Genomic DNA, 65,936 nt, shown 5'->3' with positions numbered 1-65,936 from the left:
TATTTTAAAGTGTTACCTCAAGCATTTATTCCCTGAGATGTCTATTTCTTCTTTTGTATACAGCTAGTGATATGACAGAGATTTTTTTTGAGTGTCAGGAGCTAACAAAACCAAGCTAACCTCAGCAAAAAACATCTTTCACATCAACACAAATTGGCTTTGTGTTCGATGATGCTTTACTTCAGAGTTCAGCATTATGAACATCCTATTAAGAAGGTCATCACAAGCTGAATGCAAAGTACAAGGACCCTCCTGTCTTTTGAGTCTCTGTCTTTTCCTAAGCTTATGCTTGCTAGTGGCCTTAGGAGATTCCCTGTTTACAGGTGTTTGAATGCTCCCTCTATTCCCGAGTAAACAGACCTTTTCCTCCTGTTTCACTGAAGGACATAAAGCCATTAAGATTTAGCCCTAAGATGACCAACTCAATTTTTTCTTACTGTTTCCCCTGGCTCAAGCTGCTTTTGCCTGGAGGGCAAATTCTGAGAGATAGGGCATGCCAGAGAAGAGTTTCCCAAGTCAGTCTTTCTCAGCCAGGACAAGGTCAGGGACCCACAAATGGGCTGCTTTCTGACACCAAATTGCCCTGGGAAAGAGCATCAGAAGCTTCCCTCATGGCTCCCCAAATATAAGCTTTCTTGTTTAGGCATCTGCCCAGCAAATGGATCCCTTCAATTATCTTCCATAGCTCTGAGGAAGTGTACTGCCTTTAAATCTTTTCCACCGAGAGCATGTTGGAGTGATGGCTGCCCTCAGAGCTGGGTGTCCAGTGATCTGAAGTAGCTAATCAAAAGCAGTGATGAGCTATGAGACCATGAACCCTCAGCTCTTGGGGAACTAGGTTTCTTTGCCCTACACAGGCACCAGCTCAATGCACCAGGAGCCAGGATTGAGTGCCTCACTGCCGCCAGCCATAAGAGTGGGGGATGGGCAATGCGAGCTTCCCACAGAGAGTGCAATTAATCAGAACTTATCACAATTCGTCAGCATCTTCCTCTTGCTCTTCCATGGATGCCACACAGTTTCTACTGGACTCTGAAGTTCCAAAACATTGAATTTAGAAAGTTACTGCTTGTTTAATAGTTGCTCTGGTGGAGGGACTGATTCCTGGAACTTTCTACTTCACTATTTTCCTACAAACCCCTCACCTGACATTCACTTTTCAGTCTTCCCAAGATTTTCTGGGAGCAGGTATGTGGTTTAAGATCCGACTATGGTCTCCTTCCTTGTGTTCACTTATTTTATTTGAGATGTCTTCTTATTACTCCTAATCTACAAATTTCAAGGATTATTGATGGCGGATGAGTCAACATGTAGTAAATAAGACCCTGCCATTTGTAGAACAAACATCTGGACTTCTTATTCTGATCTTTATCTTCTTCCGTAGTCTGGTCCCAACCTATCTTTCTTAATTTATCTGCCTCTATGTAAATGTCGTCTCTCTTAAACCAGTTAATTAGTTAATTATTGAGCATACCATGTGCATTCCCATGCTGCCCTCTAGCTCAAACCAGTCCCAGCTTGGAATTTCCTTTCTATGTCTTTGTCTATCCAATCCTTTTTTGGACATCCAATACAATGTTCTGAAACCTTCTCTCAGTACTCCTAAGATAATAATCTCTTTGGCCCATTTATTTGGAATTTAGAGTATGCTATTTCATATTAACTTTAACTTTTGCCCTTAGGTCTTTTCTCTATTATTTATATTTTAGCCTTGCAAGCAGGTATTGTATTTTTCCACTATTTGACCTTCCCAAACACTTAGATGATAGTTTGGAAAAAAATGTCAAGCATCCAGATAGGGTTATTGACATGGCTGATGATTATAAGGGTGAGCAATTCTTGATTTTTAAAGACAATGAACCAAAGATTTAACTTGGTGTTAAAACACATTGTTGAAAAAAAGAGTAATAAAAAAATTTTTAAAGGGTGGTGCCACAGTGGCTCAGTGGCAGAATTCTCACTTGCCATAATAGAGACCCGGGTTCAATTCTGGTGTCTGCCTATGCAAAAAAAAAATAAAAACAAAAACAAAAAAATGAAACAAAAAACCACATTGTTGGCTGTAAACCATAAGAACAACTTTTAGCTAATACAGTCTCAGTGAAGTCAGTCACTCTGTTATTGATTAAGGTTTAAATCATTGTAAGATGTGGATGAGGCTAGGAATGACAAATTTATGGCTAAAAAGCTGTAACTCCCCATGAATTCTTGACTCATGGCTAACCTCAGTAATTCAGTATACATTATTCTTAGCTTGGGTTCTCAAAAAAAAAAAAAAAAAGGCAGAACATAAGATAAGGGCTCATTTGGAAATAGTTTACTTTGGGAAGTTATCTCAAAGATTAGAGGTTGGGGCTGAGAATTGTCTAAGAGAGAAGATGGGAAAGGCAATCCATGAATGCATTACAGGGCTAGCTACTGTTGTGGGCAACTAAGTCTCAATCTCAATGAGAATCATCTGAGGAACAGTGTGAAAGGTTCTTCAGAGTTTGCCACCCAAGATGAAATAGGGAATATTTATTCATTGGCCCCATTGGTCAAGGGTAGAATGACAGGGGTAGTTTCTGCAGATATCCTTTATGGCAGGGGCAGAAATGTCCCTGGACAGAAGATGACAGATGCACAATGAACCTGAAGTGAGATGCTGTCAAGCCTTACCTGTGCACAGCTGTTGGCTAAGGTAATAGAGCAAAAATATGTGAAATAGCACATAATATTTTTTCTCATGAAGCTTTTTTATGTGTCCCACAGGGAATTATTACTAATTGAGTGGCGTTGGTATATGAAATAAACCAATATGTCATCTTTAAAATAGATGGTCAAGGGTGGGCCATGGTGGCTCAGCAGGCAGAATTCTTGCCTGTCACGCCTGAGACCCGGGTTCAATTCCCAGTGCCTACCCAAGTGAAAATAAATAAATAAATAGATAAATAAATAAATAAATAAGTAAAAGAAAATAGATGGTCAAAAGCAAGGTGGAAGGAAGTGTTTCTGTCTGCTCATGTGAATGTTACCAAGCAAGGTTGCTTAATATGTTGCTTAAAATTTTGTGGATTTCCTATTTGGGTTATCATGGTGGTCAGCACTTAATCTGAGAAGATAGAAAAACATTGCCATCCTATGGGACTAAATAATGAAGCCAGGTCAAGAAGGTAGACTTGCTATGAAGAGAAGATGGAACATACAACTAAAGCTGTTAGTGTCTCAGAAGACCCCCTGCTGCATTTTCAAGCAGGTAGTGGATGGTAACTGTATTAGTTAGGGTTCTCTAGAGAAGCAGAATCAACAGGGAACACTCACAAATTTAAAATTTATAAAAGTGTCTCACATGACCACGGGAATGCAGAGTCTAAAATCCAAAGGGCAGGCTGTAAAGCCAACGACTCCGATGGAGGGTCTGGACGAACTCCACAGGAGAGGCTCGCCAGCCAAAGCAGGAAGAGAGCCTATCTCTTCTGAATCCTCCTTAATAGGCTTCCTGTGATTAGATTAAGCATCACTCATTGCAGAAGACACTCCCCTTTGGCTGATTACAAATGGAATCAGCTGTGGATGCAGCTGATGTGATCATGATCTAATTCTATGAAATGTCATCATTGCAACCGACAGGCCAGCACTTTCCCAACTAGACAAACAGGTACCACATCTTGGCCAAATTCACACATGAACCTGACCATGACAGTAACCATCAGGGAATACAGAACATTTAAATGTGTTTTAATAGTTTATGAGAATCAATAAAATATTTAAATCAGTTTATCTAGTCGGATGCAATTTATGTCAACTCTCCTTTTTCTCAGGATAATTTTTTCCCAATGAACACACACACTATATAGTATATGAAACATGCTACTAATTTCTTGATTATTGAGAGAATTATCCAGTTGATAAATATTACCTGTGAGGGGTCTAAGAGAAAAGATAAGCAATTGGGGAGTAAAACTGATTATACAGAATAGCATCTGTTCTAGATCCCAGAGTTTGGAGCCTAAGCAGGGTAGCTGGAGGTGCTGGCTGCAAAAGCTGAAGAACTGAGATGCAGAGAACTGAAGACTGCCCAGTTAGTGCAAACAGCCTAATGCCATGCTTTCCAAACGGAAACCTGGAGCCCTCAGGAATGTATGGACAGTAAGACAAGGATGAGGAAGTAAGCCAAGTCACATCCTCAAATGCACTAAACCCAAGCACACTGCTCCTGATCCCGCCCCATGACCCACAACTCTCCCCACATGCCATGAATCTGAACCCTGAATGTGCATCCTCATCACATTCCACACTCCACCAGACCCCCTTACCCATGCATGCATCCCTGCCTCACACCCCTGCCCCATGCACATGTGCACACCTGCCCCAACCAAGCCCACCTCTCCTGTGCAAGTGCACAGTCTCACTGTGCCACTCCTGAGACCTGCGCACCTGCGTCCAGCCCCTTGACACTCACCTCCCCCTTCATGCCCCTTGCAGGCACTCACTTGCACATCTGGGCTGCAGACACTTACCTGTGTACCCAGGTCACACCCAGCCCCGAATCAGGCAGGCACGACCCCACCCCGCTACCCCTGAGCTCTGCACATGTGCACACCAGGACCCTGCCCCCTAAACACACATGCTCACAGACACATCCTTCCCACCAGGTGCCCGCACATCAATACACTGACATCATGACCCTTGCACCATGCCTCCCTGGACATGCACAGGCTTGCCCCAACCCTGGCACAGTCACCCTGCTCCCACACCTGGCAGGTGCTCACGTGTGCATCTGTGCCATATAGCCCCTGCCCTGCCCACACATGCACCTCTGCCCCACTCCTCCCACACGTGAGCACCAGGGTCCAGCCTACCACACAATACACACTCTTGACCCATGCCCCACAACCCCCAGTGACCTGTGCCCAGCCCCTGCACAGTTGCACATCCACATCATGGCCACCTTGGACCCCTCCCCCTGTTCAAGGACACACCTGTGCCCTGCCTTCCCTATGACGTGACCTCTGTGCCTTGTACCCCACACCCTGATGCCCATTACCCCTGCCTTCCACACACCCTCCCACATCCTGCCTACATACCAGCTTCTGAGCATCTACACAGCCCCCATCATCCACCTTCCACCACATACTACATCTATGTCCCTCATGCTGCACACTGCTCATGCACTCCAAGATTGGCCTGAGCTGCACCCCACCCCCACAGCCCCCACCCCATACCACCACAACCCCACAACCTGCACCCCATGCCAACAGGCACCAGCATAGTGTCCCTGACCCTTGCTCATACCTACACTGCAACCTGTCACCACACTGTTGTGCCCCACCCCATATCTGGCATCTTGCTCTACATCCATCCTGAAAATATAATGTTTTAGACTGCTGAAGGGAATCAACTTCCAAAGTAACCCTATCAAGATATTTACATGCCTCAAAGACAACAGAAGATCACTAAGCATATCATGATGCAGACAGATATAACCCAGTCTAATGACCAAATTAAAACACCAGAGAAGACACAGACTTAGGATAACTAATCAAAGGTGTTATATAAATCTACTAAATAAAATAAATGGGATGGCTAATGACATAAAGGAGATAAAAAAAACTCTAGAAGAGCATAAAGAGAAATTTGAAAGAATAAATAGAAAAATAGCAGATATCACAGAGATTTAAGGTGCTGTACACCAAATCAAAAATACACTAGACACATAAAACAGCAGATTTGAACAGGGAGAAGAAAGAATATGTGAACTAGAAGACAGGACAACTAATTTCAAACACACAAAACAGAAAATGGCAAAAAAGGTGGAAAAATTTGAATGGGGATCTCAGGGAAATGATGAACAAAGCAAACTGCACATGTATACGAATCATCAGTGTCCCAGAAGGAGAAGAGAAGAGTAAAGGACTAGGAAGATTGGTTGAGGATATAATGGGGGAAAACTTCCCAACCCTTATAAAAGACATAAATATGCAAATGAAGGAAGCCCACAACTTCAAATAGAATAAATCCAAATAGGCCTTCCCCAAGACCCGTACTAATCAGTCTGTCAACTGTTGAAGAGAAGCAGAAAATCCTGAAAGCGGCAACAGAAAAACAATCTACTACATGCATGGGAAACCACATAAGACTGAGTACAGACTACTCAACTGGCACTATGGAGGTGTGAAGGCAGTGGTATGATATATTTAAAATCCTGAAAGAGAAAGACTAAAATTAAGAGTGTTGATGCACTGTTGACTTTGGACATAATGCATGATGCCCAGTGGATGGAGGTGGCTGTAGGATGCACTAACTGAGAAGTAGATCAATGAATGATGGTGTATGCATATGAATGAATATTGTGCTGCTACAAAAAGTAACAAAGTTGTGAGGCATGCAATGTTGCGTATGAACCTGTGGGACATTTAGTGAGGCAAAATAGAACAGAAATAAGAGAGCAAATGTTGTATGGTCTCATTTAGAAAATGCTTATAAGAAAATTGGGGCCTAGATTGTAAGCTCTTATAGGAGTCGCATTTAATCTGCAGTTATAATTGTTATTTCTGGATTCTGAGAGGCTGTGCTGTATATGTATAACCTGGTATTTAGAGATAAGAACAAAACCGATCAGGTTGGGATTAAAGTAATTAAGAATATAGGGGTAAAGACGACATTGTCTGTATTTCGGAACTTCACCTACCCTATGAGACCAAAGGAAGAAAGGTTTATTTTGTCCAGAATCTAAGTTTTCTATAGCACATAATCTAACTCAAACTGTCTGAATAGATCATTTAAACAATCCAAACACATGGACCCCAGAATAAGAATGAGGGCCTTTAATCCTGTATACCTTAATTTAATGCCTGGATACATCCCAGAGTATATTAAGCAGATAATCAAGAAGTATTGGAAAAGCCCCTTGAGGGATGGGGAAAAATATATGAACTATTAAACTTAAGCACTGGGGAAAAGTATCAAACATTAGGGACACCCAAATCAATAGGCCAAGCCCTTGATCTTGAGGCTTGCTCTTGTGATGCTTATTTATGTAACAGAGAAACATAGTCTACCTATGCCTAAGAATTAATTCTGGAAGACCTCTTTTGTTACTTAGACATGGCCTCTCTCTCTTTAAGCCCAGCTCTGCAATTGAAATCATTGCCCACCTCCCTACATGGGACATGACATCCAGGGGTGAAAATCTCCTTTGTGATGTGGGAGATGACTCCCGGTGATGAGCCTTGCCCTGGCCCATTGTTGACCATGGGATAAGCAATGCCATTCTGACCAAAAGGAGGAAAAGCAGTGCAACAGATAAGGTATTAGTAGCTGAGAGAGTTCAAATAAATTGAGAGGCTACTCTGTATGTCACTCTTTCATAAGCTTCAGTTACATTGCTACCTATCATAGTTTGCCAACCCCCAACCAATGTCATTCCTGCCAATCCTCAAGAACACCTAGGATATTATATAAGATTCTACAAAGGTTCCATGCACTAGGGTAACTTTTCAGGAACCTAACTCTTCGGATGGGTCCCTAGAACAGATAAATCCTGAAATACAGGGGCCAGCCTCTCCAGAACATCAACATGAAAAAGTTGGAATGGGCATAACCCAAATACCCCTAAAGAGTGGGAGAAAGATCAAAGGTGATGGTGGAGTTATACAGAGAAGGTAGGGTTTAACAAATGAGTATGAGTGCTGAAACATTATATTGGTATTTCTTTTATTCCCCAGTACCTTAGGGCAGCTAGAAGTAAAAACCTAAAAATGTGGAATTGTAACCCATACCAAACTCTGAAATCTCTTCTACAACTGATTGTTGTGGTGTGCTTTGAAATTATTGCTCTTTTGTATATATGTTATTTTTCACAAAAAAAGAAAAAGTCAATTGTGATGATAAGTACATAGCAATATGATGATACTGTGAACCATTGATTGCACACTTTGGATGATTACATGCTATATCGAATATATAATATAAATTAATTAAAAAAATAAAACGAGAGCTTATAATCTAGGACCCTTTACAATGGGCCCCAACCTGATTATCTATGCTCTTGAATTCAATTCTCTGAGTTTGTATATTACAGTTAGTCCAAATGAATGAGGTATGATAGTGTTTGTCTTTTTGTTTCTGAAATTTCATTCAACATACTGTCCTCAAGTTTCATTCACCTATTTGCATGCCTCATGTAAGTTTTAATATAGGTGATGCCCACTGCCGAGAATGTCAGTTGGCAAATCTGTTCATTCACACCCACTTAAACATTTCTGATCAGATTTTGCTTTAAATGTGAAATTCTTCATTAAAGCCTTTAGGCCTTTAAAATGTGAAGAGAAAAAAAAAAGAACAGCATCCGTTCTAAAAAAAAGTGAAGACATACAATTGAAGTTTCTTATGGATGAGATGCTTCACAAAGAGTTCCTCTCCGGAACAATGTGTTGGATACAGAGAAAGATGTGCTAGTTGATTACAAATTAATAAACTGCCCAGAGCTGAAGAAGGGAGCTTTTAATTGGAGACAGTTACATATCCAGCCACACATGCTATCTTTATAAGTTGCTTTAAGAGAAGCTTCATGTTAATTACCCAGTGTTTAAAACAGAGGACGGACTTGCATACAGTTGGGAAAAGTTGGATATTTTTCCTTTACTGAATTGTTATACTGGATTTCTATTAGCAAATCCAAGTTTACTTCTGGAATAAATGTTTCTTCACAGACAGAGTAATTGGAAAAACAGGGTGATTTTTACCATGGCTTGGGTTTGGGGAATTAGAACCCTTATTTTAAGATGTTCAAACCTCCAATATACAACCAAATAAATGGGATCGAATCAATCCTTCTTGGTGTGAGTTGATAAAAATAATTGTGAGTGCACAGTGGAAGGAAATGGTTTTTGGTTGAGTGGGTTACAAGAGATGCTAAACAGTTTAGATACCCTGTTATTACAATCATTAAATAATAGCCTCTCTCTTGTTTTAATTTAAAATTCTTAGGTAATTTAATGATTTCATGTGGAAAAACAGTGAGCAGTTTAAAAATACTTACAGGAAGAAATATAGAAAAAGCAAGTACAGTTTTAATCATTGGAGAATCTGTGTCAATGTGAACTGCTTGGGGGCTTCTGTGTGAGCTACGCTTTTGTATAAATCAAATGTCTCCATAATGTTCAATTTGTGAGAAGCACACCCACACTCAAACTCATTCATAGGCTAGCATCCCCTTTTAAATGTTTTGTTATTTGATTTAATATTAAATGATTACTATTCACCAGTTCCCTTTGGGGGATTAATTGGACAATTCCAGGGAGTTAAAGGTGAACATAAATGAAAGTCAAATATCTTTGCAATTGCTATAATTTTGCATAACTAAACATTATCATATGAATATACTTGAACATCTCGTAAACCAGACCTTTTTCAAGCATCGGTGATCAGTGAGTTTCCAGTAGCAGAGAAAAACACAATTTGCATATGTAGACCAGTACAGCTTGAACAATGTCTTAATTGTTGTTATTTAAAAGAGGACTAATTAATTAGCATTTGTATAGCATGCTAGTTTTCATTTTATTTATTGTCTAGATCCAAAAATCAAAATAAAAACAGAAGGCATTGAAATTGCCTCCACGAGGCTCTGGATCAGAGAAAACTTGATGGTGAGTTCATGAAAACACCTTCTAAAAACTCAGAAAAATAAAAATGGAGGGACATGTTTAAGAAGACAGTAAAGCATACAAAAGGTATGAGAAAGATCATCACCAGAGATATATCATTACTACTGTCACTGCTCTGTACATTATCCCATTTTATCATTAGTTCTTCAATGTAGGGAGGAGGCAGGTGAGGCTGAGGAATGTCGAGAGAGTTCAGGAGAATGAAGCCAATTGCGTGACTCTCCTTGACTAGGAAGTGGGGACCAGGGTCTATAAAGTTGAACAATTTCACCTCACACTTCCCAACTTTCCCTCTACCATTTGTGTGGCTTAGGGAAACATTCCACTGTGTTGAAACTGAGGCAGAGGAAACTGAAATGCCTTGCCAGAGTCGCATGGGTCCTCAGTATAGAACTAGGATAAGAACCACAGCTTACAACTGCCAACGTGGTGTTCTTTCTGCAACAACGTGTTGTGTGATTTTACCATGACTCAAGAGATGCATGAAGCTGAGGAAATGAGAAGTCTATAATCATGTATAGAAATAGACCACAGATAGCTCTCAGCTCTGAAACACTGCAGATGCATATTTACTCTGAGATGAGAAAAAGCCAAAGGCTTCTTCACCTAGCAGGCTCACCTATACTATAATATATCTCAAACCAGCAGCTGATACAAGTTTGATACCTACTCAATGTAATGCCACTAGACATCATGAATGAAAAAGAGTTACAAATATCCATGTTGGGGAATCTTCCAAAATAATATCGGGAAGACACAAGCAAGTTAACAAGGAACACACTCAACATGACACAACTTATGTAACATTTAAAAAAATGTAAAGCAATCATATAAATTTCTGAGAATACATGAATACTATGAAAAGATGCTCAACATCATTAGCTATTATGGAAGGGCAAGTCAAATAAAAACACAATGAGATAGCACTTCACACACACAGGTATGGCTACAATTTAAAAAGTGGAAAATAACAAGAATTGGAGAGCATGTAGAAATTGGAACCCTCTTGTGTTACTGTTGGGAATGTAGGATGGCGCAACCCCTCCAAACTTTTGGCAGTCCCTCCAAAAGTTAAACATAGAATTACCATATGACCCAACAATTCCACTCCTAGGCATATAAACACTAAAGAATTAAACACAAGGACTCAAACAGATTTTTGCTCACTGATGTTCATAGGAGCATTTTTTATAATTGCCAAAATATGGAAATATCCAAGTATCTATCAACTTAAGAATGGACAAACAAGATGTGGTACATACACACAATGGCATATTATATAGCAGTAAAAAGTAATGAACTTCTAAGACAATATGGATGAACCTTAAAAACATTAGGCTGAGTGAAATAAGCAAGGTACATAAGGATAAACACTGTGTGATGTCACTTACATGAAACATCTAGAAGTAGCAACTTCAAAGAACTGAAAAATAGATTAGAGTTAATCAAGGGATGGGAGAGGAGGGAAGGATGAGTTGTGGCTTGGTGGGTATTGAGTGTAAATTCTGAAATAAAAAAGAATATATGCAAATGTAGTATAAGTGTAAATAAATGGCCAGGAAAGACCACCCTCATATTGAGGTAGTGGTTGCTGTAGGTGGGAGGGATGGGTTGGGGTTCCAAAGGGAAGGATGGGATGAAGATGAGCTTTCAACTGTGTTGATAATATTCACTTATTTCTTAAGTTGCTTAGTGGGTATATGGGTCTCCATCATATTATTATTTATATCTTTATGTTTATCTGAAATACTTAAAATGAGTTATTAAAACAAAGAAAATAAAGGAATAATAGTTGTAATCTCTAGGCTGTGAAATTTGAATCCCATGACCCAGCCAAAGTATTGCATTTCTAGTAGGCAGCACTGCACTTGAATTTAAGAGTTATTATAAGGACAATCTTTATATTCATGTCTTAGTGTTGAGATTTGCTGAAGCAAAGTGCATTCCATTACACTACCAATAAAACAACATTACATCAACATTGCAAACTGACCCCTCGTGCCAGACTTCAGTGTGGAAGGTAATTGCTTACAATGATCCCAAGAACTCCAAATGGTGTCATAGTCCAATAGCACAGCTTCCACTTTCCTTAGTGATCTGTCTTTTTTTTACCCCTGCCAAAAAATTCCCTCTTTCTACGTGGGGTCAGGGTGAGAGGGTAGGTGGGGATTGACAGACACATGCCTTGAATTCATGGTTGCAAATCCGATTAAGAGTTCAGCTCTTACCAGGCAGTTTTATTCAAGTTTCCTAGAGCCATTTCCAATGTTGGAACCAATACAGTTAGGCGAGGGGTGGAAAAACCTTGGCCTTAGCCCAGCTATGTCTAGATAAACTGGAAATTTGCCCTGACAGTTTTTTTCCCCTATTGTGCAAGGCAGGGCCAAGTGATGTCATGGGGACATGCAGCTGTCTCTGTCCTCTTCTTTGACTGGTGCCAAGAAAAATGATCTTTGCAATCAACCCAGACTCAGTAGACAGCCATTTCCATGACTTGTGACTGCAGTTCAGATTCTTGGAAATTCAAGAAACCCTCTTCTTTAGGGAAATAATATCCTGCTGACTTCAGCTTCAAAAGGGCACTCCTTTTTGAAGTGCTGGCTTATCTCCAGTGTATTAAAAAAACTTGTTTGCATCCCAGTTCTGTACCCAGAGGCACACACAGAGAAGATTAATTAATTCCTTTCTATATTCTTTTATTCATCTGTGTATGTATTCATTTAGGCATGAATAGATGCTCTAAATATTCATTGAGCATCTATTCAGGGTCTGCAGAAACAGAGATTAAAGATTAAAAACACATGAACTGCCTTAAAGGTAAATGTAAGCAACAGAGGAGACAAACTAAGGAAGCTAACTACAGTACATCATCGTGCGAGGGGTATAACAAGACAGGGATATGGGGGCCCAAAGAAGAATCACTTAACCTAGAATGGGCCATTGGGGTGGAAGGCTAGTCAAGGAAAGTTTAAGAGAAGGTGCCACATGAGGTTTGCTTAACAGGTAAGGAGGAATGAGTCTGATGAAAAACTGGACAGCAATAATTTTGGACAGAATGGCACGTAGAAAGCCAAAGCACCTGGAGAGCATGACGCATCTGGGAACTTCTGGGGCCAAGATGTTTTGGGAGTGATGGAAGCAACGGATGAAATTTGAATCAGGACAATGCATGCCCTCAGTGTCCTCAGGGATAGCATGATAGCATGCACACACAACAAAACTGGCATATATTGGTATCCAGCACATGCTAAGCACGGTACTTGGAGTTTTACACATGTTATCATATTTAATCTTTACAAATCTCAATTTTACGGACAAGGAAGTGGGCTAGACAAGATTTGACCCTGATTTACCTGGCTGTTCATATCAGCCCTTTCTACTGTCACTGCACAGGATACCACGAGGCCTGCATACAGTTGTGTGATGATCAAAGATAATCAAAATATAAAATATATGAAAACTCTTAGAGAACTAAGAAATGCCAAATATAAACTTTTGTTTTTACAATACGAATGTAAAAATGAAAGGCTAGAATCAGTAATAACTCATTGATAATTTCCACTCTATTTCTAGCTGGTTTCAGGCCAGAAGCCTGAGGTGGTACAGAAAGGAAGGAGGCAGTCTACACTTGGGGCATATACTTTGATGCCCCCAAGGGAGAAGCTGCCCCTGCCCTCATTTACTTATGTGAAAAACTATCTTTAGATGAACTATCAGTTTGTGATTCCTACAAAAACAAAAAAAAAAGAGACAACTCAATTAAAAAACAACCTAAGGAACTTGAATAGACATCTCTCAAAGAAGATATACAAATGGCCAATAGACACATGAAAGCATGCTCAACCTCGTTAGTCATCAGAGAAATGCAAATCAAAAGCACAGTGAGGGTGGGTAGGTTCCAGGAAGATGACAGAATAAGTTAAGCTGAGTTCACCCTGCTCCAAGGAACATCTTGAGAAGGGACGGGAAGGCGACTGAGATGGCCATTCCAGGGTGTAAGTGATGTGGGAGTGTCTTCTACACCACATAGGGAGGCTTTGGTTGCAAAAGCTGAAGAACTGAGAAGCAGAGAACCGGGGAATATCTGGCGGTGCAAAAAGCCTAATGCGGAAGCCTGGAGCCCTCAGGGGTACAAGGATGGGGAGAGGGAGAGACGGGGACTAGGAAGTAAGCCAAGCTGTATTCCTTGAATGTGCTACCCTCACCAGCACAGCCCCATGACCCATGACTCATCCCATACCCTGTGCTCCAAGAGCCCCCGCCTCACCCCCACTCATGCATGCCCAACCCACACCTCCATCCCAAGTGCGCACATGCCTGCTCCAGTCCGATCCACCTCTCCTGCACAAGTGCAGTCTTGCCCAGCCCGTCCCCAGACCCACTACCCCTTCCCTGCCCGGTGCAGATGGTCACCAGCGCATAAAGGTTGCAGGTGCTTACCTCCTTATCCAGGCTACACCCGCCCCCAGCTGAGCAACCAGCACCCACCTTCCTGGAGCTCTAAGCATGTGTACATCAGTTTATAGCCCTCCTGAATATGCACACATACGCACGGCCCCCAGTCATGCCCCCCGGCTCTGGGCAATCACTGACCTGCCCAGCCTGGTCACATTAGCCCCCCACCCACATCTGCCCCCAGCCCATGTAGGCAGTACCCACATGTTGTCCCTGAGCTCTGTGCATGTGCGCACAAGGACTCCACCCCCTAGATCAGTACACATGAGGGCACCACCCCCCAAACCCATGGACCAGCACAGCCACATCCTTCCTGCCACTGGGCGCCCATGCACTTGTGCACTGATTTCTTGAACCCTCCACCCCAAACCCCTGCCCCACAAATGTGCACACTTGCTCCACCTCCCCTGCACAAGCACCCTACTCCCACACCTGGCAAGTACTCATGGGCAAATCTGTGCTACATAGCTGCTACCCTGCACATGTGTGCACACATGCTTCAACCCCCTCCACATCTGTGCACCTGCACTAGGGCACCACCCACCTAGTGCCACCACCTTGCCCATGTCCCTCAACCCCATTGACCTGTGCCCTCCACTACACATTCCCACATCTGCATTCAGGGCCCTCTGAACCCCTCCTCCTGCACAAGAACACACCTGCACCCTGCCCCCCCATGCCCTGAACTCTTTGTCACCTACCCTACACCCTAATACCTACAACCCCCATGTCCACATGCCCACACACATGCTACTTGCATACCAGCCTCTGTGCATCCACACCGCCTCCCCATCCACCTCCCATCGTGCTCTCCCTCTGTGTCTCCCACACCACACCTTGGTCCTGCAACCCAAGCTCTGTCTGAGCTGCACCCCATTCCCTCAGCTCCCACACTGCACCTCCACAACCCCACGACCTGCAACCCACGCTCACAAGCACCAGTGTAGTATCCTCAACTTGTGCCTATACCTGCATTACAATGCATCATAGCACTGTTGTGCCCAGCTCTGGCACCTACATTCTGCTGCACATCCATCCTGCAAGTACAAAGCTTTAGACTACTGAAAGAAATCAACTCCCAAAGTAAACTTATTAAGATATTTATTTGCCTCAAAGACAACAGAAGATCACTAAGCATATCATGATGCAGACAGGGATAGTACAGCCTAATGATCAAATTAAAACACCAGGAGAGACAAAGACTTTGGAACAACTAATCAAAGATGTTCATATAACTGTACTAAATAAAATCTGTGGAATGGCTAATGATATAAAGGAGATCAAGAAGACACTAGAAGAGCATAAAAAGGAATTTGAAAGAATAAATAGAAAAATAGCAGATATCACAGAGATTAAAGATGCTGTAGATCAAATAAAAAATATACTACAGACACACAACAGCAGATTTGAAGAGGCAGAAGAAAGAATAAGTGAAGTAGAGAACAGGACAACTGATTTCAAACACTCAAAACAGCAAATGGCAAAGAAAGATGGAAAAGTTTGAATGGGATCTCAGGGAAATCATGGACAAAGCAAAGTGCACAAGTAAAAGAATCATCAGTGTCCCAGAAGTAGAAGAGAAGAGCAAAGGGCTTGGAAGATTACCTGAAGATATTACCAGGGAAAAATTCCCAACCCTTATAAAGGACATAAATATGCAAGTCAAAGAAGTTCAATGAATTCCAGAAAGAATAAATCCAAATAAGCCTTCCCCAAGACACATATCAATCAGTCTGTCAAATGCTGAAGAGAAGGAGAAAATCCTGAAAGTGGCAAGAGAAAAACAATCTATTTACTACATGCAAGGGTAAACATATAAGTCTGAGTTCAGACTACTCAACTGGCATTATGGAGGTGAGAGGGCAGTGGTATGATATATTTAAGATCCTGAAAGAAAAAGACTTCCAGCCAAGATTCTGTACCCAGCCAAATTGTCCTTCAAAACTGATGGAGAGATTGAAACTTTCAAAAATTAACAAATCCTGAAAGAATTTGCCAACAAGAGACCAACCCTACAAAAAGTACTAGAGGGAGTTCTGCCAGTTGAAAAAAAAAAGGCAGGAGAGGGAAGGGAAATCTGGAGGAGGGCACAGAATTGAAGAGTACCAGTAAGGGTAACTTAATGATAAGAAGAGAAAGAGAGAAAAGAATATATAGTTCTAACAAATAAAATCCAAAGGATAGGATGGTGAATTTAAGTAAAACCTTTTCAGAAATAATGTTGAATTTTAATGCACTAAACTTACCAATTAAAAGATACAGATTGGCAGAATGGATTAAGAAATATAATCCTGCTATATGCTGCTTGCAAGAAACTCATCTTGACACAAGGATACAAATAAACTGAAAGTGAAAGGATGGAAAAAGATTGTCCATGTGAGTTGTTACCAAAAGAAAGCAGGAGTAGCTATACTAATATAAGACAAAATAGACCTTAAATGTAAAGACATCATAAGAGACAAAGAAGGACACTAGGTATTAATTAAAGGGACAATTCACCAAGAAGTTATAACAATCATAAATGTATATGCTCCCAATCAAGGACCTCTAAAGTACATGAGACAGACATTGACAAAACAAAAGAGAGTGACAGATGTTTCAACAATAATAGTAGGAGATTTCAATACACCACTCTCCTCTATAGATAGAACAACCAGACAGATGATCAACAAGGAAATAGACAAGTTAAACAACTTGATAAATGAATTAGACCTAACAGACATATATAGGTCATTACACCCCAAAGCACCAGGATGTACATTCTTCTCTAGTGCTCATGGAACATTCTCCAGGATAGATCATATGTTGGGGCACAAAACAGGTCTTTATAAATCAAAACACATTGAAATTATTCAAAGCACTTTCTCTAGTCATAATGGAATGAAGTTGGATATCAACAACCACCAAAGAATAAAAACATTCACAAATATATGAAGATTAAATTACACAGTCTTAAACCACCAGTGGGTTCAAAGAAGAAATTGCTGGAGAAATCAGTAGCTATCCGGAGATGAATGAAAATGAAAACACAGCATCTCAGAACTTATGGGATGTGGCAAAGGATAAGGAACATTACCATATTGAAGGTGAGCATGATTGAAAGAGGTCCATGTGTCTACTAATTAACAGTAGGAATATAAATAAGTTCTCACATGAACTACTCCAAAGGTATGATTCATGCACAGTGTTTAAGTCCAAGGTACAGGAGGAAAACTGCTATTGCATGGTATAGGCTCTGTTTAACAGGAAAACATCAGCAATACCACAGCAGCAGCTGACGTAAATAGTGGGGGGAGGGACAAGAGTTAAAGGGAGGTTTAGATTCCCAATTTGGTGAGGGTGTGTTTATTGGTTATCTTTCTTTTGGGAACAATGAAATTATCCAAAATTGAGAACGTTGAGTGACTGTGGACTTTGGACATTATACATGATGCCTAATAAACACAGGTGGCTGAAGAATGAGCTGACTGAGAAACAGATTGGCAAATGATGGTGTATACATATGATCAAATATTGTGCTGCTACAAAAAGGAACAAAGTAGCGAGGCATGCAACTTGGTGGGACATTGGGTAAGGTAAAATAAGACAGAAACAAAAGAGCAATTATTGTATGATCTCCTTTAGAAAATGCTTATAAGAAAACGGGGGCCTATATTGTAAGCTCTTATAGAGGTCTGGAGTGGTAATTATTGTTCCTGAATTTTGAGAGGCAGTTTTAAATATGTATAACCTGGTATTTAGAGATAAGAACAAAGTTGATCACGTTGGGATTAAGGTATTTCATAACACAGGGGTAAGGAAGACATTGCATATATTTTAGAACCTCACCTACTCTTTGAGACCAAAGAAAGAAGGGTTTATTTTGTCCAAAACCTAAATTTTCTGTAGCACATAATCTAACTCAATCTGTCTGGATAGCTCATTTAAACAATCAAAACACAGGGAGCACAGAATGAGAATGAGGGCCTTTAATCCTGTATAGTTTAATGTAATACCTGGATGCATCCTAGAATATGTTAAGCAGATAATCAAAAGTATTAGCCGTGGGGTGTGAGGATAGTTCAGTGGTAGAATTCTCGCCTGCCATGCAGGAGACCCGGGTTAGATTCCTGGCCCATGCACTTGCCAAAACAAACAAACAAAATGAACCAATAAAAACAAACAAAAAATTCAACAAATTGTGCTGCAATGATGGGATACTCATATGAAAAAAGAATGAAATGTGACCCTGCCACATAACATACAAAAAAAAAAAGAAAAAGTATTGATAAAGCCAGTTGAGCATTGGAATAAAAAATATGGAACCATTAAACTTTACCACTTGGAAACTGTTGATACTGTGTCAAACATTAGGGACACCCAAATCAACAGGCCAAGCCCTTGACCTTGAGGCTTACTCTTGTGAAGCTTATGTTCATAGCAAAAAGCTTAGCCTACCAATAGGTATGCCTAAGAGTTAATTCTAGAAGACCTCTTATGTCGCTCAGATGTGGCCTCATTCTCTCTAAACCCAACTCTGCAAATGAAATTATTGCCCTCCTCCCAGCATGAGACATGACATCCAGGGGTAAGAGTCTCCTTGGCAGTGTGGAAGATGACTCCCAGAGATGAGTATAGCTCTGGCACTGTGGTATCAAAAATGCCATCCTGATCAGAAGGGGGAAAAGAAGTGTAACAAATAAGGTATCAGTGATTGAAAGATCCAATTAGAGCTGGGAGGCTACTCTTGAGGTCGTCTTATGCAAGCTTCCATTAGACACTGCTACCTATCATAACTTGCAAAAGCCCTACCAAAACCATTCCAGCCAATCCTAAAGAACACCTTGGACAATATATAAGATTCTACAAAGGCTCCATGTACTAGGGTAACTTTCCAGAAACCTACCACCTCCAGGTGGGTCCCTGAACCAGATAAGCCCTGAAACCTAGAAGGCCCAGCCTCTCCAGAACATGAGCTAATTCCATCTCCTCACCCCATATTACTGACAGCCCCTTCCAACATGAAAAAGTTAGAATGGCCATAACCCAAATATCCTTAAAGATTGGGATGTAAAGATCAAAAGTAATTGTGGAGTTATATAGAGAAGATAGGATTTAACAAATGAATGTGAGTACTGAATCATTATATTGATATCTCTTTTAGTCTCCAGTATCTTAGAGCAGGTCAAAGTCAAAACCTAAAATTGTGGAATTGTAATCCATACCAAACTCTGAAATCTGTTCTATAACTAATTGTTGTGCTGTGCTTTGAAATTTATTGTATTTTTGTATGTAAGTTATTTTCCACAAAAAAGAAAAATGAAGTCAATTGTGATGATAAAAAAAAAATTATTCCTTCTAGTCTCCAATGTTCTGGAGCAGCTCTCTAGCTGCTTTCTAGAAAAATTTGAGATGATGGTATGGTAGCCCATGACAAACTCCAGGATATGTACTGTATATACTTGTTGAAGAGTGCTTTGAAAATTATTGTTTTCTTCTTTCCTTGCTTTGTATATATGTTATATTATAAAATAAAAAAAGTTTTTTTAAAAAACCACAATGGGATACCACTTCATACTCACTAGGATGAATATAATAATAATAATTTAAAAAAAACAGAAAATAACAAGTGTTGGTAAGGGTGCAGAAAAATTGGAACTCTTATACATTGCTGGTGGGAATGTAAATTGGCGCAGCTACTGTGAAAATCAGTTTGGTATTTCCTTAAAAATTTGAACATAGGAACTACCGTATGACCCAGTGATTCCACTCCTTGATGTATAACCAAAATAGGTGAAAATAGGAACTCGAAAGATGCTTGTATACTGATGTTCAGAACAGAGGCTTTGTCTCAGTACATGAAGACGAATAATAAAATGTATCTTTCATTATATTAGTGCAACCCAGGGTGCACAAGAAGTCTTTTTGTCTGTATTTACAATAAAAGCTGCTTTAATGGATTTTATGTGTAATTCAAGGGGTTCTAGCCCATTGAGTGTCCTCTATTGAAAGCAACTAATAAATGTAGCAATGACTTGAGCAAAATGGAGAAAACACAACTTCAAATCAGAGAACTGATTATTTTAAGTAGCTATTGGAATCTGAAAAAGATCTCGTTAAAAAAAAAAGTCACAATCAGAGAAAGGGCTCCAGAAGCATCTCATTTAGCAGCAAAACATATTGCCCCAAACAGGAAAAGTCACAGCCTTGGTGAGAACCTAATAATACCAGCATATAAAATCATCCCAAGTAAAATGCTGTGACAATTGGAAGTATAAGAAAGTGAAAATGTTTCACTGTCAAACAATATGTTGACATATTGATGACATTCCACTTGATGTTGAAAGATTTTGCATAATAAACTGTAAAGAAATGAGTTTCTTCATCTAGGTTGACACCTATTATGTCATTTGTGAGGCTTGTAAATAATGGTGAATTTCAAGAAAACTTTCTAGCTGCAAAAAACTGTTTGAAACAAGCAAGGGCCAAGATACAATTTATATTTTGTCTTCATATATTAAGACAAAGCATGTCTTCTTGGGGACTTGTGTTGGTGTCTGTTCTTATGATGCCTCATCCACGGTTGGCTTTGTGAGACGCTTCACCACTTGCTAAACAAGAAAATTTTGACGTGCCAATATACTGTTTTCTTCATATAAAGAGGTGCTCGGGTCCAAAACTCTCAAGTTTCCATCAACAGATGAGTGGATAAACAAAATGTGGTATATACATATGATGAAATATTATGCAACAATAAGAAAAATGAGGTCCTAAAGCATATGATAACATTGATGAAACTTGAGGACATAATGCCGAGTGAAATAAGCCAGACACAAAAGGATAGATACTGTGTGATTTTGTTTTAATGACCTTTGTAAAGGTAAGCTTAGAGGCTTATAATATAGAATATAGAGGACCTGGAGATACACAGAAGCTAGAGATGGGTGACTGGCTAGCCAGTGAGGTTGAACTTAAATGTAAGGAAATACATAGATGTGAAGGCAGGTCACATCAGTACTACTTCCATATTGAACATGACCATGATTGAAAGGGGTTGTATAGATGCAAGTATCCCACCAATTAACAGTACAAATATAAATAACTTTTTGCATGAATTACTTCAAAGGTATGAATCTTGTACAAAGGGTAAATAAATTGGGGTATTGGGGAAACTACCATTGCATACTATGGTATATGTTTAAGAGGAAGACATCAACAGTACCACAGTAATATCAGGGATAAATAATTGGGGATGGGGAGGGCAGGAAGGACAAGAGTTAAGGAGAAGTTTGAGTTTTCTGTTTGGTGAGAATGTGTTTAGCGGTTATTTTTCTCTTGGGAGCCAAGAAAATTGCCTAAACTTGAGAGTGCTGATGTTACATCTAAGTAAATGTGAGACATAGATTGCTGGGCTTGGACATTATACAAGATGCCCAATGGATGAAGGTGGCTGAAGGATGCACTGACTGAGAAGTAGAATGACAAACTGTAGTGTATACACATGACTGATTTTTGTGCTGCCTCAGAAAGGAATGAAGTCGTAAGACATGCAATACAGTGAATGAACCTGTGGGACATTATGTGATGCAAAATAAGCCAGAAATAAAAGAGCAAATATTGTATGGCTTCTTTTAGAAAACAATTCTAAGAAAATTGGGGCCTAGATTGTAATCTCTTATAGCAGTCACATTTAGTCTGGAGCTAATAATGGTTATTTCTAGATTTTAAGAGGCTGTGCCATATATGTATAACTTGACATTTCCTTGGAACTTTGGGTACCTGTGTGACACCCAAGATTCAGTGTAGGAGTTCTACAGGTCTGAAAGTCAGCATTGCCACATGCAATAACTGTTAAGGAAATTGAAAGAGATCAGGCTTCAATTAGATGTAAGAACAAAGCTAATTTGGGCAGGACTAAGGTAAATCAGAATTCAGGGGTGAGGAGGACATTGTCTGTATTTTAGAACTTCAAATACCTAATGAGACCAGAGGAAGAGAAGTTTATTTTGTCAAAAACCTAGATTTACTGTAGCATACAATCTAACTCAATCTGTCTGGACAGGTCACATAAAAAACCCAAACACAGGGAGCCCAGAATGGGAAGACAGGCTTGTAATTCTGTACAACTTAATGTAATACCCAGATACAGCTCAGAGTATATTAAGCAGATAATTAAAAAGTATAGGCAAAATTCCTTGAAGGATGGTAGAAAAAGTATGGAACTATTAAGCTCTACTATCGGGGAAATCCCTGATACTTACTCAAACATTAAGGACTCCCAAGTCAATAGGTCAAGCCCTTGATCTTGAAGATCTCTCTGGTGAAGCTTATTTATGTAGCAGAGAAGCTAAGCCTACCTATAGCTTTGCCTAAGGTCCAGAGGACCTCTTTTGTTGCTCAGATGTGGCCTCTGTCTCTATAAGCCCAACTCTTCAGGTAAAGTCATTACCCTCCTCCCTAAGTGGGACCTGACATCCAGGGGTGAAAGTCTTCCTGGCAATGTGGGATATGTCTCCCAGGGATGAGCCTGGCCCTGGTACCGTGGGATTGATAATTCCTGCCTGACCAAATGGGGTAAAAGAATTGTAAAAAAGTAAAATATCAGTGCCTGATAGAGTTCAGAGTCGTGAGGCTATTATGGAGACTACTGTTATTCAAGCTTCAGCTAGATATTACTGTTTACCATGGTTTGCCAAACTAAAGCCAAAACCATTTCTGCCAACCTTAAACACCTGGGGCTTTACCTGAGATTCTACAAAAGTTTCATGCACTATGATTACTTTCTAGAAATCTACAACCTCCAGATGCATTTCTAGGCCAGATAAATCCTGAAACCAGAGAGACCAGCCTCTCCAAGAACATCAACTAGTTCCACTCCCATATCCCATATTATTGACAGTCCTTTCCATCATGAAAAAGTTAGAATGGGCATAGTCCAAATATCTCTAAACATTGGAAAATGATCAAAAGAGGAGGCATTATAATGAAGAAGATAGGATTTAACAAACGAATATGACTGCTGAATCACTATACTGATATATCTTTTAATATCCAGTGTCTTGGAACAGCTAGAAGGAAAACCTAAAATTGTGGAACTGTAATCCATACCAAACTCTGAAATCTGTTCTACAACTACTTGTTACAATGTACTTTTAAATTTATTGCTTTTATGTATGTATGTTATATTTCACAATAAAAAAAGCAAAAAATAAATGCAAATTTTTAAAAAACTGTGAATTCAGAGTTCCTACAAAAAAAATTTCACCAGCATTTTTGAGGAATGCTTTCAAGAATATAGGAGAGCCTGGACCTTTAGCACAGACCCACCTGCCAGCTGTCCTGAGCAGAGTGGCCCCTTGGGGGTGGGCCTCAAAGTGCTCTGGCTGGGAGGGGTGGGGCAGAGGGAGAAAGAGACTTGGGCCCACCATCTGCTGGTCAGATGCGACTAGGAATTCAGGCTTGGTCTCCTATGTGGTGGCCAGCCATTCTGCCACTGGAGTACCTGTGCACCCTGGCTTACTTATAATAGATCTTTAAGTTGAACTGTATCCCCTACATGAGATCTGGACCTTGATTTGGCAGAGAATAACTGACAAAGTGTAAAGGGAAACATTCAGCAAAAACTAAGTAAATAAAAACTTCAGAAGAGAGAAGAAAGCTAACTTTCATAGTAATTATATTAAGATAAATAAATGCACAGAACACAACAGAAAAATCACAAAGCACATGAAAATCCAAGCAGAAATTGTCCAGCCAAATGACCAAATCAAAATTCCAGGGGGGCACAAAATATGGAACAACTACTCAAGGATATTTATAAAGAAATAAAATACATCAGGAAGACAGGAGGAGAGCATAAGGAAGCATTTGGAAGGTTAGATAGAAAAATGGCAGATCTCACAGAAACAAAAGATACAGCAGACCAAATAAAATGTATATTGATACACACAATAGCAGATTTGAAGACGCAGAAGGAAGAATAAGTGAGCTAGAAGATGGAGCAATAGAACTAGAGTGCACAAAACAACAAAGAGCAAGGAAGATGGAAAACGTGCAACTGGATCTTAGGGAAATGATGGACAACAAGAGGTTCAAAAATGTAAGAATTATTGGTGTCCCAGAAGGAGAAGAGAAGAGCAAAGAGTTGGGAAAGTCAGTTGAAGATATAATTGGGGAAAACTTCCTAACCCTTATAAAAGACAAGAATATGCACATCAAAGACGCCCAGCAAGCTCCAAATAGATTAAATCCAAACAAGTCCACTTCATCCCAAACATTAGGATATACATTCTTCTCTAGTGTGCATGGAATGTTCTCCAGGATAAATTATATACTGGGACATAAACTGAGTCACTACAAATTTAATATGATTGAAATTATCCAAAGCACTTTCTCTGATTACTACAGAAAAATTTGGCAATTAATAATCACCAAAGAACCAGAGCTTCACAAATACATGAAGATTAAATGACACACTCTTTTTTTAAAATTAAAAATTTTTTTTAAATACCAAAAAAACAAAAAAAGCAAACACCAAACAAATGCAAACATTCTAACTTTTGATCATTCTGTTCTGCATATATAAACAGTAATTCACAATATCGTCACATAGTTGCATATTCATTATCATGATCATTTCTTGGAACATTTGCATCTATTCAGAAAAAGAAATAGAAAGAAAACAGAAAAAAATTCATACACAGTATACCCCTCTCCCCCTCCCCGATCACCAGCATTTCAATCTAAATTTATTTTAACATTTGTTCCCCCTATTATCTTTATTCCATATGTTTTACTTGTCTGTTGATAAGGTAGATAAAGGAGCATCAGACACAAGGTTTTCACAATCACACAGTCACCTGCGAAAGCTATATCATTATACAATCATCTTCAAGAAACATGGCTACTGGAACACAGCTCTCTACATTTTCAAGCAGGTCCCTCCTGCCTCTCCACTGTATCTTGACTAACAAGGTGATATCTATTTAATGTGTAAGAATAACCTCCAGGATAACCTCTCGACTCTGTTTGGAAACTCTTAGCCATTGACACTTTATTTTGTCTCATTTCACTCCTCCCCCTTTTGGAAAAGAATGTTTTCTCAATCCCCTGATGCTGAGTTTCAGCTCATTCCAAGATTTCTGTCCCATGTTGCCAAGAAGGTCCACACCCACGTAGACAGGGGGAAGGTGGTGAGTTTGCTTGTTGTGTTGGCTGGAGAGAGAGGCCACATCTGAGCTACAAAAGAGGCTCTCCTGGGGGTGACTTCCAGGCCTAAATTTTAAGTAGACTTGACCTATCCTTTGTGGGGTTAAGTTTCATGCGAACAAACCCCAAGACTGGGGGCTCAGCCTATAGCTTTGGTTGTCCACACTGCTTGTGAGAATATCAAGAATTCAACTTGGGGAAGCTGAATTTTCCCCCTTTCTCACCATTCCCTGAAGGTTTTTATTCACTGTTCAAATCACTCTGGGATTTATCAGGGCATCATTCTGGACAAACCAACAAAATCTCATGTCCTACTCAAGGTTCCATGTACTTATGGTGTTCAATTAAGCTGTCTACATAAGTTATGTTAGGAAATGCACTAGTCAAATAAACAACACACTCTTATATAACCAGTCAGTCAAGGAAGAAATTGCTAGAGACATCAGTAAATATCTGGAGATGAATGATAATGAGAATACAACATATAAAAACTTATGGGATGCAACAAAGGGCAGGAAATTTGTTGCCCTAAATGCCTATATTAAAAATTAAGGATGAGCAAAACTTGAGGATTTAACTGCTAACCTGGAGAATTTAGAGAAAGAATTAGAGAAAGGTTAGGAAGAGCTATTCCTTCAATAGGAAATTGCTATAAAATACATTATTTTACAGAATTATTTTATTATGTATTCCAATGTGAGTGTTATAAATAATGATAAGAATAGAATTGCTTCAACTGTGAAAAAAAAAAAAAACAAAAAAAAAAACCCGACATTCTCTTCTGATAAAAACACTTCAAAAGTTAGGCATTGAAGGAAATTTTCTCAGTATCATAAAGGGCATATATGAAAAGCCCATAGCCAGCATCATACTTAATAGTGATAAATTGAAAGCATTCCTGTTGAGATCAGGGATGAGACAAGGATGTCCATTGTCACCACTATTATTCAATATTGTAATAGAAGTACTAGCTGAACAATTCGACAGGAGAAAGAAATAAAAGGCACCTACTAAATAAGAAGGTGTTCTAGTTTGCTAGCTGCTGGAATGCAATATACCAGAAACAGAGTGCCTTTTAAAAAGGGGAATTTAATAAGTAGCTAGTTTATGGTTCTAAGGTTGAGAAAATTTCCCAGTTAAAACAAGTCTATAGAAACATTCAATCTAAGGCATCCAGGGAAAGATACCTTGGTTCAAGAAGGCATCCAGGGAAAGATACTTTGGTTCAAGAAGGCCAGTGAAGTTCAGGGTTTCTCTCTCAAGTGAGAAGACATATGATGAACATGGTCAGGGTTTCTCTCTCACCTGGAAAGGCACATGGTGAACATGGCATCATCTGCCAGCTTTCTCTCCTGGCTTCCTGTTTCTGAAGCTACCTGGCAGGCATTTTCCTTCTTCATCTTCAAAGATCTCTCATTGGTGAACTCTGCTTCTCATGTCTACGTCATACTGCTCTCTCAGAATATCCTCCTTTCTCCAAAATATTTCCTCTTTTATAGGATTCCAGTAAAATAATCAAGAGCCACCTAGAATGGATGGAGACACATCTCCACCTAATCCAGTTTAACAACCACTCTTAACTAAGTCACATCTCCAGGGAGATGCTCTAATTAAAGTTTCAAATATATAGTACTGAATAAGGATTAGAAGAAACAGCTGCCTTTACAAAATGGGATTAGAATTAAAACATGGCTTTTCTGGGGTACATACAACCTTTTAAACTGGCACAGAAGGGAAGTAGTAAAACTTTCATTATTTGCAGATGACATGATCCTATACTTAGAAAACCCTGAGAAATCTACAGTAAAACTACTTGAGCTAATAAACAATTTCAGCAAAGTGGAAGGATACTAGATTAATGTACAAAAATCAGTAATGTTTCTATACACAAACAATGACCTATCTGAGGTGACAACTAAGGAAAAAATTCCACTCAGAGTAGCAACCAAAGGAATTAGGTATCTAAGAATAAGCCAAACCAGGGATGTTAAAGACTTATACACAGAAAATTACAAAAAATTGCTAAATAAAAAATGACCTAAATAGATGGAAAGATATTCCATGCTCATGGATTGTAAGGTTGAATATCATCAAGATGTCAATTCTACCCAATAAAAATCCCAACAACCTACTTTGAAGACTTGGAAAAATTTGTTATCAAATTTATATGGAAGAGAAAGATATCTCATATAGCTAAAGATATACTAAAAGACAAGAGTGAATTGGGAATTCTATCACTTCCTGACTTTGAGGCTTACTATAGAACCACAGCGGTCAAAGCAGCATGGTACTGGCACAAAGAAGAGGACTGACCAGTGGAATGGAATTGAGAGTGCAGAGATTGACCACCATATTTATGGACCTTTGATCTTTGATAGGGCCCCCAAATTCACAGAATTGGGACAGAATATTCTTTTCAAGAAATGGGCATGGGAGAACTGGATTTCAATAGCCAAAAGAATGAAAGAGGACTCACACCTTACACCGAGAGATAGAAACAATCCAGGTGCTCATTAACAGATGAATGAATAAACAAAATGTGGCAATACATACAATGAAATATCTTGCAGCATTTAGACAAAATGATGTCCAGAAACATATGACAACATGGGTGAACCTTGAGGACATGATGCTGAGTAGAATAAATCAGACAGAAAATGACAGATACTCTATGATTCCATTATTATGACTCTGATAAAGCCTCCAGAGTTTTGGAGTAGCTAGAAGGAAAAATCTGAGTTGAGGGCATAGAAGCCCATGACAAGCTCAGGAAACTGTTCTGCAGCTGCTTGTTGAATTGTGCTTTGAAAATTATTGTTGCTGTTTTTTCTTTCTTTTCTTTGTATATATGTATATTATATTTTACAAATAAAAATATTTGCATGAGCAGGCACCAAGAATCGAACCTGGGTCTCGGGCATGACAGGTGAGAACTCTGCCACTGAGTGACCGTCACAATGCCCTGTGTTAATTTTTTACTTGATATTTTGAGAATTCACACAGTTTTGATAATTAATCAAATGGTGTTTAAGATATCGTTTAATACTTAGAATTCAAGTAACTCTGATATCTGCATTTATGGAATTTTTTCCTTCTTGCTTTAATTTTTATTTGGTTATGAAACATATTATACAAACAGGCTTTATGATGATTACTTAGATTTTTTAAAAATATGCTTATGGATAAACTAACTAAGATATCCATTTCAGGTGCTTACGATTTCCATAGTTTAATTGTAAAAATATTTGTATTTTCATATTTTCCTGAATTAAGGAAAACATTTAGTAACATAGGTCATTACTATAGCAATGCAGATATTTGTAAGAAATTTCTACTTGATATTTTGAGAACATTCAGTTTTGACACCTGATCAAATGGTATCTAAGTTAGTTCTTGTTTGTTTGTTTGTTTACATGGGCAGGCACCGGGAACTGAACCCTGGTCTCTGGCATGGGAGGCGAGAACTCTGCCACTGAGCCATGGTGGCCTGCCCCCAAGTTAATTTTTAATATTTAGAATTTAAGAACTTTGTTATCCGAATATGGAGATTTTTCCTTGTTGCCTTGATTTTTAAATTGGTTTATGAAACGTACTGTGCAAACACAGGTTTTACAATGATTATATGGATACTTTATTTAAATATGCCTATGATTAAACTAAGATATCCATTGTTGTTGGTTCTAATTATACTGTTTGTTTTCTTAAATAAAAAAAATATGTAAAAAAGAGAATATATGAGTCCAGGTTTTGTAGCATGCTTCAAAATAAAGAATGGCTGCTATTGAGTATTGAGCCATGTACCCCACAAAAGACATGCTCAAATCTTAATCCGTATTCCTGTGGGTGTGAATTTATTTGTAAATAGGAACTTTGCAGATGTTATTATTAAAATCTGCAATTTGAAGTTGCAGATGTTTATATCAGTGTGGACCTAAATGCATGACTGGGAGCCTTATAAAAATAGGAACTTCCCAGGGGGGTCTGAAGTCGAGGCCAGATGTCAGAAGAAACCAGAAGGAGACTCAGGGAGAGAGCACGGCCTTGCAGACAGCGTGATTTTGGACTTCTAGGTTTCAAAACTGTGGGACAATGGTTACTTGCTGATTAAGCAAACCCATTGTGCAGTGTTTGCCATAGTAGTAGCCCTGGCAGACTAAGACAGCTGCAGAAACTAACATTATTGGCAGATGTTTTTCATCATATGAACAAGTCTCTACAACATCCTGGAGAAAATGTCAGATTCTTGGATTGAAAAAAAAACAGAGTGTTTGGAAAACCATGTTGCAAAAGAAAATCTTGAGATGTTTGCACTGCTGCTCGGGTCCAAGGATGTTAGTAAGTCTCAATCTTGTGGGAAACCACCTGGAAGAGCTGCTGAATAAAATCAAACCATATTTTCTCTATTTCAACACCAGTGTCTGATTAGGTTTGACCCTTTGATTCGACCTGAAAACATAACTTTGAGTGAAGGGGAAATGCTCTGTGAGCTGTAGCCAGACTGTACACTCAAAATGAGATGGACCTAGATTTCTGTGAAAGGAGAATGTTCTGCTGATCACAGGTAAGCAAGGAGCATTTTGCTGCCATTTTAAAGTCTCAGAGGGTCAAGCATGCTAATCTAGCTTAATAAGCACAAAGGACAAGGGCAAAAAGTCAACTCATTTCATTTAAAAATGAAATCCTTGTGTGTGTATATCAAATTAAACTCAGAATTATGTGGGGTTTTTTTTGCATGGGCAGGCACCTGGAATCCAGCAGGTGAGAAATCTGTTGCTGAGCCACCATCGCACCACCCCCAGAATTATGTTTTTATGCAGCATAAAGCAAGCACAGCTTTCACATTAAAGAGGTTAATTTAATTCTTAAATTTCAGTTTCTAAAATGATACTTTGCATACATGTAATGATCTATCAAAGAGACAAAGAAATCATCTATTCAGATAGGTTGAATTAGATTATGTGTTACAAAAATTTTACGTTCTGGACATAATAAAACTTTCTTCCTTTGGTCTCAAAGAGTAAGTGAAGTTCTAAAATATAGGTGATGTCTTCCTTACCCCTCTATTCTGAATTACCTTAGTCCCGACCTGATCTGCTTCATTCTTATCTCTAAATACCAGGTTATACATATATAAAAAGCCCTTCAAAATCCAGAAATAACAATTACCACTCTGGACTAAATGTGACTGCTATAAGAGCTTACAGTTTTCTTATAAGTATTTTCTAAGTGAGATCACACAATAATTGCTCTTTTGTTTTTGGCTTATTTTGCCTCACCAAATGTCCCACAGTCCACTCACATCATTTTATGCCTCATATCTTTAGTCCTTTTTGTAGCAGCACCATGTTTGATCATATGTTTACATCATCGTTCACCAATGTTCTCAGACAGTGCATCTTTCAGCCATCTCTATCTACTGGGCCTCGTGTATAATGTCCAAAGTCAAAATTTCATTAGCACTCTCAATTTTAGATAATTTCATTATTCCCAAGAGAAAGAAAACTAATAAACACACTCTCGTCAAATAGAAAATCCAAACACAGGGAGCCCAGAATAAGAATGAGAGCTTTTAATCCTGTATAGCTTAATGTAATACATGGATACATACCGGAGTATAATAAGCAGATAATCAAAAAGTATTGGCAAAGACCCTTGAGGGATGGAAGAAAAAATATGGAGCTATTAAGCTTTACTACTGATGTGCTGGTTTAAGGGATTACATACCCTAGAAAATCCATGTTTTAATCCTGATCCATCTGATGGAGGCAGCCATTTTCCTGTTCAGTTCTGTAGGTTTTAAACTTGATCAGATTATTTCCACAGAGATGTGACACACCCAATTGTGAGTATTAACCTTTCATTGGAGGGAGATGTGACTCCACCCATTCCAGGTGGGTCTTGATTAGTTTATTGGAATCCTTAAAAGAAGGAAATATTTTGGAAAAAGCTTCAGAACCACAAGAGTCCATGCAGCCTTTGGATGAAGAAGGAATATACCCCTGGGGGAGTGTCATGATACAAGAAACCTGGAGAGAAAGCTAGCAGAGGATGCCATGTTCACCATGTACCTTTCCAGTTGAGAGAGAAATCATCTCATCAACCATTCTTGAGTGAAGATAACCTCTTGTTGGTGCCTTAATTTGGACATTTTTATAGATTTGCTTTAATTTGGACATTTTCATGGCCTTAGAACTGTAAACTTGTAACTTAACAAATTCCTCCTTATATAAGATATTCCATTTCTGGTATATTGCATTCTAGCAGCTTGCAAACTAGAACAACCAGGGAAACCCCAGATACTGTGCCAAATATCAGGTACACCCAAATCAATAGGTGAAGCCCTTGATCTTAAGGCTTGCTCTTGTGAAGTTTATGAATGTAGCAGAGAAATTTAGCCTACTTATATGTATGCCTAAGAGTCACTTCTGGAGGACCTCTTTAGTTGCTCAGATGTGGTCTTTCTCTAAGCCTAACTCTGCAAGTGAAACCATTGCCCTTCCCCCTACATGGGACATGACATCTAGGGATGAAAGTCTCCCTGGTGGCATGGGAGATGACCCCCAGGGATAAGCCTGGTCCTGCCACCATGGGATCAACAATGCCATCCTGACAAAAAGGGGGAAAACAGTATAACAAGTAAGGTATCAGTGGCTGAGAGAGTTCAAATAGAGTCAAGAGGCTACACTGGAGGGGACTCTTATGCGTGCTTCAATTAGTCATTGCTACCTATCATAACTTGCTGAACCCCAACCAAAATCATTCCTGCCAATCCTAAAAAATATTTAGGGTATTATACAAGATTCTACAAAGATTCCATGTACTTAGGTAACTTTCCAAAACTTACAACTTCCAGATGGGTCCCTGGACCAGATAAGTCCTGAGATGTAGAGAGGCCAGCCTCTCCAGAACATCAACTAGTTCCATCCCCCTATTCCATATTACTGATAGCACCTTTCAACATGAAAAAGTTAGAATGGGTATAGCCCAAATACTCCTAAAAAGTGGGAGAGAAATCAAAGGTGATTGTGGAGTTATACAGAGAAGATCAGGCTTAACAAATGAGATGAATGCTGAATCATTATACTGATATTTCTTTGAGTCTCCAGCGTCTTGGAGATGCTGCTAGAAGGAAAAAACTGACATTGTGGAACTGTAACCCATATCAAACTTTAAAATCTGTTCTATAACTACTTGTTAAAATGTACTTGGAAATTTATTGCTTTGTTGTATATATGTTATATTTCACAATTTAAAAAGTTAAATAAAGAGACAAAGAAATCGACACATATATGTAATACTTTTGTAATTTTTAGGACTATATTTGAGACTACCATACCACTCACTAAGAAAATCTTTTTCAAATTGTCATATAAAAGTGTGCCGTTGGAAACATTTTTATTCATATTGCTTTGGCTTATGATTTTAGAAGCTTTTTTAGTTAGTCAATAAATTTTAGTGTTGTAAATAACATTTGTTAAAATAAATTTACAATCTTTATTTGAATGAAATCTACTGAACCAAATTTTATTAAATTCTGTTTTGGCTTAAGCCAGTTATTTGACAGACATTCATAATACTTGCTTTATGAGTTTTAAAAATTTATGTGAAAGGTAAACTATGCTTAACTATCTGTTTCCTTTTTTTTTTTCCAGGAAAGATTAGTTAAAAAGTCATTTGTTTTAAACAGAGAAAACAAAATTCATCTTGCCCATTCCATATGCTGCATGTATCATACCTGGTTAGCCTTTTGTCTTCCGAAGATCATTCAAGATTTCCTCCAGATTAAAAGATTGAGAAAGGCTGCTCTGGGGGGCAGTCTGTTGCCAACTCAAGGATGTCAGAAAGGCCATGCTTCACAAGCATTTACCAAAAGCAACTCAGCTCTTTTCATTCCCAGTCAACACCAACATTTTTTCTAATTAGCAAAATGAATGTTAAGAATGCACTATTGTTTATGAAATTAGAGACTCACTAATTAGCATAATTGTTGGAGATAGGCTCTCACTGGTGAAATCAGAAGTATTCAAGATATGTGGGTGACCTAAAATATTTTGGAGATGTTACTTACACTGACATGAGCAAAGAATATAATCTAGAGAGGTCTGTAGCTCCTGCCTGAAGGGAGGGTATCCAAGGCATGCTCCCCAAAAGTACCTGTGTCCACTTCTTGGTCGGAGGTTTTATGATTGTCTGCTAACAAAAGTAGAAAAATTGGATCCTATTTCTGCATTATGATGTCTGCCTCAAGTGAGCCTTTCATGCACGTGTGGACAAATCTCTAAAAAGCCAGCAAGCTGAGACTCCACTGAACTTACAGAACAATTTGTATGAACCTTTTTCTTCTTGCTTGCTACTAAATGATTGCATGTACAAAATCTGTATGCATGACAGTATTTGAGCTGTGATCTGATCTTGTTATAACTAGGTAGTGCATTGTAGACAAGTAGCCAACCCTCATCCATTTCAAACTTCCCACAACACTGTTACTATAAAACATAATAATAAAAAATACATGTTCAAGTCCAAGGGCACATGATCCCCAGCTTGTAATAGTTAGGTTCATCAGTGAAGCATGTTTTGCAAAGTGTGGCATAAGGCCTGAAGATAAGTCTCATTGTTAAGTGCTGCAAATGACCAAACCATAAGTCCCTATGCCCCTCTGCTCCTGCAGATAAGTTCCCTTACTCGCACAGCCTGTCTTTATCAGTGATACCATGCACAGTGCTAGCCTATCCCTGAGCAGAGGACTTGGTTCCCTACCAGGCAGTCACATTCTCTGATGTGAACCAAGGGTCACCCCACCCTCTTGCTACTATAAAGCCCACCTCCCACAGCCCCTGCTTGTTCACTCCGTTCCTGAGTGAAACCCCCATATGGCCCTGCATGGTGTGTGCTGTCCTCTTCCTCAAATGTGTGAGGACTCATAAACTGCTGCTGATCTCAGATGTCCAGTGTCAGGTGCTGGGTGTTCAGCCATCCCATAACCCAAGGTGGAAATCCCTCCCTCACCAATAGAAGAGGAGGTGAATAAAACACAGGGTAAGTGGGACCTAAGATGAGAGGGGTAAGGAGTTTGGCAGTATTAGAAAGGGGGTGATTTCACTGTTGATTGGTTCACTTGTTCACAGTTGGACAAAGATATGTAGCGCAGAGGGTGTCCACACCCTGAGAAGACGTGATAGGGTCATGTGATTACAAAGGAGGGAGAATTTCTGCCATATTCTATTTAATGCTTTCTTAAAAAAAAAAGAGAGAGATGATCTCACTAGTTTGACTATGAATTAAATCTGAAGAATGTCCTAAATAAAGAGACTGAATGTTTGCTATGATCCTTCATTACATATTGTAACTTGTTACTTGATTCTCCAAATTTGGATTATTTGAACAGGAATTTTTTATCTAAGATCAATGATTTCTTTTCCTCCAAGCATAGATGGTAAGTACTAATTGAATACAAAGATATTTAGTAGCACTTTCTACAAAATAAAGTTTGAAATAGAGACATGTACAGCAAAAATTGATAAAACGTGTTCCGTGGAAGGGAATTTTGGGCTAACCACAATTTTATCTTACATTGCGAACTGAAACCAACTACATTCATACAATTTATTGTCCACATTAACATGACTTTATTAATTATTCTACTGTCTTCATCAACATAATTTTGATATTTCAGAAAACTTTTGACCAAGAAAATGAATGTCGTGAATAATTTTATTGTTCATTTCAAGGTATTCCTGAAAGACTCATCAATGCTCCATTAGAAAGTATCAAATGACAGTTTATACCCAATGCTCTTTGAACCTTTTGCCCAGAAATACTTGCTTGCTGTATCCATCAATCCTAAGGTACTATATTTTGATTTTTTAACAAATCCTAATCAAGTTCCCACAGTGAAAGACCTGCCTTAAACCAGACTGTAATATCTCAGAAATATCCTTACTCCCTTCTCTGATACATTACTAAGATGGTAGTAATGAAAATAAATATAAGCATGGGAGATCCGGGTTCAATCCCCAGAGCCTAAACATGCCAAAAATAGAAAAAAAAATTATAAGCATAATTAAATTAATATTCTTTTATTTTACAACAGATTGTCATTGTCCTCTTAGTAAAACCATAAGCTAGCATTTACTGAGCATTACTAAGCATTGAGGCTGAGCACTGAATTCTCAAAATACTGTTATGTGATAGGTAATACTATTCTCATTCTACTGGATGGGAAAATGAGGCTTAAAAAGATGGAATTATTTACCAACTAAGAAGGAGAGGGCCAGGATCTGAACCCTGATGATTTACCCTCAGAATCTATCTTTTAAACCACTTAGTGAGTCTCCCTTCCAATACTTTTAGACATGACTTCTTGTTAGCCATGCGTGGTACGTTTCCTAAACTATTCTCATCCTCCCCTCTAGTCTATATTGGGAGAATACCTAGTATAATATCTAGTGTCTTGACCTAGTCCAAATGCCCACTACACTAAAACTGAAAATGGATCCAACATTGCCTTGGAGAGTTAATTACCAACAGTTCAAGTCATCCATCTTCCTCCTAGAGCATGCAAAGACGGAGAGGAAAAGGGAGATATGATATTTAAAGTAATGCAGTCTATCAATAAGGGATGAACTCACTTTGATTTTAAGCAATTTGCAAAGGGATTTGTACTCCTTCTTCCAACTATTTCACCAAGGTCTTGACTCATTGCTGCAGGTTGCATAATTGGTCACATTAATCTAGCAAATGATGGCAAAATGCTTAGTAATGATGTTTGACTGGGGCATTTCAAGAGAATCTTGTTGTTTAATTAGGAGGTAATGGATGAGAGTGTAGAGAACACAGAGTTATATCATGTCGATGTGCTTATGCCTAGTTCAATACAATAGCTTTTTAAGCCAACTATTCAAATAAATTGACATCATTACCGTACATGAATTAAAAGGGGGTCATTATTCACTAATGAATTTTATTTTAACATACACTTAGCAGTGTCCAATTACCACAGAGGATAATAAAAGATGTCCAGATGGAAGCAAGCACGGAATACAAAGGATAATGTTGGTGATCTTTCACAGGCACTCACTTACCAACCATCTTTTTTCATGAAATCATAAGTTTAGAAATTCCTCTCTTCTTATGTATGAAACATCAAACCATCACATTGCCAAGTAATTCTGTACTTACTATTGCTAGTTGTATGTATTCCTTTGAAAAAAAATGAAGAGTTTGTCCTCTGTGTTAGTATTGTTTTGTTTTGCTTTTCCAAAAAGGCCACATTAAAGTGTACTTTTCAGTTCAGATACTTTGTTGCAAGCACACACAAACTCAGACAATCATAAACAAAAAGGGAGATTTATGGGCTCAAGGCAGGGCAGGCTTAACTGTTGGATTAGAGTTCTAGTTTTGCTTCTATCTGTCCTCCTCTTAATATCTGTATCACCCTCCGGTTGGTTTCTCTCACTGCAGAAAGATGGCTACCAATTATAAGGAGGTCACATGCTTCCTAAAAGGAGAGGAGGTGTTTGCCCACCACTATTAAAAAATAGCGACCTTTTCATGAATCAGTCTACACCTGTGAATCCATATGTCTAGTGGAATGAAGTGTGCTGATGGCTAAGCCCTAGGGCACCAAGCCAAGAGGGATTGGGCCATCTGGCTGACTTAGATCCATCAACCTCCAATATCTCTGCAGCACCCCCCCCACAAACATAATAAGCTGAGACTGGGGTCAGACACAAATTATATGGATGATATTCACAGAGGGAAGGTAGCTTGATATTGAGGAGACAGCTTCAATGTTTATTATAATCTACACCAGTGTTCCTGTTGGCAGAAGTCATAAATAATAGCTGGGTATATGGGGAAACTGGAAATCTTGTCATGCTCTTTAGGAATGACTTCTAAATCCCTGCACCTTTCCTGTTCTTCCTTTAGTGCCATTTCTCTGAATTTACACAACACGGATTTTTATAGTAATACTTATTACTTTTTAATTAGCAGAACTGCTGAGGTCTATTATATATCCATAACTTGAAAAAGTAACTGGCTATGAACCAGAACCGTAATTGAATTTGTTTTTGTAAGTGATAGATTCGTAGTTGTGACTCAATATACACACATGTATAATGAAGCTCATTTTATAATTAAAAAATTACCCATAAAGCTTTCATATTCCTCATCCTGATATATGGCTTTGGTTTTAGATGACTAAATCCCATTGAAAGAAGTCTCCTGAGATTTGCCTGGGAATAAGACTCTGTCTCCTTTACTGGAGAGACATGGGGGTGGCACTATTTTCATTCTAATGGCTTTGGGAAGTTGTAACAATCAAGGGGGTTTTAAGGAATAGTCAGACAGATACTTTATGAAATGCTGACACTGATTAAGTAATTCACTTATTCCGTCAATGTCTTTCCCCCAAAGACTACCAGGAATAATCTGGTAGTTAAAGAAGTTGGGTTTATTACTCATTTCAGTGATGGAGAACACACACCATGGGAATAATGAGATGTTCCAGTAAGAGGGTGTTAGAAGAAACTATTATAGGATTGGGGCTTTGGTTGGATGATTTGGAAGAAACTCTAAGGAAGAAGTTTGCTCTAGAGTGGATGATATCTATAATTCAGTAACTGAATAAATCTAACCTGCAGAAAGGGGAGACTAGAACAAGGATAAAACTGAAAATTGTACAAGAATAACAGTCACTCATTGTGGCTGAGAGGGGGCATGTTTGGTAGTTTGTGGGTGGCACCATGATCTTGTTTTTGACTGTATTTGGACAAAATTATGAAGTAGACTTCCACTGTCTCATTTTATCTTGATCTCAGAGTGACTTGTTTGAGCTTGATGTTATGTGTGATCATTTACAGGAGAATAACAAGGTTTAGCTGTGAGTGACATGCTATCTTCTCAATGCCGGGGTCTTCTTCCTTCCTCCCCCCCCCCTTTCTATTCATTTAGCATTACAAAGTGCTTATTGTATGCTTGGAATATTAACAAAAGTAGTGAGCTTCCCCTGAATCAGTTCCTACCCGTTGAATCCGTCCAACGTGGCTAGGGGAGTGCAGTGTGCTGACTGAATAGACATGGGGTTCCCAAACCAAGAAGAATGGGACCATTTAGTCGGCTTTTACCCATAAGCCTTCAGCGTCCTCCCCTGCTCCTGTTGGAAATCCATCCATACCTCGAAAGAAACACTTACCTGAGACAGACACAATATCGCAGAAATAGGCTATTGTCAACAAAGACTATTTTTCTCCTGACAGGGATTCTCTGAGGATGAAGAAGTCAATCTTATGTTTTTCTTGGGGTTAGTGTAGGCCATGCTTTCTTGTAGATGACAACTGCTTGCTTTCATTCTGCTTTCTGTTGGTGTCTCTAAGTCTTTGGGATACTCCCTATTTATCATATTTTACAGATCAAGTCCTTTGGAGTATTTATGGCTCAGATTCATTTTATTGAACAGATCTAGTTCTGGTAAAACAGTGATTTAGGTGAAGTCTGACTTCTGTCTTCCTAGATTTAGTCCTCTTCCCTTGACAGTCACTCTCAGCACAGGAAAGGATTATAAAGGTCTTCTGGTTCACCCTTCTTGTCCACACCCAAGACCCAAACCAGTCATGGATTTCTATGTTGAACTGCCCTCTATGAAAGGAAATTAATTACTGCCCCAATACCAATACCACTCCATCTTGCCACAACTCTTACTTCTTTGTGCATAGTTTCCACCCATGGATTATGCTCTTAGACTTGGGTATTATATTGCCTCTTTTAGGCCACAGCCTTTCCGGTAACTGAAGACTCTTATGATGTGTTTCTTTATTTCCTTGTTTTCAATTCCTCTTTTTCAGTATAAGCATCAGCAGCCTTGCTTTTATTTTCTTGCAGCTATCAACATGTTCTCTAATGTTGAGTAAAGTGCAAATTCCTTTAAAGAAAAAAAAATTCTCTATATACTTATATATGAGCCCTATAGTTACTTAAATTTGTTTTTATTATTTTCACCTTTGTAAATACAAGTGGGGGTATTAAGCCTTTGTAGTATTTCGACATGAAATTTACAAATTAAAAAATAAACAAAAGTGTAAATTTGGTAATACTAGCAACATTTACCATAACGTGACAAAAAGTATTTTATTGAAACTGAATTGTTTACAATGTGAAGACAATTGGTATAATGCAGATTCTTTCTTGTTCAACAAGCAATGGACCCTGATGCCTCTTGAGGTCTGAGTTCTTTCACCAGATTTTATATATTAAAATCAGGATAAAAATTTTATTATCTATCTCATAGGCTTACTGGGAGAATTCTAAGCAATTTTATATGTTAAACACAGTTCTTGGCACAGAACAGTCAAAAAATGGCAGGTATTGTTATTATTGTAGTTGTTATAGATGATGCTAGGTACACAATTGGTGCTTAATAGCTGCTTACTGATTTGAATGGGATACAATAAAATCTTGTTTCTAAACGCCATCAAAGTGTAGAACCAGGTTCCAGTCCCAAGGCAGCTTTCGAAATTTGCTCTGAAAATTTCTGGTCATGAATTTTTCTAAATTAAAGAGACTTGCCAGTTGCTTATTAGTAAGTAGGTCATCTAGGTTTAAGAAAGAAAGCCAGAGCAGAGTCATTCATTATAAGATAGAAAGGATATTCCTTGCAGCATTTCATCCAATTGGCCAGGCTACTTCTATCAAAGAGCTGAAATTTTATGTTCAGAATCAAGAAAATACTATTGATCTGTCTTCATTACTTTAGTTGTCCCTGAGAAGTATCAAGTTTTGATTTTCTTTGTCTTTGAATATAATAAATGGTGGCTTCCTGAAAGTTAATGAACAAATCACAGAGTTTTGATATAGTGAAACTCTACACTTTTTCCCCATTTATGTCACCACAAAGAGTAGATTTATAACTTCATTATAGGTCCTGGATCGATATTACTTTCCTACTGCTATTAGCAAAAACTTAACTTTAATCATATCATAAGTCAAAGAATACAATAAAATTGGCAAAAAAATTAACTGTTACTTTTAAAGTTCTTATCAAAATAGATTGGATTCATGTTTCATTTTGAATTATAATAAATTTTGATTCATAAAGCATTATTAAGCTTCGTGCCCAGGTTTTCACTATAGAGTAATGGGATATTTTGACTGAACCATCACAAACTGGGTTTTTGGGTCCGGATAGATCAGCAGAGCCACATATTAGACACAGACTTGACTAATGCAAAAATATTTGTGGTTGTGTTATAGGCTCAGCTCAAGTTACTAGTTTTCTTTCTCATTCAGAATATTTATATAGAGACACTCTGAAGAAAACACATATACACACAGGCACTGTGCGTGCACACTCATGATTCTCTGCTTTGTAGCTAACGTGAAACTAAAACAATGTGGTTGTTTTGGTTATTTTGAATCAAGTTCTCTGGTAGTAATTTCCAGTAAGTGTTTTTAAATGTCTCTTTCAAGTCAAGAGGACTGGGGAAAACCTGCTTTGCCCTGGCCCATAACTTTATGATGTTTCTTGACTTTTTGTTCAGGAATTAATCTTGATTTGCAGTCTCCAAACTGGGAAATGTGGACTACGTGAAGATTTCCCAGGAAGGACATAAGCTGGGTAGCTTTAAAATGTCCAGCTCCTTAATCTCCATGTGTACTTTTTCCTTAAAATTATCTATCTGAGGAAACGCTGGGAGATGGTTTACATGCTATTCTCTTTTGCCATCTTCCCCTTCACAATCAATCTTCTCTTACTTTATCAAAGAAAGGCAGACCATTTTCCCATCAGGTCCTAACTTGATGCATCTCCCTTCTGTGTAAAAACCTCCATGCCTTCAAAGAAATGGTCAATTAAAAATATTGGTGCCTGGAATCATCCATATATCAAAACACCATTAAGTCCCTGGGAGTGGCGCATGTGGGTAAAGCAAAGCATTGGAATCAGGGTATTTTGATCCGAAGGATATTTTGAACCCAGATATATCAGAGAAGACACTTTTTTTTTTTTCCTATTTCTTCACCCATTCCCTCCATTGATCATTGTCAAAGAACGTATCCCTTCTGAGGGAAAATATGGTCAGAATGAAAGAGAGAATCTGATAAGTGAAGTAGAGAACATCCATAAAAATGCAAATGGTAGTACTTCACTTCAGTCAGGTGTCAAACTCTTGGCAAGTCTCCGTGCCTTATCTGTCCACCCATCTATAAATTTTTCTTAAAATATTAGAATTCCAAACTTGCTAAAAGTCTACTATGTGTACCCCCTCTGCATGTTCATGCTGGCACTCAGGAGTAGCTGTGGGTGAAAACCTTCATGCACCCCTGTCTCATTCTGGGTCTCAGTTGCATGTTTTATATGATTTCAAGGAGGAAGATGCAAACAATTCCACATTTATTTTCTAAAGAGCACATATTTTTTAATGCAATTTTACTGCAATATATTCACATACCCTATAGTCATCCAAAGTGTATAATCAGTGGCTCACAGCATCATCATAAAGATGGGCATTCATCACCACAATCAATTTTGAACATTTTCATTACTCAAAAAAACCCCATAAGAATAAAAATAAAAATGAAAATGAAAAGAAGACCCAAAATATCCCATGCCTCTTATCTCCCGCTATTATTTTTTTAATTTTTTTTCCTCATCTTTTTACTCATTTGTTCATGCACTTGTTAAAGGGAATGTTAGCCACAAAGTTTTCAAAATCACATGGTCACATTGTAAAAGCTATATAGTTACACAATTATCTTCAAGATTTGAGGTTACTGGAATACAGTTGAAAAGTTTCAGGTATGTCCTTCTAGCTATTCTAATCCACTAAAAACTAGAAAGGGGTGTTCTTTTTATATTCCCCCCAGAAGTCATGTCCCACAGAAAGGAGAAGGTTGTAGATTTACCTGCCAAGTTGGCTGATAGAAAAAGGCCACATCTGAGCAACAAAAGAGGTTTTCTGGGAGTGACTCTTAGGCATAATTATAAGTAGGCTTACCTTCTCCTCTGCAGGAATAAGTTTCATAAGCCCCAAGATCGAGAGCTTGGCCTATTAAATTGGTACTCCCCTGTGAGAGTACCTGAAGTTCCCCAGATGGGGAAGTTAAGAACACATCTTTAAGCAAAATAAACTAGCTTTCTATGCTGTAGAATACATTACTACAAACTTAGCAGCTCAAGACAATGCAAATGTATTATTCCACAGTGTCTGTGGGTCAGGGGTCAGGGTACACATTTGTTGGGTCCAAAAATCTCATCATCTAAATCTCTTTTTATCAGCTCAAAGTCCAAAATCTCATTTAAATTTTATTAGCTCAATTCCAAAATTTAAATCAATTCTAGGTGTGAATAGGTTACGTCTTTTAGATAGGGAAAATCGAATGAGTAACATTTCTGGGGCACAATTTCTCTCCATTTGTGTACATGTGAGACTAAAGAGACAAATTATATGCTCCCAACATTCAATGGTGGAGCAGACATAAGATAACAGTTATGGGCATGCTGGTTCCAAAAGGGGAAAATGAAAGATTAAAATAGGAGCCACCTGTCAAAAGCAGTTCTGAAATCCAACTAAGCAAATGGGAATTCCTTGATTAGAGTTCAAGGTCTAGGAATAATTCTCCATGCCTCTCTGCTCAGCCTTCTGAGCTTTTGATTCTATTTCCTCATTCATCCTTCCTTTTTTTTTTTCCTTTTTTTTTTCCTGTGGAAAGCAGCACATGTTTGTAACTGAGTAATTTTATCGGTTTCCTTCCTGAGTACAAATTTGGGAGTTTGACAACCTCTTTTTATTATCTAATCTATTTGCCCCATTTAGTTTGAGCTGGCAGTGTTTCTGCCGAAACAATTTTCTTAAGAAGTTTGTGGGTCTTTAGTGAATTTCATTGGAATTCACTAGACAAAAGACACATCCACACATATTTTCAATATAATTATTTCACTATCATTGGCTCCTACTGAAATAGCTGAAGGACAGCACCCTAAAGCTTCTTAGAGGTCCTTCAGTTTTATTGAGAGCATTTATGAGGCACACCTTTAATCTCTTGAAAGGGCAGTTTCTGATCTTTTAATCTTTGAGAATATCCATTCATCAGTTGGTGATATTTGAGTTATTTCCAATTTGGGGCTATTATTCTATAAATACTTGTTTATAAGCCTTTGTGTGAATATATGCTTTCACTTCTCTTGGGCAAGTACTTAGAAGTGGAATTGCTGGGTAATAGAAGAGAAGCGTTATAAGAACTTACCAAATTTTTTCCAAAGTAGTTATATCATTTTACACTCCTGTAACAATGCATGCAATTTGATTACTCAGTATTTTAAATTTTAACTCTTTCAGTGTGCCTGTTGTGGTATCTGTTTGTAGTCTTGATTTGTGTTTTCCTGATGAACATTTTTCACGTGTTTACTGGCTATTAGTAAAAATTCTTTTGTGAAATGTCTTTTTAAATTGCTTTGCCCATGTTTTTAATGGCTTTTATTTTTTTATTATTGAATTGGAGGATTCTTTATATGTATATATTTTCTTGACATAAGCTATTTTTCAGAATGTCTTTTTTAGCTTTATAGGACGTGCTGAAGTCAGATATGTAATTCCTCCAATTTTATTCTACTTTTTTTCAAGGTGGGGCTATTGTAGGTTCACATATACGTCTTAGAATCTGCCTGTCAATGTTCGAAAAAATGCTGCAATTTTGATATAGAGTGCATAGAATCTATAAATGAACTTGGAGAGAATTGACATCTTGATATTGACTTCCAATTTATGCACATAGTATATTTCTCCAAGCCTAAATAAAGGCTTTCACAGTTGCGGCAATGATTTCTATTTCTCAGTATACAGGTCGTGCACTACCTAAGCATTTTATATTTTAACACCTATATAAGTAGAATTGTTTTAAAAAGTTAATTTATGATGTATAAAGAAATAAAACTAGTTTTGTATATTGATCTTTGTTGTGTCTCATGACCTTGCTGAACTCACTAATTCTAATAGATGTTCTGAAGATTTTTTAGGATTTTCAACCTAAACAATCACATCATCTACAAATAAAAGCTGTTTTATTTCTTCCATTCAATATCTGTGTTTTTAAAAATTTTTTTTGCTTTCCTTATTGCACTGTACAGGAAAGCCAGCACCTTGTCGTACGGAAGTGGTGGGAATGTTATCTTTGCTTTTGGGACATGTTCAGTATTTTACTGCTAAGTATGATGTTATTTGTAGGGTTTTCATACATATGTTTTATTAGCTGATAAAATTCCTTTGTATTCCTAGTTTGTTGAAGGGTTTTTATCACTAATAGGAGCTGAGTTTTGTCAAATGCTTTTTGTTATATCTATTGAAATGATCCCATTTTTTCCCTTTTATTTTCTTAATGGCATGTTTTTAACAGTTGAGTTTTAATTATTTCATCCAGTCTGACAATTTTGCCTTCATCATGAAGGACACTTTCTCTAGATACAAAAATTCCAGTTTCACAGGGATTTTTTCTTCCATTATTTAAAATATGATATTCCATTGTCTTTTGGCATGAAAAAGACATGCCTTGCTTCTCATGAAAAGTTAGTCATAAGTCTTGTCCCCATGTATGTAATGACATTTCTTTCTGATTTCAAGATTTTTTCTGTATCTTTTGTTTTTAACAGTCTGCCAGGGAATCCTGCTAAGAGTCACTGAACTTATTGGATTTATAAGTTTATGGTTTTCAACAAATTTCAGAAATGTTCAGTTATTATTTCCTAAAATATTTTATATATTTTTTGCCCCATTCTTCCTTTTCCCTAATTTTGAGACTCCAATCCCAGTTATATTAGAGACTGTGCTTAAGTTCTTCTGTTGTTAAACCTATCTAGTGATTTTTTCCTTTTCGGGTATTATACTTTTGGGTCTTATATTTTCTATTTGCTTCTAAAAACAGACTTCATTTCTCTACTTATATTTCCTATCTCTTCATTGCTAATTGCCATCCTTTCCTTTAAGTCCTCAAATATATTTATAATAGCTTATTTTATACCCATGTCTGTTTATTTCGGGTTATCTTAGAGTCTGTTTTTATTGACTATTCCCCTGATGGTTTGGTCATATTTTTCTGCTTCTTCACATCTTTATTAATTTTTTATTGTATATTGGGCATTGCTAATGCTATGTTGTTGAGAGTCTGAATTTTTTTCTTGTTTTTCCTTTAGAAAGTATACTTTTTATATTATAGACACTTAATTTACTGTGGATCAGCTTGATCTTTTTGAGCTTTGTGCATGGCTTTGTTAGTGTTGGTATAGAATGGTGCTTACACTTGGAGTAGAATAGCCTTGCTTCTAAGGCTTTAACCTTTCTGGGATTTTTTTTAAAAAAAGGCTAGTCTTTCTCCTAGCATTATGTACTTTCTGCAATTGCCATTTAGCTTCTAGCTCCCAGAATCTGTCCTCTACCAAGCCCCACACATTCTTACCCAATGTTTGCACAATTTAATATTCAGACAAAGACTTAATAGGAGCCTGGGAAGATTTTTTTAGTTTCTTCTTTTCTCTTCTCTCCAATTAATTTTTTTGTGTGTGGGTGTGCTGCAAGGTGGGGTCACATTTCATTGTTTTTCCATGTAAGTATCCTGTTATTGCAAAACCATTTGTTGAATTTTTGTTCGTTTTGTTTCTTTGATTGTTTTGCTTGTTTGTTTGTTTTTTGGGAAGTGCATGGACTGGGAATTGAGGCTGGGTCCCCTGCATGGCAGCTGAGAATTCTACCACTAAACTATCTTTGCATACCTCCTCTCCAATTAACTTTTCTGCATACTTCAGACTTCTATGTAGCCCAAACCTTGATCTCTTTCTCCCCAGGTAAGTAAGACCATCATTATCTGTTTTAGATCCATGATTTGGTCCAGAAAGTACTTCTAGGCAAGTTAGGGTGATAATCAAACTCATATCTATTTCCCTTCTTTCAGGGTTCACTACCGTTTGCTGCCTATTTTCTAATGTCTGAAACCAATTATGTCATATATTGTATTATTTTCCTAAGGCTGCCTTGACAAAGTATTACAAACTAAATGGATTAGAACAATGAAATTTTTTTGTTTCACAGTGTTGGAGGCTAGAAGTCTGAAATGAAGGTGTTTGCAATGGCATCGTTCCCTCTGAAACCTGTAAGGGAGACTCTTTTCTTGCCTCTTCTAGCTTCTTGTGTTTGCTGGCAATCCTTAGCATTCACTGACTTGTAGATGCAGTACTCCAATCTTTGCCTTTGTCTTCACATGGCCTTCACGTGTAATTCTCCTCCTCTTAATAAGCCAGTCATAGGCTTAGGGCCTGCACTAATTCAGTATGACCTCATATTAATTTGAATGCATCTGCGAAGACCTGATTTCCAAACAAGGTCATATTCCAGGTAATCGGGGTTAGGCCTTCAGTATCTTTGTGACAGGGGTGGGTTCAACGCACAACAGCTGTGCAGTTTTATATGTTAATGTGGGAAGGCTAGGTCTATAGCAGTTACTCTGCCATGGCTGGAAGCAGATATCTCCTAGACTTATTTTAAGCTCTTTAAGACTGTTGCATTATATGACTTTAAGTCTATAAGATTAAGAAATTATTATCTTATACAGGCACTTAAGTGCCTGAATTTGCTCAAATTTTAAGAGACACAAAAAAATTCAAAGCTCAAATTCTATTGCTAAGACTTCTAGCTGTCCAAAAGTTATTTTTTCTTGGGAGTAAAGCCAATTTGGATGAAAAGTATTATTGAGAGTATTTTAAACAAGCTAAATGGTGAGGGAAGTGAGTATGGCATTATCTGCAAAAGTTTCTGTTAAAGAAAAGGAATATGAGGACAGGCATAGCTAGAAGAGTGGAAGGAAAGGGCAAGGTAAATGTCCTCTCAAGTCTTTTCCTATTATAAATAATTTACTTATAAATCAGGTGTGAATCATACTGTACAAACTGAGTTGATCAAGAATTGCTAAATTTCTTTATTTTCTAAAAAATCTAATTAACATCAACTGTGAGCCCTCATTCCAGTTTACTGTCGTAAAATCCCAGGGTCAAAAGAACGCTTGTCTTTAGATATCCTTGGAACTCTCTTGTCTCTACAGTTCTCCATGGTTTCTGGGACCTCATGAAGCATCTGTGCATTGGAGAGGCCCCCTGGTCAGTGGCTAATCATTCATTATCTCTGGGATAACATAGTCCATGCAGCAGCCCTTCAGCTCTGCCCCCTGCTGACACTTGGGGCTGTCCTTGGGACATAGAAATCTTTGATGATCTAGACTGCCTCAGGCCATTTGTTCTAACCCCCACATATAAGAAATGGCTGTTCCTCTGAATTTGTCACATCCTAGGGTAACTTCCTGTCTGCAGGGCTTTATGGTGTGTTAGACACCCCCAAAAGGTTCTCTCTTTCCTGCTGTTTGGGATTAAAGAGAGTTCTCCTAAAAGGACTGAGGGAAATGTTTCTTTCTCCATGCTAGACTTACGTTTTTCTGAATAAAAAGCCAGGGAACCATTTACAAATCTCCACTGAGACAAGAACTCACAAAGCTTACTATCTACTTGAATAAGGAATGTGGAAGGGGAGAAATAGAGGGAAAAATGTTTTTCAGTATATTAACAGAATTATTTGTCATCTGTATACTTTGGTAAATATTTAAAGAAAAATGGAACTTTCTGTATGGGTTAGACAGAGTTTGGAAGTTTCTTTTCTTCTCTTTTTCTATTTTCTACCATTAAACATTTACTGAGTTCCTTCTATGCATCCAAGTTCTGAGATATGCTAGGACCAATACAATCTCCACTTCATTTTTTTGGAATGATTAGTCACTGTGGCTGGATGCTTGGGGGTGGCAGGAGATGAAATGGGAAAGGTATTTTGGAACAAGATAGTCTAATGCTAAGCATTATGCTTACTGGTGTGGAGTTTCCTCTGCAAGCCAGTATGTCTTCAATAACTCACCACCTTCTGAAAATATGATTTGAAAATACCTGGTGAAGGCAGTGAAAGCTATCAATGATGCAAAAATAAATAAAGGAAGGAAGGAAGGAGGGAAGAAAGGAAATGGTCAAACCTATGACTGAGAAAGATCAGTCAGTTGTGAGGTAGGTTTAATTTGGGAAAGGCCAGCAGGCCTATGCGGAGATAATGTAATAGCTCTAGCAAGGGATGATCAAGCTGTGCCACAGGTGAGTTAGGAGAGATCCAGGAGCAAAACTTGGATTTAGGGAAAAGAAGTTGAATGGAGTAGCTGAAGCTGAGCCTGGATTGTGTGAGTAGTCTTACTTCACATGTTCATTTAGTCATTTAGCAAAGTTTCATTGCCCGGCTACTGTGGGTTAGGCATTGTGTTAGGAAGTAGAGATGATTATGACCAGAAGACGTGGTCTTGGCGTCACAAGGTATGCAGTCTAGAAGGCTGAGAGGACTGGTCTGTGAGCCATAGTCTATAGAAGTAAATTTACAACGGCACAGAAACTAATGTTTGAATGGTTTTTGAAATAATTTAAGATGTTTAAGGGGAAAACTTTCAGAAGTAGATCATCAAACAGGATGATATAGTACTGATATTATTGCAAGCAGGAAGATTAAGAGAAAAAGACAGAATGTAATCTATTTATCTGATGCAACATGTAGAGTAAAAATAAAATGGCATGAAAAAGAGTAAGATTTTGACTCTTTAAAGTACAAGTATTTTCTCTGAATGCTTTATAACTTAATTCTTAGTGTATGTATCATTTGTATGCATTTTATTGAAAGGATTGTGAGGTGATTTAGACCCTTGCTTTCATCCTTTTTCATTTCTCTTCTATTTCTTCCTTTTCTTTATCTACAGACCACCGAGAACCTGGCACTTCTAAGATACCCTAGGAATTAATTTTGAATCCAAAATAAAAATGCAAGCTCTAAGAGCAAACATTTAAATTAGGTTTTGGAGTTGCAACGAATATGTCTTAACCTCAAATTGAGTTTCATAAAGCATGGAATTTACTGAACTAGTTTTTCAGATATTAAAAAACTCAAATAATAAGAAAATAAAATTGATTAGAAGTCAAAGGTGTTGTTCATTCAAATTCACTGTGACCAACAAGACGAGAGAGAAGAATATTAGTATATTATCAAGAGAAAAATTCATTATATTTAAGAAAAAAATTATTCTCACTCAACCAAGTTTTTATTTATAAGTGATCCCAAGAAAATCAGATTTTTGTACCTTCCTTTTCTCTAGTCTCAATGATTTTCCTCAGATGAATTCATATTTTGGAAACCTGACAGTCATGAGATGTTTTAAATGACTAGGGAACAGTTCTTAACACAGATGAAATCTGTATGCCTTTTGATATATGCTGTCCCCTTACAGAATGTATTTTATTTTCTCAGCACTCTTTTAGTCTTGGGAATCTGATTTATGGCAGAAGCAGAAAGCCTAATCTCTATCTGTTGTCCTGGTTTGGACTTCATAATCAAGCATCCTTTCTTGCATTAAACTTTGGGAACCTCATTTGTTCTGGACCATCTTCCCTCTCTCTTTACAGCTGCCATCACCAGTGTACCTGCTTTCCTTCACAGCATCTCTCAGTCTCTGTGCTGGTCCAGCCCAGTGACCACGGGTCCATTCTTCAACCTACCCGACTCTGCTCTGCATCACAGGGGATGACCTCCACAGCATACGTTTCCCACATGCTCCCATGTTGGTTGGCCAATGGATAAGAGATTGGAAGATGTGTGTGTGTGGTGGGGGGGGAAGACAATAGTATTTTTTTCCTTCCCCGTGGTCCTAGGTGGCATCTCTGATAGCAGCTGCATCTCCTTAGGATTCTACTAAGCTCCAGCAAGACACACCTGAGGTAGTTCCAGCCTCCATCAAGTGGTCCTGGTCCTGGGTTCAGATGGTCCTTTTGCTGCCAACCAAGAAAACAGTGGCTTCCTGCTGTTGCTAATCCCTGGGTTAATTGCCTACTGAATTTGCCTTCTCAGCAAATTCACCATCCACATAACCACTTCCCTGCAATAAATTCCTTTTTTTTTGTTGTTTTCACGGTTAAATGCTAACAGATCAAGTCTGTTACAAATTGGCTTAATTCTCTGATTGTCTATAACAGTATTTTCCATAATCATGATTCTCCATGGTTGGGCAGAGGCCAATACAAATATGCAAGTTCTTCTTTTAGTTTTTTCAGAAAATGAAACATAAGACCACAGACTCATTTTACATATCATAAATGCTACTTATTAGTAATATTATAAGTGGGTTACTAAAGGTTACTGCTCTTACTGTACATATTCCAAAATGCCTTGGTTAAAAATATTTTTTTAATAAAATACTGTAAACATTGTATTTATACTAAATATTGTAGCAGTTTGTCTATATTTGATGATTTATTAATATAATTATTTGCAATGAAAGATAATATCTCCTCAACTAGCTTGTGAACTTCAGATATGATCATGTATTAAACAGTTTTAAAGCTTTTGGAAAATACCGGATCCCAGAACCCAACCCAGACTCACCATGTCTGACTTCCTGGGGAAAGGAAGCAGGGATATGTGCTTTTGTCAATCCTCCCAGAAGGCTCTTCAGCAGCTTCTCGACCTAATGATGGGTGTTTGAGAAAACAGCACAAATATTTTCCAAAGTCCCAATTGATTATTTGATTTTTCCTTTTATGTTTAAGAAGCTTGCAGTGACTGGAAATAAACATTGAACCTGATATTGCAAGCATTCAAATCCACTCAGGACATTTATGGTGCAATGAAAGGTGCCCCATTTATTTTCTTGAAACTCTGAACTTCTGAGGTTTACTACAAAAACACTTAGTCATTCTGAGGTGTGACTATTTCTGTCTGATGGACAGGAAAGGAGGAAACTTTTACTCATGTCAATTAATAAAGAGGTTCTGGAAAGATCTTAGGTTTCCAGAAAATAAGGCAACCTACTACACCAGTAGACCTTCTTGTCATTGTTTTGAAATACTTGTAACTCAGATTTAGACTGGGTGGGAAATTAGGGTCACAAAACACTGTTTTCTTGAAATGACTCCTTCTTCCAAGTTCCTGAAAACTCTGAGAACCTTTGGGGGGTTTTCATATATATGTTCATTGTTGGAGAGGATGCTAGTTGTACTTCAGTGACCCATTCTCAAGCCTTTCTTGATATTAGAAATATTAAATGGACCTGTGGCTTTTCAGGATAACTCTGTTTCCCAGTGTCCATTTTGGCTAAACATGCCCATGAACTGAATCTCTGGCCAGAGGAATAAATATGGACATGAAGCATATTTTCTAGGTTGAGAAACGATCCATGTTCCCTGCCCCTTCTTCTTTCCTCTTCCTGGGGGTTGGAAAGCAGAGGCGGTGGTTAGTGTGAAGGGTGCGAGCGAGAAACAGGGAGCAATTAGAGAGGAGGAGTCAGGGCTTTTGAACACTTCACAGAGCAGAGCTGCCATGTCAGCCAAGACTTTTACAAGAAAGAAATACACTAACTTATTAACTTATTCAATAAGTCTAACTTCTCTGAGCCACTGTCACTGAGTCGCTATTGCAGATAACCGGTCCCACATTCTCACATGTGAACACAGGTTATCTTGGTCACTGTTTAACATCTGCTTCAGCAGTTTCCAGGCTACAGAGGTTGCAATGCCTTTGAGGTGGTTTGACTGGCACTGGTTTGACTGACAATTTTTGAGGGGCCTAGAAATTGCTGTGAAAGCAGTTTGCACAGGTGCCAAAGTTGACAGAGTCTGATATTCTCAAAGCCCCTTAGAGGCTGCTTCTCTAACATGGGGGTACCTCAGAGATGTTGTGGGTTCAGTTCCAGACCACCACAATAAAGTGAGTATCACAATAAAGAGGATCACACACATGTTTTGGTTTCTCAAATGAAAGTTGTGTTTACCCTGTACTGTAGTCTTTTAAGTGTGCAATAGCGTTATGTTAAAAAAAAAAACAACCTAATGTACATATCTTAATTAAAAGGAGACACAGAGACGTGAAGTGAGCACACGCTTTTGGAAAAATGACACCGACAGCCTTGCTCAACACAGGGTTGCCACAAACCTTGAATTTATAAAAAACATAGTTTCTGCAAAGTGCAATAAAGCTAAATGCAATAAAATGAAGTATGCCTATACACATTTGGATCATTGGTTAAGCCACTGAAATTATTGGATATATCAATGACCTTCCACCTCTTAGAAAAGATTAGCTATCTCATGACCCTTGGGTAAACATAGTTTAAGCCTATGGTAAGTCAGTCAATTAACAGATAATTATTGAGTAACAATTATGGTGAGATTTCTGCCAGAGTCTTGTATCCTTTATACTTTCTATCACTAGACTCTATCACTAGAAACTATAAAGGATGGGACTGCCTTTGAGGACTCTATTTAATGGATAGTATCTAGAAGTGTCATGTTGGATGGCCCATTAGATTTCATCTAGTCCAATCTTTCAATTTACAGATATGGGAAAATGATGACTCTGATAAACTGTGATTTGCCCCAAATTACACATTCTATTAATGTTGTATTGCCTTCCAGGGCAGTATTCTTTTAATCACATAATATTGCCTAGTAGTCATTCAGAGAAGTCCTTCTCAAATTTATGTGAGCAGGAATCACCTGGAATCTGTTAAAATGTAGCTTCTGATTCTATGGGTCTGGGGTAGGTCTGAGGTTTTCTGTTTCTAACTAACTTTCAGATTACACAAATGCTGCTATTCAGAGAAGGTAAAAGCAAATGCTAATGTTACAGATAGTATATTTTGGAAGAGATTTTGTGATCTTCCTGACTCTAGTGGTTTGGGGATCATGAAAGGGATCCCAGATAGGACCAAAGGGTGGCGACAACCATCTGTACAGGAGCAGCACTGAGAGGCAGGGTGTCTGTCCTGCTGATTCCTGGGTCTCTTCCTTCATACAGTATGATTCTGGAATCCCTACATAACTAAAAAGATCGACTTGAACCAAATTACAAGCTTCTATGCTGTCTCAGCTTGCCAGGGCTGCTATAACAAACACCACAGACTGGTTGGCTTAAACTACAGGAATTTACTGTTTCACAGTTTGGGAGACTTGAAGTCCAAAATCAAGGTGTTGGCTTGATCATGCTTTCTCTGAAGTCTGTGGTGTTCTGGTGGTGACCTGCCAGCAACCCGTAACTCCATCTCTGCCTCTGTCACCTTCTGTCTCCTGCTCCTGAATGACCAGATTTCCTCTGCTAATAAGGTTCAGGTCTTATTGGATTAAGGCCAGATTAAGTTTGGCATCACCTTAACTAATAGGATCTTTGAAGATCTTATTCACAAATGGGTTTATCTCGATAGGGCCAGGGGCTAGGACTTGATCATATCTTTGCAGGGGACATGATTCAATCCACAACACAAGCCTACTGATGGAAGTTTACAGGTAAGTTTTGACTTCAAAAACTAGTGAGTATGCAGGGAGAGTGTGGCCATCTTTGTTGGCAGGACAATTTGACCTATTGATCACACTAAATAGAGAGGACTTTGTAATTAAGCTTAATGAGTCCCTTCTAAAACCATCTCAGGGCCACTTTCTTCCAGAGGACAACATTGGAAATATAAAATATGAGAAGCTAAGTATGAAGTAACACTTTTGGAAGTATAATTTCTGTGAAGCTTATGTATGCGTGTGTGTGATTGGCATCTTCTTTGGTATTGTCATCTTTATCCTTAAACAGTTTCTCTTTTTTCCCTTAGCTTGTGTGTTGGTTTGAAAGGATTATGCACCCTAGAAAAGCCATGTTTTAATCGTGATCTATCTTGTGGAGGCAGTCATTTCTTTTAATCCCTACTCAGCACTGTAGGTCAGAAGCTTGATTAGATTATCTCCACAGAGATGTGACACACCCAATTGTGGGTATTAACCTTTGATTAGAGGAAGATGTGACTCCACCCATTCCAGGTGGGTCTTGATTAGTATACTGGAATCCTTTAAAAGAGGAAACATTTTATGGAAAAAGCTGGAGAGCCACAGGGACCATGAGAGTCCACGCAGCCAGATACCTTTGGAGATGAAGAAGGAATATGCCCCCGGAGGAGCTTCATGAAACAAGAAGCCTGGAGAGAAAGCTATCAGATGTTGCCATGTTCGCCATGTGCTCCATGTGCTTTTCCAGTTGAGAAAGAAACCCTGAAATTCATTGGCTTTCCTTAAGTGAAGTAACCTCTTGTTGATGTCTTAATTTGGACATTTTTATAGACTTGCTTTAATTGAGACATTTTCACAGCCTTAGAACTGTAAACTTGCAACTTAACAAATTTCCCCTTTTAAAAGCCATTCTGCTTCTGGTACATTACATTCTGGCTGCTAGCAGACTAGAACAGCTTGTCTATACGGAAAATCAACTTCCAGATTCTGCTTCTGTGAGGTCTGAGGGCCTTTCTTTCTTTGCTGATGAGTCTCTGAAACAAATCACCCTGTGCTTTGGGTCAGCACAGACAACCAGAGAGAACATTGCCCCCCTATTCCTTGAAGATGATCCAGGTAGGAGCTCTTCTCTTTGGTTATCTGGGCAGCTGCAGGGAAGAGCATTTCCTGGAGAATGAAGTTCCACAGCTAAATCATCTGACGCCTTTGTAGTTCATGCTTGCTTCCCCCATTGTTTCAGAGTTATGATGTCTGCTAGTAGTGCTCTATGGCCATGTCATGGGAAGAAAAGCAATTCCTTTCATTGAAAAGAAATGCAATTGAGCAGTTCTTTTGGCAACTTAAAATAAATAATGTAGGATATTTGGTTAATGAATGAATAACAGATTACAGTAGTGCACATAAAAAATGTGAGTGTATTGGGATTTTAATAAAACAACAGACTTAGAATATGACTTCCATGACATTAACTCTAAGGCCAAGAAGGCACATAAGCATATACCAAAGAATATTTTGAAGCTATTGAGTTTATTTCTTATATCATTCCTTTCAGGGGAGGCATTATCTTAACCATATCTTTAAGTTTACATCCAAAATAATAATAACACTTTATTTTTGCATAATATATTAAAGCTGACAACCATTTATTATTTTCTTTTTATTGTACTATAAGTGTTCTCTGAAAAGACCAAGTAATTCATATCCTTTGACCTTTGCAGAAACTGAGGCAGAGTCGCCGGTAAATGTCACTGTACTGTTCTGCTTAGCACACCCTTCTTTCCCTCTCCCTCATGTCCTCCCCACCCTTACCCCAGCCTAGGGCCATTTCCTCCTCACCCATAAGACCATCTATGCCCACTACTGTAGGGTTAGTCTGGCTAAGGTCAAAGGGCATTTGATGGGTTCCTAGCTCAGAGATCCAGTTAAAATACTTGATCACGGGTTGACCTTATTTTTAGTTCTAGAAATCAAGCCTTGTTATTTGTGAATGAGCCCCACATTATATGTCTTTCAGTAATGAAAGCTTCTTTTGTGCTTCCTGGACTTAAGTCCAGGCCTGGCCTTTTACTCAGCTGCTCTACTCTACTTTAGCCAATTCTCACATAGCTGGAGATGCCCCTGAATCCTGGTCCCCACGGTGGGTCTCTATTCTTTGTTATGCACCTGACCCAACACTGACCATCTCCGGTGGAAAGTTTGGAAAAATTACTGCTGTTGAATCTTCAGAAGTAAACAACGACCTTTGATATTCTCCACATTGACTGTGACTAGGTCAGACCTCCTCCTGCTTTCAGGATCCCTGACTCAGCACTGATCTTTCCACACCTCTGCTATTGCTCGATCTTGGGACCTTCTTGAATTTCTGGCTTCACCCCTGCAGGTACATCTGACATTTAAGTCTTGACTCTTGGTGTTTCTGGATTGGCTGTGTGTTGTGTTACAAGTCATTTAGTCCCAATAATAAGGTTCTTAATATTTGGAAATGACTTACTACTCAATTTTATTTTAAAAACAAAGTGAGTATTTGTGGTTATTCTTATAAAATCATTACTCTCTTAGAATTTTAATGTTCTCTTGAGGGAAAAGAAAGAGGTGGTGGTGTAACGATCACACAGGGAAATTATGCATAAACTGGAATATACTTATGTAACTGTGTCCAATTTGTGACTGTCATCCCTCGCATGTACCCCAATCCAGGGTACAGAAAGTATAAGAAATGTAAACTCTGAAGCATCTAAGAGAGTCCAGGGAATTATCTGAATGTAAATGCTATTTAGGAAAAAAATCCATCTACCTACTCTGTATCTATCAATTAAACCTCACCTAACAGCTAGAGAACTCAAGGTTACTGGGTAGACATTATTATTTATTAGCTATTAGATATACTGACAGAGTAATAGGTTCTTTAAAAGAAAGTGTTCTCCAAAAATGCTCATCTGGTCAGACCAGAATATGGGGTGTAGTCTAAGACATGTTTCTAATTTGAGGGGCCCCATAACAGTTATTATATTTAGAATATAAATATATTGCCTATTTCCCACCACCTGCCCACAATTAGAACTGACCCACATAATCAGCTCGATTTCGGTTTCTAATTTTGTCACTTAAAACTATATTGTGAGTATTCTGCAATTCTTTTGGACATCTTCAAAAACATCTCTTTCTAATGGTTTTATGTCATTTGAGTGAAAGGTTAAGGCATCATTTATTGAGCTTCTCCCCTTCCATCGAATATTTCTGTTGTTCTCAGACTCCATGATCACATACAGCGCTGCAGTGGACAGGGACTGGAGACTGTCACTGCTGCCGGGGCTTGCCCCTGGGGCTTAACCTGTGGGTAGTGCGGATGGTTAAAAGGATGATGAGGAGACTTGGTGAAGAACTGCGGGTCTGCATATTTGAGAGTAGCACAACTGCTTCTTTGAGAAAGCACCTTCTATTATTTTCTACCTCAAGTTTTACTTGTTGGTCTGCTTTTTATTTTCAGCAAAACATTCATCGTTATTTCTGGGATCTTCAAAACCTCTCTGACCTTCCACCTGATGAGCTTCCAGCTATAATTTATTGAGGGCTTTCCTTCCTCTCCTCCCTCCCTATCCTCTACTACCCTCTCCTATCCTGCCCTCCTCTCCTCTCCTCTTTCCTCTCTTTTTCTTTCTTTCTGAGAAAATGAGCTAATGCTTTACCATGGCAGAGGAAAGTAGCTTTGATCCAGAGAAAGAAGGACATGTCCCAGAACTACTGCCAGGGCTCCAGCTGGCAAGGGTTTGTCTTCCCCTAAGTGGGTGTCAAAACTCTGTTATTTTTTCATCTTGCAGGGGCCATTTCCAACTTGAAGTAAGGTCGACATGAGGAATTTCAGTTTATTTTATAACATTAATTTTTTTTTTCTCAAATTTTAGGAGGAATAGAATCCCTTGGAAGAGATGCATGGACAGGAGTAATATGATAGAATGTGAGAGGCAGAAAGAAGGAAGAAAGCAAACACAAATGAAGAATGGTAGACTAACAATATTGAGAAAAATTCCGGTAGGTGCTTTCACATCTGATACCTCCCTAGCCTCTTAAAGTCATACTGAAAGAAAAAAAAAAAAACTATTTTCCTTTTTTTGTTTTGTTAAGCAATAGATTAGGAAGTGCACTTGGTTTTGTAGGACACAGATAATCCAGTAAACCTGATCTTTCAGGAAACAGAGTCATCGTGCCTCCAAACGCAACCTTGTTTCCTGACTCCTCATATTCGCTTATATTGCATACAAAATCTATCTGCAAACCCTGTTAGCTCAATTTCTAAAATGTACCTCAAATCCTAGTACTTCTCATTTTTCATGCTGCTACTACCCTAGTCAAAGCCATTCGCTACTTTGCTGACCTTTACAATTACCCTCCTCCCTGCTTCTACTCTTGTCTTGTCCCCCCACCATCTTCATACCATGGTCTATCGCCATAGCAACCAGAGTGATCCTTAAAGTCTCAGGTCATATCATCTTCACACTTTCAAAATCTCGCATGGATTCCCAACACTCATAACAAAATCCAACATTTTTAGCATATCTTCAAGGCCCTTCATTGTGTGGCTTCCAGCTAAACCTCCCTCATTGTCTACCACACTTAGTTCTTCTTTTTCCCTCTGAGGCAGCTATATTATCACCCTTGTCTTTTTTACATTTCCATGCTAGAGCATTTGTAGTGCTGTTCTACCTCAACTGTCCTTACCCCAGATATTTGTCTGGCAGCTTCGTCACTCCATTCAGGTCCTATATTTAGGAAGTACCCTCCCTAAACTTCTGAGGATTTGCAAAGGTAGAAGGAGGAGAAATATATTTCTTCTCTTGCTTTTCTTGCTTTGTTTTCCTACTCCAACCTCACTGCCACTCACCAGCTCTGCCATTTCACTACCACAACCCCCTCAGGTGTTAGCACTGCCCACGTTGTCGAGCCAACTCCGCTCCTTCCCTCTCTCTCTACTCCACATGGCCATTATGTGGAATGGACTTTTTCCTGTGTGATTTTTAGGACAGTGGAGCAAGATTAGAGAAAGTAGATCAGCAAACCTTTGTATATCCCCATCCCAGGAGTATAAAGCCAGATATATTGTTGAAACACCTGGCCTATGGAGAACCCTCTCTTTTCTTATCTCAATCCTTCTGTCTTGAGACTGTCCCTGGGAAAATTTGAATTTTATATTAGAGTGTGTTTTCATGGAGAATGATAAGGGGTTTCTTAGGAAATTGTTGTTGTGAAAATTATTTTAAGTAATTATTTCATTGGAGATAAAAAGAGTTGTTTAAAATGTTGCATGAGATATACTTATACTAAAAAAAACTGCTATTTATCTGGAATCCAAGATAAACTGGGCATCAATGCCCACTACTCCTACCCACTTTAGTTTTGACCTCGAGGGGTTAAAGAAGTGGAATGGAAACGGTGGTGTCCGACCTCTTCTTCCTGTACCATCCTTTCTCTTTTTTCTTTATGAAACAAAAGTGAGGGACTTTCCCCACTTCTCAGTGTGGCAGAGATTGGTCTTATATGGTATCTTGAGTTCTCTCTACTTTTAATATATAGTTAACTGGACATTCAAGCACACCAGATCTTGTTCTTAATATAATAAATGAGTGTAAGTAATTTAGACAAACATTTCACTTTTGACAAAATTAGGCTTTCAAGATAACTTCTCTTAGTGCAGACTTGAAACTCTTGACATTTATTCTGTTTCTTTTTATCCCCCTTTAGGGATCATAATCATTCCTTAAGTAAATGTATGCCAATGGCAGAATAGGAGATTATGTGTAAAGAAATGCAAAAGGCTGAAGTGTTTTTATATTTTAAAAATATTATCACATTTCATTGCTCAGATGTGTCCTCTTTTTCTTTAAACCCGACTCTACAAGAAAATCATTACCCTCCCTGTTACGTGGGACATGACATCCAGGGGTGATGGTCTCCCTGACAACATGGGGTGTGACTCCCCAGAATGAGCCTGGCCCTAGAACCATGGGATAGACAATACCTTCTGGACCAAAAGGGTGAAAATATGTGTAATAAAATAAGGCATCAGTGGCTAAGAGAGAGCAAATGGAGACAAGAGGTTATTCTTGTGCAAGCTTCAGTTAGATAGTGCTAATTCCCAGGGTTTGCTAACCCCCATCCAACTCCTGTTGACTCTAGGGCTTGAACTGAGAGTCTAAAAAGTTTCCATGCACTAGATTTGCCTTTTCTGGAACATGTAATGACCAGAGGATTCTTAAGTCAGATAAATACTGAAATTCAGAGAGACCAGCTTCTCCAAGATTGTCAATTGATTTCATCCCTCTATCCTTTAGTGTGGACACCTCTTCTCAACATGAAAAAGTCAGAACAGGCATTGCCCAAAGATGCCTATAGACTGGGAGAAGGATTAAAGGAGAAGAAGGTATAACAGAGAAAATGGGACTTAACAAACGAGTATGGCTGCTGAATTATTATACTAATATTTCTTTTAGCCTCCAGTGTTTTGCAGCAGCTAGAAAGAAAAATCTGAGATGGTAGAATGATAGCCCATGACAAACTCTGGGATCTGTTCTGTAAATACTTGTTGAAGTGTGCTTTGAAAACTATTGTTTTTTTCTTTCTTTGCTTTGTATATATTTATATTTTACAATAATAAAGGTTTAAAAATATAAAATAAAAATTAAAAAATATTATCACAATAAATTGTATGCACCTTTCTCAAAAACACCCAGAATATTTACAAAAACCGTACCTGGAAACTCTTTTCAGGTATTGTACTCAGTATCTAAGGTTTTCATTTTTTATCTTCTATATTCTATCTCCTATTTCTAGTTTTATTTGGAAAGATGCAATTAAAAATTAATTTTAGAGAGCTAAAACTAAGTGTATGGAAAGTAGGAGATGGGAAAAAAGAACATAATTTGAAGATTGATCTAGCAGATTTAATGTGCAAATAATAGTAATTTCATAATGAGAGACAAAGAAAATGGAAGAAGAGATTTTCAAGCAAATAATATAAGAAAATTTTCTAGGATTCTGGGGCATGATATTCCAGATTGAAATGGTGTACATACTACTCAGCACCTACAATGAAAATGAAGCAAAATGAAAAAGTGCATTAAAGCATGTACCACAAGTCATAAAGAAGAGATCCTAAGAGACTCTTGAGGAAAAAAAACTCATATACAGTGTCAGAAATCATTAAGTCTTGAGACTTCTTAACATTAATATATCCTGGAAAATAATGAAACTATTTTTGGCAATGGAAAAGCACATTTACATACTTCAATAATCCCTTGCCAATTTAGAATACATATTTTTCTAAAGTATATATGGATTATACATTTGTTAAAAATAGTGAAAGGCTAAATTTGGTTCAAAGTGGTCTGTTAGATTGAAATCTTCTGGTGTAAGCCAGGTGCTTTCACATAAGTAACACATTGATCATCCAAACACAATTTACAGTATGCTTACTTTTTTACAACAGTACTCACAAACTGACCATATAATAGATAAGAAAGAAACTCTTTAAAAATCCCAAAGAACTGACATAGTATCTCCATTGTTTTCAGGTAATAATAATAATAAAAGAGAATTAAAAATGGCAAAAAGAATAGCTAAAAAGTCCTATTGACATCCATTTCTTGCTGTGAAGAAATAAGAGGAAAATGACTACTTTCTCACTTAAGTAATTATACTACTGCACTAAATATATAAAACAACAATTTCAGACATTGTACAATTGTCATACATGAGAGTGAGAAAAGGAAAAGCCCTGTGGAAGCTTATGAGTTCACTGTCTGGAAAGTTTCCAGGTTGTAGTATAGGAACAAAGGCCAAACAGAACCCATTTATCTCCCATGAATTAAGGAGATAAAATTTAAAGTTTGAGGGAAACCAAGGTGCTAGAATTTGTACGGGAAACTACCAGATGGAAGGATGATATGTGTATCTTGACTGACATCATATCTCCATTGTTTTCAGGTAACAATAATTATGACAGTTCCATCAAGTTTTTGGCTGAATACTAATCAGTGTCTCCATGTGAGAAAACTACAAAGACCAGAGAAAGAGCCACCAGAAAGAAATAGATGAAACAATCTCCAGAGAATCTCAGGACTGGGAACAGTTTGTCTTTTCACCAGCCAGGATGAAAAGAACTCCCAGTACAAGCAGCATTGAATAGAGTCTTCTGAAGTGAATTATCAAATTATTCTAAGACTAAATCCTGCTAAGGCCCATAATAACAAAGCTTAAAAGCAGGTCTTGAAAGTGTCGAACAGATTCCAAGCAACTTAACTTTGTCCTAGGACAAAGGCAAAAAAAATTTGGAGTATAAAAGAGTAGAGCACTCAATAACGTAAAAGTCAATTTCACATTCAGTAAAAAAAAAAAATCAGGTATGCAAAGAAGAAATGAACTCTGATCCATAAAAAATAGAAAATCACTCAATAGAAACAGACCTAAAGTGATACAGATGATAGAATTATAGACAATGATGCAAAAACAGCTATTATAAATATATAATAAGGAAGTTCAAGAATGTAGATGAAAGCACGAGCATGAATTAGGAGAGAAATGGAAGATATAAAGAAGAACTGAAGATGAAAGATACAATAGCTGAAATGAAAATTATGCAGGGTGGGAATAACAGCAGATTAGACACTGCAAAAGAAAAGATAAGTGAACTTGATGGATAACAATAAAAATTGTCAAAAATAAAACACATTTTGGAGACATAACCACTGACCCCACAGAAATAAAGGAGGTAATAACAGGATACTATAAAAAACTTTATTCTAATAAATACAACAATGTAGATGAAATGGACAACTTCCTAGAAAGGCATGAACAACCAACTTTGACTCAAGAAGAAATAGATGACCTCAACAAATCAATCACAAGTAAAAAAATTAAATCAGTCATTAAAAAGCTACCTAAAAAAAAAAAGTCCAGGACCAGACAGGTTCTCATGTGAATTCTACCAAACATTCCAGAAAGAATTAGTATCAATCCTGCTCAAACTCTTCAAAAAAATTGAAGTGGAGGGAAAGTTACCTAATTCATTCTATGAAGCCAACATCACCCTCATACCAAAACCAGACAAAGATGTTACAAAAAAAGAAAACTACAGACCAATCTCTCTAATGAATATAGATGCAAAAATCCTCAACAAAATTCTAGCAAATCGAATCCAGCAACACAGTAAAAGAATTATACATCATGACCAAGTAGGATTCATCCCAGGTATGCAAGGATGGTTCAACATAAGAAAATCAATTAATGTAATACACCATATCAACAAATCAAAGCAGAAAAATCACATGATCATCTCAATTGATGCAGAGAAGGCATTTGACAAAATTCAACATCCTTTCCTGTGAAAACACTTCAAAGGATAAGAATACAAGGGAACTTCCTTAAAATGATAGAGGGAATATATGAAAAACCCACAGCTAATATCATCCTCAATGGGGAAAAATTGAAAACTTTCCCCCTAAGATCAGGAACAAGACAAGGATGTCCACTATCACCACTATTATTCAACATTGTGTTGGAAGTTCTAACCAGAGTGATTAGACAAGAAAAATAAATACAATGCATCAAAATTGAAAAGGAAGAAGTAAAACTCTCTCTGTTTGCAGATGATATGATACTATATGTCAAAAACCCTGAAAAATCCACAGCAAAACTAATAAATGAGTACAGCAAAGTGGCAGGTTACAAGATCAACACTCAAAAATCTGTAGTGTTTCTATACACTAGTAATGAACAATCTGAGGGGGGAATCAAGAAATGAATTCCATTTACAATTGCAACTAAAAGAATAAAATACTTAGGAATAAATTTAACCAAAGAGAAAAAAGACCTATACAAAGAAAACTACAAGAAACTGTTAAAAGAAATCACAGAAGACCTAAATAGATGGAAGGGCATACCATGTTAATGGATTGGAAGACTAAATATAGTTAAGATGTCAATTCTACCTAAATTGATTTACAGATTCAATGCAATACCAATTAAAATCCCAACAACTTGCTTTTCAGGAATAGAAAAACCAATAAGCAAATTTATCTGGAAGGGCAGGGTGACCCAAATTGCTAAAAGTATCTTGAGGAAAAAAAACAAAGCTGGAGGTCTCATGCTGCCTGACTTTAAGGCATATTATGAAGCCAGAGCAGTCAAAACAACATGGTACTGGCATAAAGATAGATATATCAAGCAATGGAATTGAATAGAGTGTTCAGATATAGACCCTCACCTCTATGGACATTTGATCTTTGATAAGGCAGTCAAGCCAACTCACCTGGGACAGAAGAGTCTCTTCAATAAATGGTGCCTAGAGAACTGGATATCCATTTGCAAAAGAATGAAAGAGGATCCATATCTCACACCCTATACAAAAGTTAACTCAAAATGGATCAAAGATCTAAACGTTAGGTCTAAGACCATAAGACAGTTAGAGGAAAATGTAGGGAAATATCTTATAAATCTTATAATTGGAGGTGGTTTTATAGACCTTACACCTTAAGCAAGAGCACTGAAGAAATAAATAAATAAATGGGAACTCCTCAAAATTAAACACTTCTGCACATCAAAGAACTTCATCAAGAAAGTAAAAAGACAACCTACACAATGGGAGACAAAATGACATATCAGATAAAGGTCTAGTATCCAGAATTTATAAATTTGTTCAACTCAACAACAAAAAGACAGCCAATCCAATTACAAAATGGGAAAAAGGCTTGAACAGACACCTCTCAGAAGAGGAAATACAAATGGCCAAAAGGCACATGAAGAGATGCTTAACGTCCCTGGCCATTAGAGAAATGCAAATCAAAACCACAATGAGATATCATCTCACACCCACCAGAATAGCCATTATCAACAAAACAGAAAATGACAAGTGCTGGAGAGGATGTGGAGAAAGAGGCACACTTATCCACTGTTGGTGGGAATGTCAAATGGTGCAACCACTGTGGAAGGCAGTTTGGCAGTTCCTCAAAAAGCTAAATATAGAATTATCATATGACCCAGCAATACCACTGCTAGGTATCTACTCAGAGGACATAAGGGCAAAGACACAAACGGACACTTGCACACCAATGTTTATAGCAGCATTATTTACAATTGCAAAGAGATGGAAACAGCCAAAATGTCCATCAACAGATGAGTGGCTAAACACACTGTGATATGCATACGATGGAATATTATGCACTTTAAGACAGAATAAACTTATGAAGTATGTAACAACATGGATGGACCTAGAGAACATTATGCTGAGTGAGACTAGCCAAAAACTAAAGGACAAATGCTGTATGGTTTCACTGATATGAACTGACATTAGTGAATATACTTGGAATATGTCTTTGGTAACAGAGATCATCAGGAGATAGAAATAGGGTAAGATATTGGGTAATTGGAGCTGAAGGGATACAGACTGTGCAACAGGACTAGATACAAAAACTCAAAAATGGACAGCACAATACTACCTAACTGTAATATAATTATGTTAAAACACCGAATGAAGCTGCATGTGAGAATGATAGAGGGAGGAGAGTTGGGGACATAAATGAAAAATAAATTAATTAATTAAAAAAAAACACAAAAAAAACCTGAAAAAAAATGAGCAGAGTTTTGTTGAACTGTTGGAAAATAATGACCTAACATATGTGTAACTGGCATTCCAAAAGGAGCGGGGAAAGAAAAATTATCACAGAAATAGTGGCTAAAATATTCCAACCTTGATAAAGTTTGAAACCTATGTATCCAAGAAGCCCAACAAACCTCAAGCAGAAGAAACATGAAAACTATACAAAGTCTCATCACAATCAAGTTGCAGAAAACCAGTGATAAAAAGAAAATCTTAAAAACCTCAAGGAAAAAAACACACTGTGTTCAGATGATCAAAAATAAAAAGACAACAGACTTTTCATAATCTACAATATGGGATTACAGAGAAGAAAAAAAATATCTATATCTCAGAAATAAAATCCTAGAATGTATCCACAAGGTGGTGGTAGGAGAAAATTCTCCAAGGGTCTCTTGCATTTCTGCATGTCTTATGAGCAGAGACACGGATAGCCTTTGTTCTAGATAGTCTTTTCATGGATATTTGTAGAGTGAAATTCTTAAACGATGGAGAGAATATCTTCCTCTGTGCAGAAGTCAGGATGGTTTACAGTCCTATATAATAAAGATAATGTTTTCCCATAGAACAAAAGTCAGGTGGGTTTACTTGCTGTCGCTATAAAAGATTCAGATTCCCCAACGCTTGGGATGCCTCT

At 38.0% G+C, this 65,936-nt stretch overlaps 1 long non-coding RNA gene across 1 annotated transcript; it reads left to right on the top strand.

Moving 5' to 3' along the window:
- The first annotated feature begins 7,247 nt into the window (after positions 1-7,247).
- Positions 7,248-29,821, top strand: LOC143689686 (uncharacterized). Its single transcript, XR_013178891.1, has 3 exons — positions 7,248-7,289; positions 9,556-9,629; positions 29,705-29,821. It is a non-coding gene; the product is annotated as an uncharacterized LOC143689686 (long non-coding RNA).
- Positions 29,822-65,936: the final 36,115 nt, after the last annotated feature.

Source organism: Tamandua tetradactyla, chromosome 7, assembly GCF_023851605.1.
Source record: "Tamandua tetradactyla isolate mTamTet1 chromosome 7, mTamTet1.pri, whole genome shotgun sequence".
NCBI classification, from domain to species: domain Eukaryota; kingdom Metazoa; phylum Chordata; class Mammalia; order Pilosa; family Myrmecophagidae; genus Tamandua; species Tamandua tetradactyla.
The sequence above is the reverse complement of the archived record's forward strand: the minus strand, read 5'-3'. Positions and strand labels throughout refer to the sequence as shown.